Raw genomic sequence first — 70,404 nt, 5'->3', positions numbered from 1 at the left:
CCCACGTGGGCTTGTCACCCACTTGTCTCCTTACATTGGTGAGCCTAACGGCTCTTTTTCTGATCGTGTGGCCAGATTCAAATGGACTATTGGTTGATCCAACAGTCCACTTTCAAACTTTATTTTAGTTTTATATTTATATGTTTATTTAATCCAACGGTTGAGATCGAATATAATCAAATCTAGCAGCCCAAATTTAAATCCAACAGCTAAAATAATTTAAAAAATATATATTTAACTCAAAAATTCACCCAAAAACTCTATAAATATCTGTGTATTTGTTCAAACATCCACACAAAACTTACTTTTCTCCTACAATTCTTCCAATTTTTCTTTCTACCATCTTCCAAAATCATGTGTTTGTTCCTGTGTTTTGTGTTTATACATCTCTATCATATGTTTCATTTTCTTCCATAGTGTTTCATGAGTTTCATGTGTCAATTTAGTGATTTTTCAATGTTTATCAGAATTTAAATATTTTTAGGTTAAAATATTCATAAAATTAATTTATAATAGTCCACATAATTTTTTTTTTTAAATAGCCTAAATTCATTCTTTAATAATCTGGAAGGTAAAAATTTAGCCCAAAAGGGTTGGATCAAAAAAACTGTTTCTGGGTTAAAACCTAAATTTTATGGGCTAAAAATTTTAGATTTTAACCCAAGGGTTGGAGATGATCTTATAGTTGTTTTTTTTTTTCCTTAAAACCATTATTAAAATTGGTATTTAATCTGAAATTGCCATGAATATTTAGGAGAAAAAATTTTAATCTTAATTTTTGGTGAGCAATGAAGAATTATCGTTTATACTTGATATATGTTTTGTTTTGAGTTAGAACTTCACCTTTCCTCACCAAGATCATAAAATATAATATGCTTATGATAGAAGCATATTTGTGCGACTTTATTATCTTATTTATTTGTATTTATTTAGTTAATCTCCGTTTGTTATAGTATTTTATGTTATTTTCATTTTATTGTAGGTTCAGTTGGTAAAGTTGATAATTGGAGATTAAAGAGCAAATAGAAGTGTTGGACTTGGATTGGATAGCTAACATGCGCATGCCGCACAAGGTGTAACATCCCACATCACCCAAGGGAGTGATCCTTAAATGTATATTCCCATCCCTACCTAGCACAAGGCATTTTGGGAGCTCATTGGCTTCGAGTTCCATTGGAACTCCGAAGTTAAGCGAGTAGCGCGCGAGAGCATTCCCAGGATGGGTGACCCATTGGGAAGTTCTCGTGTGAGTTCCCAGAAACAAAACCGTGATGGCGTGGTCGGGGCCCAAAGTGGACAATATCGTGCTACGGTGGAGTCGGACCCAGGAAATGGTCCCCCCAGGCAGGGATGTGACAATTTGGTATCAAAGCCTAACCCCCCTAAGGGGGGTGGATTGTCACATCCTACATCACCTAGGGGAGTGATCCTTAAATGTATATTCTCATCCCTACCTAACACGAGGCCTTTTGGGAGCTCACTGGCTTCGGGTTCCATAGGAACTCCGAAGTTAAGCGAGAAGGTGGCTAGAGCACTCCCAGGATGGGTGACCCATCGGGAAGTTCTCGTGTGAGTTCTCAGAAACAAAACCGTGAGGGCGGTGTCGGGGCCCAAAGCGAACAATATCGTGCTACGGTGGAGTCGGGCCCGAGAAGTGGTCCCGCCCGGGCCGGGATGTGACAATTTGGTATCATAGCCTAACCCTGGGCGTGGTGTGCTGACGAGGACGTCGGGGCCCTAAGGGGGGTGGATTGTAACATCCTACATCGCCCAAGGAAGTGATCCTTAAATGTATATTCCTATCCCTACCTAGTACGAGGCCTTTTGGGAGCTCACTGGCTTCGGGTTCCGTTGGAACTCCGAAGTTAAGCGAGTAGCGCGTGAGAACATTCCCAAGATGGGTGACCCTTCGGAAAGTTCTCGTGTGAGTTCCCAGAAATAAAACTGTGATGGCGTGGTCAGGGCCCAAAGCGGACAATATCATGCTACAGTGGAGTTAAGCCCGGGAAGTGGTCCTCGGACATCCCAGGCCCACTCCATTACCGTAACACGATATTGTCCGATTTGGGCCTCGACCACGCCCACACAGTTTTGTTTCCCAGAGGGACATCCCGAGCCCGCTTCACCACCGTAGCATGATATTGTCCGCTTTGGGCCCCGACCACGCCCTCACGGTTTTGTTTCTGGGAACTCACACGAGAACTTCCCGATAGGTCATCCATCCTGGGAGTTCTCGTGTGAGTTCCTGGAAACAAAACTGTGAGGACGTGGTCGGGGCCCAAAGCGGACAATATCGTGCTAAGATGGTGGAGCGAACATGGGAAGTAGTCCCCCGGGCCGGGATGTGACATAAGAGCTGGATGTTTTGGAGTTTAAATGGTGTTACACATGTGCCAAAATTTGGAAGAATTGAAGTTGAAGCTTGAAAGACAAGAAGTTGCATGAGGAGGAGTCCTAGTTGAAATGAAACACTACCAAGAGATAAGCAGTTGTTGTGCACTTTATCATATCATATCTCCAACTGAATGAAAGAGTCCTAATGAGCTTTAAATACTCTTCAATTGGTTTACTAGGTCTCGTTTGGTAGCTCAGACTGTACTAACTATTTCAGTCGGTTAGGATAAATAGTCACCAGATAGTACTGACTAAATTAATTGGGCCACTACTACAAAATTGGCTTAACGTGTCCAAGAGTGGTGCAGTTTTATACTATTATTATCAGGTAAAATATTCTGACAACATGTTTAAATAGTGTCGGATAACAAAGTACTACTGTCGCTTATATTCGACATTAGTTCACTACTTTCCGACAAGAATAATGAAGCAGGCCCTTAACTTTACCATATTTATTTTTTAAATATATTTAACCAATTCTGGTCGTTATATCAGACATGAGTAAGTAATGTGTCAGATTATATTATATTATTTTCAAATTTTTATACTAACTCTAGCGGTTATATACGACACAAATATTTAGACATTTTTTATACTAACTCTAGTGGTTATATCCAACGCAAATACTTTCAAATTTTTTATTCTACCTCTGTCGGATTATATTATATTGTTTTCAAATATTTTTTAAATATTTATGTTTTGTTAATTACATTCAAAGGCAACAACAGAAGCACATCCCCTTCGAACCTAAGACCAAGATGTCTCATACAAAAGCACTTCACCATCAAGCTAAGAAGATGGTCAATTAAATATATTCGTTAAACTTAACATATTTAATATAACACAAATATTTATTTATGTTTTTTTTTTTTTTTGCTATAATTGGTATGAATGTGACAGCCCGTCCCAAATTATTTGTATTGTAGGTGTGAAAAGACTAAAATACCCTTGGACATCAATTGGTGTTGTGGGGTGCTGTTTAGTTGTTGCTTTTGGTTGTTGACTCATCTAGGACCACACACCCACACACACACACCCGTGGACCTTTCTCTCTCTTCTTTCTCTCGGATTTTCTTCCATTTCCTTTGAAAGTGTACACACGAACTTCAAAACCAACCTTTCACGCACGGATCGACGTCTAGAAGGTAAGATTCGAACTCCTTCCAAGCTCCTAAGTTCATCCATACCATTTGTGAGACTTGAAACCTTCGAAAACCTCGAGAACCCTAACACCAGTTTTCATGCACTGTTCATGTACACGTGATCGTGAAGTTTTTAGGAGTTTTTAAGGTCACAGGGAGCTTTAGGAGGTCCTCACAAAGCTCGGAGAAGAAAGTTGAAGCGTTTTGGACGTCGAGAAGCCCAGTTTCAGTGAGTTGCAGGTTTGGCCGGAATATCATGGGTTTTTCCGACGAGATTCCGTTGGTTTTAGGGCTTCAAAGTGGTAAGGTTTTGTTCTACTCGTTGTAAGCTTCAATTTGGTACCAATTTCATAGAATTTGGTTAAGAAATGAAGAAGATATGAAGTTTTGAAAATTTTCCAGTTTCCAACGAGAATTCGAGTTACAGACGGTGGCGCTGACGGCGGTGGACGGCAGCGGCCAGCGAGACTCACCGGAGAAGACGGCGAATATTCCGTCAACTCTGACGGAATATTCCTAACGACAATTAACGGCGTCATGTTAATTTTAACGGAATATGCTTGCTTTTAGACGGAATATTCCCTAACGTCGTTAGGGATTCCATCCGTGTGCCAGGCACGTGCTTGCGCGTGGCCGACGCATCTGGCAGTGCCTTGGCCAGCTCGTGGGGGCGCGTGAGACGTCAGAAAATTATTTTTAAAATATGGGGATGTTCGTGAGGTTAAGTAGATCTCGTTGGTGTATTCACACACCCCCTTTGAGCATTGTATGAGAAGTTATTACCTAGTTTTGGTTATGTGCTTTAAATTAACATTTTTATAGTTGTTTCGCATATAGGTGAGACCTATCCCGAGGACGAGCGTAGTCACTCGAGACAAGGGGGTTACGAACTTTCCACATATCAGTGAGTGGGCTTTTGGTTTTCCGTATATACCTATATACTTGTGTTTTTTCCCAGAAAATGAAATGGAATGTTTATATGTTTTAAATGCTATGCATAGTCTTTTCCTATTTTAATTATGCATTACTAGTTGCATATATTTATGATTGGTGCTGCGGACGCACAGGTAAGTGCCAAGTAAGTTATGGTTTATGATTGTGAATTAGAGGTTATGTGAGATGCATAAAGAGCTCATAACCTGCACCCCTGGTGTTAGTACTCCCGCCCAGAATAGGGCATAGTCTTTCACGTGATGTTCACCTCCCCCACCACACGCTCATCTTGGATCCAAGTTAGGTGCACAGTCCTGTCGTACATGCCACTTTAGGTGGTTCCGACTCGTAGCTGACCCGCGATTATTCGCCCAATCTTCACCTAATCGTAGCACTTGAGCGTATTTATTTACACCCAGTCCTGTCGTACAGACCACTTTAGGTGGTTCCGACTCGTGTGCAGGTATAGTTAGTAAGTTGGGGATTTGAGCTATAGATTCAGCCATACAGGTCACATTAGGTGACTCCGGCTCATATGTTACTTGCATTGATTGACATTACCTGGATTACTTACATTTTATGTGGAGGCATTCGACATGGCATATTTCTGAACATGTTTCCGATATATGTGTATATTCTATTTTCTGGGAAACTATACAGGTTTTACGGCGAGGGGTTAGAACTTTTGTTAATGAAATGATTTTGAAAAGCTTTGTTTTTGCCCACTCACACTTTCTGTTTTGCGCCCCTCTAGGTTCTAGTTTGGTTTGCTCTTTTGGTGGCTTACGAGGAATCCACGGCATATCTGACAGATTATCACCAGTGTAGGACCACCTCTGGGTGCGTTTAGTTAGTGTTTGTTCCACTGGACTACACTAGGTTTTCTGTGCTTTGAATATTGTTATCACCCTTACACTTACACTTGTTTGTTAACTACTCTGTTTTGTAGTTTGGTTTTTATTTATTCGTACTTTTATTATTATCTTAGCTCCCGCACTGTGCACATGGCTACGTCACTCTCACGTGACGGCCAGCATGCCTTGATTTTGGTCGGGGTGTGTCAGTTTGGTATCAGAGCCTAGGTTCGGCAGTTCTGCATATTTTGTCAGTGTTCTGATTGTTTTGGTGTCTTCTGTCAGAACTATGCCGCCTCGTAGGGAACCACGTCGCTTTGCTAAGCCTAGTTTCCCCGATGTAGCTCAATTGAGGGAAGCTATTGCTACCGCTATTCAGTCAGCGCTCCGCCCTCCCCAGAGAACTCCTCTGGAGACCATGTATAATTTAAAGTTGGATAAGTTTGAGGGCCACGATGGTTTTGAGGGCCACGAGTGTTTTGAGGGAGCTGAGCGGTGGCTAGACCATATTGAAAAGACTTTTTGAGTGTTGCATAATCAGGGGAATCTTCATGTTGAAAAGTGGGTTAAGACGACATCATGGTTCTTGGGTAAGGAATCGTCATCCTGGTGGGAACAGGAGGTCCGTCGTTTGACCCCAAAGGAAAGAACTAACTGGGAAGTGTTTAGGTAGTTGTTTAGGAAAAGGTTTATGCCTCCTGAGTACATTAATCGTAAAAAGCAAGAGTTTACTGAATTAAGGCAAGGGAAGTTAACGGTGAATAAGTACTATCGGAGGTTCACTGATTTATCTCGTTATTATCAAAAGGTTGCTGCCAATCCGGGTGAGATGCTTCATCGTTTTCGATTGGGTACTAAGAAGAAGTGGCGTTCTATGGCAACCACTACTCCTTGCAACTCTTATCAAGAGTTCTATGAGATTCTGTTGAGGATTGAGGATTCTAAGAACATGCCCAGCGAGAGTAAAGAGGAAGAAAAAGATGGTAATCAAAGAAAAGACGACAAAGGCAAAGGTTAGACATCTCTAGGACCTCGTAAGACCCAGAGTTTTAAGTGAGGTGGGACTAATTCCAGTTCTTCCAGCGGTGGTTTTAGTGCCACTGGTCAGGGAAGAGGTGGTAGATTTTCTAGGGATCCTAGAGGCCAGAGACAGGGTGATATTGGTAGAGGTAGAGCTCCGTTTTACCACAGGTGTAACAATCGGCATTTTGGAGAGTGCAAGAGAGGCAGCAGTGGTTGTTTCACTTGTGGGTAGATGGGACATCGAGCTACAAAGTATCCCCAAAGCCAGCAGGGGCCCCAATAGTCTTTCTTACCACCACCTGCGCCGATCCAGCAGGTCCTAGGGCCTGGTAGTTATGGTCAGACGGGTTGTGGTGGTGTCTACTATTATCAGGGTGATGTCGTTCCTTATGCTCCAGGACAATATCCGTATCCCCAGGATCCTTATTCTCAGAGTGGGTGTCCTCAATTTTCAGGTGGTTATATGCCGTATCCTCCCATTCCAGCGGGTAAATCTCAATGGTACCAGGGAGGACAACCTCAACAGGGGGAGATTACTGCTAGTAGTGCGGGATCTTCAAGGCAGTCTGGTCAGCCTAGTTAGGAGCGTAATATGCAGGGTCGAGGTGGTCAGACTAGTAAAGGTCGTGATGGACGACAGCAGACCCAGAAGGGTATCCACAATATTTCTCTGCAGGATGCTCAAAATAATCCAGACTTGATCATGGGTACGTTAAATATCCTTGGTTATTTTGGTAGAGTATTGATTGATTGTGGTGCTACACATTCTATTATTTCTCATACATTTGCTCAAGTGACGCAACCTCACCCTACACCTTTAAGATCTGATTTAGAGTTTGCTATGCGTAGAGGGGAGAGATGTTATGTTGATTGTGTGTATCTAGGATTTCCAGTGATGGTGGAGGACGTTGTTATGCCAGCTAACCTTATCCCGTTAGAGACCTTATCCCGTTAGATATTGTTGATTTTGATGTGATTTTGGGCACATATTGGTTGCATTTTAATCATGCCAATATAGATTGCTATGGGAAAACAGTTACCTTCCATCATCCTGGATTACCTGTTGTTACTTTTGTGGGTGAACAGAGTGGGGTGAGACATGGCGTTATTTCTGCTGTGCGAGCAAAAAGGTTGTTAGCAAAAGGTTACCAGGGATACTTAGCTCATGTAGTGTTGAACGATGTTGCTCCTAGTAGTGTGGAGGACGTAAGGGTAGTCAAGCATTTTCCTGATGTCTTCCCTGACGATTTACCTGGATTGTCGTCAGACCGAGATGTGGAGTTCACCATTGATTTGCTTCCAGGTGCTAATCTTATATCCTTGACTCCTTATCGAATGGCTCCTGCTGAGTTGAGGGAATTGAAAATCCAGTTGTAGGAATTAATGGATAAATGTTTTATTCAGCCTAGTACTTCACCCTGGGGAGCTCCAGTGTTGTTTGTGAGGAAGAAAGACAGGACTTTGAGGCTATGCATTGATTACCGGCAATTGAATCGGGTGACAATTAAAAATCGTTATCCATTGCCGCGTATAGATGATTTGTTTGATCAGCTTCGAGGTGCTTATGTATTTTCCAAGATTGATTTGAGGTCTGGTTGTTATCAGTTGAAGATCAGTAGTGAGGATGTCCCTAAGATAGCTTTCAGGACTTATTATGGTCATTACGAGTTTCTGGTAATGCCATTTGGATTGACAAATACGCCAGCTGCTTTTATGGATTTGATGAACCGAGTATTCCAGCCCTATTTGGATAGGTTTGTCATTGTCTTCACTGACGATATCCTGGTATACTCTAAGTCTAAATCTGAGCATGTTCGACATCTTACTTTGGTGTTGAAAAGGTTGAGGGAACACCAACTGTATGCTAAGTTTAGCAAGTGCCAATTTTGGTTAGATCAAATGGCATTTTTGGGACACGTCATATCTGCTCAAGGTATTTTGGTGGATCTTCAAAAGGTAGCAGCAGTGGAGAAGTGGGAGCAACCACGGACCGTCACTGAGGTGAGGAGTTTTCTTGGTTTAGCAGGGTATTACCAGCGGTTTGTTAAGGATTTTTCAGTGATTGCTTTACCACTGACGAGGTTAACGAGGAAGGATGTTAAATTTGAGTGGGATGATAATTGTGAGCAGAGTTTCCAGCAATTGAAGTATTGTCTCACTCATGCACCTGTTTTGGCACTCCCGGATAATAGTGGTAATTTCGAAGTCTACAGTGATGCTTCCTTAAATGGTCTGGGATGTGTGCTGATGCAACATGGTAGGGTGATTTCTTATGCTTCACGACAATTAAAGCCTCATGAGTTGAATTACCCTACGCATGATTTGGAGTTAGCGGCCATTATCTTTGCTTTGAAGATGTGGAGACATTATCTTTATGGAGAAAAATGCAAGATCTTTACGGATCATAAGAGTCTTCAATATCTTTTCACTCAGAGGGATTTTAATCTTCGTCAGCGGAGATGGTTGGAACTGCTTAGTGATTATGATTGCATGATTTATTATCACCTAGGTCGTGCGAATGTGGTAGCTGATGCACTTAGCAGAAAATCTCAGGGCTGTATTAACAGGTTGTACGCAAGTCGTGTTCCTCTTCTGGCAAACTTGAGATCAACTGGAGTGCGATTAGAGGTAGAAGATCAGGATGTAGCCTTACTTGCTAATTTTCAAGTTAGGCCGATTTTAATTGATCGTGTACTTGAAGCCCAGATGGTTGATGAAGAGACCTAAGAAATAATTCAAGCAAGGAATCAAGGGAAAAAGAAAGACTTCAGAGTTCGAGAATCGGATGGCATGCTTATGTAGGAGAGTAGAATGTTTATGCCAAATAATTTGGAATTAAAGAAAGCAATTCTTGATGAAGTGCATATCTCAGCTTATGTGATGCATCCAGGAGCTACTAAAATGTATCATACCATTCGACCATTTTATTATTGGCCGGGTATGAAAAGAAAGATAGCTGAATATGTGAGTAGGTGTACCATTTGCCAACAAGTTAAAGCTGAAAGGAAGAAGCCGTTTGGGTTGTTGCAGCCGCTTCCCGTTCCAAAGTGGAAATGGGAAAACATTACTATGGATTTTGTGTACAAGCTTCTGTGTACACATAATGGTTTTGACGGCATTTGGGTGATAGTTGATCGGCTTACTAAGTCAGCGCATTTTATTCCAGTGAGGGAAAAGTATTCTTTGGGCCGATTAGCTGAATTATTCTTATCGAAGATTGTGAAGTACCATGGTGTTCCAGTGAGTATTGTCTCGAATCGTGACCCAAGATTTACTTCTAAATTTTGGGTGGCTTTTCAGGAAGCTTTGGGTACGAGATTACTCTATAGTACGACATATCATCCTCAGACAAATGGACAATCAGAAATGACCATTCAGACGTTGGAGGATATCGGCATGTCACCATTTAAGGCACTGTATGGTAAATCTTGTCATACACCCCTTATGTTGGTCTGAAGTCGGAGAAAGAGTTTTGGTGGGTCCAGAAATTGTAGAAGAAACTACTCAAAATGTTCAGGTAATTAAGTCTAACCTAAAAATGGCCCAGGATCGACAAAATAGCTTAGCAGACCGGCATGCTACTGACAGAGTGTATGAAATGGGTGATTAGATGTTTCTGAAGCTTTCACCGTGGAAAGGTGTAGTACAGTTTGGAAAGAAAGGCAAGCTAAGTCCTAGGTATATCAGACCGTATATGATCACCGAGCAAGTTGGTGAAGCGGCTTATAGGCTTGAGTTGCCTTCTGAGCTGGCTAAAGTGCATAATGTTTTTCATGTGTCCATACTTCGTCATTACGTTGCAGATCCGTCGCATGTGATACCTCCTCAACCATTGGAGATTAATCCGGATTTGACATATGACGAGGATCCAGTAATGATTCTGGATTGGAAGGAAAAGGTTCTGAGGAACAAGACTGTGAGTTTAGTGGAAGTTTTGTGGAGGAATCACTCAGCGGAGGAGGCTACTTGGGAGACAGAAGATCGGATGAGAGATTTGTATCTTCGGTTGTTTTATGGTTACTAGTGGTTAGTTTGAGTTGTTTTGAATTTCGGGACGAAATTTTATTACGGCGGGTAGGTTGTGACAGCCCGTCCCTAATTATTTGTACCGTAGGTGCAAAAAGAGTAAAATGCCCTTGGACGTTAATTGGTGTTGTGGGGTGTTGTTTAGTTGTTGCTTTTGGTTGTTGACTCATCTAGGACCACACACCCACACACACACACACCCGTGGACCTTTCTCTCTCTTCTTTCTCTCAGATTTTCTTCCATTTCCTTTGAAAGTGTATAGACGAACTTCAAAACCAACCTTTCACGCACAGATCGATGTCTAGAAAGTAAGATTCGAACTCCTTACAAGCACTTGAGTTCATCCATACCATTTGTGAGACTTGAAACCTTCGAAACCCTCGAGAACCCTAACCCTAGTTTTCATGCACTGTTCATGCACATGTGATCGTGAAGTTTTTAGGAGTTTTTAAGGTCACAGGGAGCTTCTGGGTCACAAAGCTTGGAAAAGAAAGTTGAAGTGTTTTGGACGTCGAGAAGCCCAGTTTCAATGAGTTGCAGGTTTGGCCGGAATATCGTGGGTTTTCTGACGAGATTCCATTGGTTTTAGGGCTTCAAAGTGGTAAGGTTTTGTTCTACTCATTGTAAGCTTTAATTTTGTACCAATTTCATGGAATTTGGTTGAGAAATGAAGAAGATATGAAGTTTTGAAAATTTTCCAGTTTCCAGCGAGAATTCGAGTTACAAACGGTGGCGCTGATGGCAGCGGACGGCGGCAGCCGGCGAAACTCACCATAGAAGATGGCGAATATTCCGTCAACTTTGACGGAATATTCCTAACGGCAGTTAACAGAGTCAGGTTAGTTTTAACGGAATATGCTTGCTTTTGGACGGAATATTCCCTAACGCCGTTAGGGATTCCGTCCGTGTGCCAAGCACATGCCTGCGCGTGGGGGTGCAAGAGACATCAGAAAATTATATTAAAAATATAAGAATATTCATAAGGTTGAGTAGATCATGTTGGTGTATTCACACACCCCATTTGAGCATTGTATGAGAAGTTATTACCTAGTTTTGGTTATGTGCTTTAAATTAACGTTTTTATAGTTGTTTCGCATATAGCTGAGACCTATCCCGAGGACGAGCGCAGTCACTCGAGATAAGGGGGTTACGACCCTTCCACATATCAGTGAGTGGGTTTTTGGTTTTCCGTATATACCTATATACTTGTGGTTTTCCGTACAAACCATCATGTGATGTTCACCTCCCGCACCACACACTCATCTTGGATCCAAGTTAAGTGCACAGTCCTGTCGTACAAACCACTTTAGGTGGTTCCAACTCATAGGTGACCCGCGATTATTCGCCCAGTCTTCACACGATCGTAGCACTTTAGCGTATTTATTTACACCCAATCCTGTCGTACAGACCACTTTAGGTGGTTCCGACTTGTGTGCAGGTATAGTTAGTGAGTTGGGGATTTGAGCTCTGGATTCAGCCATATAGGTCACGTTAAGTGACTCCGGCTGACATGTTACTTGCATTGATTGACATTACCTGGATTACTTACATTTTATGTGGAGGCATTCGACATGGCATATTTCTGAACATGTTTTCAATATATGTGTATATTCTATTTTCTGGGAAACTATACAGGTTTTACGGCGAGGGGTTAGAACTTTTGTTAATGAAATGATTTTGAAAAGTTTTGTTTTTTGCCCACTCACACTTTCTGTTTTGCGCCCCTCCAAGTTCTAGTTTGATTTGCTCTTTTGGTGGCTTACGAGCAATCCACGGCGTATCTGACAGATTATCACCAATGTAGGACCACCTCTGGGTGTGTTTAGTTAGTGTTTGTTCCTCTGGACAGCACTAGGTTTTCTGTGCTCTGAATATTGTTATCACCCTTACACTTGCACTTGTTTGTTAACTACTCTGTTTTGTAGTTTGGTTTTTATTTATTATCTTAGCCTTCTGCACTGTGCACATGGCTACGTCACCCTCACGTGACGGCCAGCACACCTTGATTTCGGTCGGGGTGTGCAATGAAGATGTACAAAACTTGAATTTAATGAATAATCACGATTAGATAAGCATAATTTTGATAATCTTTGGTTTGTTTAATTTGTTTTTACTATAGTTATATTTTTTTTTCAAGGTCGTGTTTAAATGGTCTGATGTGAAAATTAACTTGACACACAAATTAAACTCTATTTGTGACAATTGTAGTAGATATGTAAGTAGGGATCGTTCTAGACTGGGGATTAACTAGGGATGCTAATCAATACAAATAAGACTCAAAAACACTAAACTAGACTCTATAAACTCAAAATTAACTTAAGACACTTAAAACAGCAACCAACAATAAAAAAGACTCAATTCTAGACCTAACAAGTGATTTGGACGAAAATAGGACTTAACTTGACTCAAAAGACTCAAAGAAAACAGATTTTGACTCAAATAATAAGACTAAATGAAATGGGGATTGTTTTTGACGAATTTAAAACTTAAAAAAAAAACTTTGTAGAAAACACTTTGGAAAAACGAATTTAAGTGAAATAAATGGGTGAAAGGCTAGTTAAAGGGTCCTTCTCCACACATGATATATGCATATGAACCAATTTCCAGTTATTATTCCTTTAGACTATGAATGACAACGCCCTAAGTTAGTTGCATTGCACAACTAACCATCAAATTTTCCTTATTTCTTTGAATTGAATGAATACGCATTACAATCAAATTATCTTTCTCACGTCCTTTATATGAAACGCATAATAAAGATACATATCAAAAGTCATTAAGTTCTGTGAAAACCATAAGTATTGACAAGGCATTTATCACTATGAAACGCATGCGACTCATACCAAGGATTTACTTAACGCGATTATGACTAGCAACCTCCATTACTTGTGAATATAAGTGAATAACTATTATGTGAGACTCCCTTATACTCTAGCATCAAATTCATGCATGCAAATTAAGTGTCGACCCCCAACCCATATACATAAACAAGTTTTAGTAACTTAGATAAGCAAATCACATTCATGCCTTAAGAAACAATAACTGGACGTAATCAATTCATATAAAACATATAATCATGGCTTCGAATTCACCTCTAACTAAAAAGAAATTAGTTTCACATGTTCATCATAATTGAAAACCAAATTAACATAAACATTGAACTAAAACTAAGGATAGAAAGAACCAAGAAATGCTCCACACTCCAATGGCATGCACGGCACTCCTTTGGATGGCAGATTGCACAAGTCTTTTTCTCCTTCCTTCCTTGCTTGCGACACTAGGGTGGTGTAGGGTGAATTGTGATGTTTGATGGTTGAAAGTATGAATGAATGAATGAGTGAATAGATGATTTGAATGGTGCGGCATAGGGTTGTATTTATAGGCTAATTTATGCACAATTTTTGAAGGAAAAGGATTGCACAATCCAATGGGAAAAGGGTTAAGTCTTGGCAGAAACCAAAAGGGAATGGAATAGGGGATACACGGCAAGGTTTTAGGGACTTCTAGAAGGATATAGGAGGAAGATAGGGTGTTCTAGAAAGAGTATTTAGGGCAGATTTCTAAACCTAAAGGGACAAGAACACACGACATAGGTATAGAGGAAGGATTACAACTCCTAAACCTACAAGGAATGGCCTACATGCGGCATACAAAAGGATTAGGCTTCTAAATCTGAATTAGCTGTTTAAATGTATAACTAATCCCTTCTAATTAGCTAGATTTAAGGCACAACCTGATTTGGATAGGATAAGATAGGATAATGTTAGAGTTAGGAAGGGATAAGGTTGGTTAGGATAGGATAAGATAAGGTTAGATAAGGTTCCTTATTCCTTGCTATTTCCTTATCTTCTTTGCATTAGAACTTCTTTCTCCAAATTTGTAGCCTTTCCTAGCCCTTCTTGACTTCAATTTCGTCCATCCATTTTGCTCCAAAGTTAAGTTATCCAATCCATGCCCAAAACTGCTCCAATTAGCTTCAAAATGCACTTTCTTGCTCCTTTTGCCATTAGGACCTAAAACCATACGAAAATAGCTTAAAAGACTAAAATAAATAGTAATTAACTAACTAAATGCAAGGAAACAACATAACTAAGTAGCATAAATATGCTCCTATCAAATTCCCCCACACTTAGCTTTTGCTAGTCCTCGAGCAAAATAAAATAAACAAAGCAAACAAAACACACTATAAACCTTCCAACAATTGCCTCAGGGATTTCCAATGCAACATGACAGATTAAAGATCACCACTCACATAGATTTTAGTTATCCCTACCCTCGAGCATATACTTAACCATAGTTGCCACGCACTAGCTCCCATTTAATCTATTAAAACATGATTTTGAATGTAGTAACATGCCTTAGAGAATCCCTCAATTCCTCACTAGATATACTCTCTATTTCTACACAGATTTTCTGACACTCCCTACACTAAGTATATGTGAGAAGATTGATGTAAACATGTAGACTAATACTCACATATGTATAATCAAAGAAGGCACTTTCTGGAATTGTTAACATTATATGTATGATCTTAAGCAAATTCCCCCAGACTTAGCTTTTGCTAGTCCTCGAGCAAAACAAAACAACTAAAGAAAACAAGACGAAACAAAACAAACAAAACATAACCTAGACCTTCCAACGTTTGCCTCAGGGATTTCCAATGAAACATGACATGTCAAAGATCATTACTCACATAGCTTTTAGTCTTGCTTCCCCTCGAGCACATACTTAATCATAGTCATCATTCACTAGTTCGCATTTAATCAATTAAAACACATTTTGAATGTAGTAACATGCCTTAGAGAATTCCCTCAATTCCTCACTAGTTATGCACTCAATTTTCACTCAGATTTTCTGACTACACACCCTACAATAGTTATATATGTGAGAAGATTGATGTAAACATGAAAGACTAGTACTCACATACGTTATAACAAAGAAAGCAATTTCTGGAATAATTAAACATGTTTAGATATGATCTCATGAATGGAATGCTACTACTTAGATGCGAGAACCAGTGACACCATATGCTCATACCAAATTCAAACTCCACAATTGAAATGCACAACACTCAAGATAGAAGTCAAGGGTTGTAACGGGGCTTGGGGTATTGGCTAACAAGGAAAGATAGGGATAAACAAAAGTTCTTTAAGCAATAGCAAGCAAGGTAATGAAATTGAGACTTAGAATTCACTTGGACTGCAGAAATCAACTTTTAGACATAAAGGGAAGATTCAACCAACTCTTAGGGCCTAATTCATTGTTTTGGACCCTTACTTCAACAAACAATACTTTTCAACTCTTTTTCATTTTTTTTTTCTCTTTGTTTTTTCTTTCTAGCCGTGCCTATGGCACATAAACTCACATCAATAATCCTTCCCCCACACTTATTTTCTACAACACATTAATCAAAAGGAATTCAGTCATGCTTACTATGCTTCAAGAACAAGGGTACGAATGGTCCTAATCTAGGCTAGGTGAAGATAATATGGGATAACAAAGAACATGGGCTAACACGGCTCAATGGGGTTAACTTAAACACAAAATGAGTTAAGGGCACACGGCTGTTTGGCTTTGATGGTGGTCACTACACAACTTCATCTTGAATATGTGTTATGCAATTCAATAACATGTTTTGCATGAAATGGGCATGAGTTCTAGCATTTGGAACTAAGTGATGAAACGCCTTCTAAGTAGTAACCAAGCAATGAATAATGAGATCATGCAACGACTTTAGAAAACAATGATGCACAGATTATTACTCTCCAAATAAACGTTTAGGCTCAAGTCTCACAGGGATGTAGCGTTAGTTTGAGTTCATTCCTTCAAGCATGTTTCAAAACTAATTTTCCTTTGTGATTACATGTGAATTCGTAAACTATAACTACAACCAAGCATAAACCAAAGAGTATATCAAACGTCTAGCCATGTTTGTAACTTTCTTTAACCATCATGCAATTAAAAACCAAATCCTCATCATTGTGTTGGAAGGTAACCTACGACACAAACAAACACACAAAAACAACTCTTTTTGGGTTTTTCAAAACAATTTTTCAAATTTTTTATGGGATTTTCGGATTTTTAAGTCAACACACACTAAAACACTCTAAAATAGCTTAAAAACACTTAAAACAACAAGGAACAACATTGGAAGTTATGGGTGATAAAATCCCACGAATTTGCATCAACAACATTAGTTACCCCCCCCTCCCCCCCCACACTTAAATCAAACATTGTCCTCAATGTTTCAAGCCTAAAATCACACCAACCAAAAGTAAACACACAAACAGCAACTAAACACACTAAGCATGGCAGAATGTAAATAACAAAGAGAAGAGGCTAGGGACGCAAATCTAGTTATGGAGTGTAAATGCCATCCTCTCCTTGATGATTGCATGGGTTGCCTCCCACGAAGCGCTTGCTTTAGCGTCTTGCAGCTGGATGATGGTATGCTCATTCCCCATTGGAGCCCACGGCATGCAATAGGATCTCCTCCACAACATGCTCTTCAACACTTTCATAATATCGCTCAATGAATGGGAGGGGATAGTGATCCTCCCTGATGGTGGTGTTTTGGTTCCGAAAGTCCATGTAAATGCTCCCACCACCTTTAAATCGGTTGGTCACCTGCACCACAGAAGGTAACAACCTATTATTTGAAATGGGAACTGAAATTGGGCTTGACGACTTACAAACATATTGTAGTGAAGGCTCAAAATCGGCAGCCCTATCAACAATGTCACCATGGCTACTTTTGGCCATATTGGGTGGTTGTAGGGCAATCACTCCAAGTTCTTCTCCAATGGTGGTTCTTGATACATCCTTCGTGATAAGTGTGGATCCTTTCGGCCCTATGTCCTTATGCACATCTATGACAAAACAAGAATGACTATCGTTAGGATTCTTAATAGAGTCATAAACATTGAATTTAATTATATCACCACCAAACTCGATTGTTAGTGCTCCCTTGGCCACATCAATCTTTGTTTGGGCTGTTTTCATGAACGGACGGCCTAGCAAGATTGGCAATGATGGAGCATGGCTCGAATCCTCCATTTCTAAGACATAAAAATCTGTAGGAAAGATGAGATGATTGACCTGCACTTAAACATCCTCAAGGACTCCCTTGGGATAAACATTAGAACGATCGGCCAATTGAATTATAACGCCATCTTGTTTTAACTCACCAAGGTTCATAGATGCATAAATGGAATATGGCATGACATTAATAGAAGCACCTAAATCTAACATGCATTGTTCAAATCTAGTGTTTCCAATTATGCATGAGATAGTAAAGCTCCCTGGATCCTTACATTTTGGAGGTAACTTTCGTTGCAAAACCGCGGATACATTTTCACTTACTTTCACAACTTCTTTGTTTGAAATTCTTTTCCTAGTTGTGCATAACTCTTTTAAAAACTTTGCATACCTGGGCACTTGCTTAATGGCATCAAGTAAAGGAATGTTTACTTGGACCTTCCTAAACGTCTCAAGAATGTCTTTCTCCTGCTCCTCCTTCTTTGTTTGCAAAAATCTGTGAGGAAAAGGAACATTGGGTGGAATGTGGTTAGAATTAATCGAATTTGAAACCAACTTACCCTTGGTGGCCGAATTGGATGAGTTGGATGCATTAAGGTGCCTAGGTAGTTGCGGCAAGGGTGTTTGTACCCTTGTCGTGGGCTTGCTTGCATCCTCTTCTTCATGTTGCAGCTTCCCTTCGTCATTAGGACCTGTTTTGGATGGTTTAGGACCTGCCCCAACTTCTTTTCCACTTCTCAAGATGATTGCATTGGCCGTTTCGAACCCTCCCTTTGGGTTTGGAATGGTAGAGCTTAGGAGCTTGCCTTGGTCTCGGAATTGCCCTACAAAATCTGCAATCTGCCCAATTTGTTTCTCCAATTGATCCACCCTTTTTTCTTGATTTTGCATTGCTTTGGCTTGATTTTCTTGCCCCTGAGATAAATTAGGTAGTAACTTAAGAAGTGTATCATTGTCTAGGGACGTACCTGAAGCATTTGGGGCAGATTGTTGTGGAGCATGTGTGGGTGCGTATGGCTTAGTGAAGAACCCCGGGGGTTGTTGTCTAAAGCCTCCTTGTTGTGGTGGTTGTTGGGGCTCCCTTCATTTAAAGTTTGGGTGGTCTCTCCAACCTAGATTATATGTGTTAGAATATGGATCGTTTCTTGGTTGGTTTTGGCCTTGAAATCCAATTGCATTTGCGCTTTCCCATCCACCATTTTCAATGAGTTGTGGGCACTTCTCAGAAGCATGTCCTTGGATAGAACACACTCCGCATACTATTGGTCCTTGCATCCTCATTCCTTCGGCCATCTGAGACACAATGGAAGTAAGATTAGCTAATTGTGAATGAATGTCGGGTGTAGAACTTACCTCATTAACTTGCTGCCGTGGGGGTCCTCTGTGGCCTACTCCTTCGTATTGTTGAGCATTCAAAGCTCGATTAGCGATTAAAACCTTGGCAGCCATGGGTGTCTTGTCCACCAATGCTCCACCCGCCGAGGCATCGAGCATATGATGTTCAATTGGTAAGAGCCCCTCGTAGAAGTATTGTAGAAGTAACTCCTCATTTATCTGATGTTGTGGACAAGAAGCAACAAGTGATTTAAAACGTTCATAATATGTAGGAAAAGACTCACCTTCTTCTTGCTGAATTCCACTTATCCTTTTACGTAAAAGGATGATTCGAGAAGTTGGGAAAAACTTCTCCAGAAATGCCCTCTTCATACTCTCCCATGATGTGACGGTTCTGGGAGCAAGTTCATACAACCAATCTTTGGCTTTGTCCATTAAAGAGAATGGAAAAGCCTTCATCTTCAAAATACTTCCATCGACGTTGACGGGAGTCATGCTTGAACACACCACCTCGAATTCTTTCAGATGCTTGTTCGGATCCTCCATGGACAACCCATGGTATTTCGAAATATGGTGGAGCAAACTTGACTTCAACTCGAACTCTTCGATCTTCCCTTGGGCAGGTGGGGGATATTGGATACACAAAGGTGCGGCATTATCCAATCCCGAAGCAGAAAGCTCCTTGAGTGTCCGGTTGTCCATGGCCATGCCTTGTGGTTCTTCAAAAATCCTTGTCGTGGCCTCTCCTTCCTCTTCTAGAACTTGTTCTTCAAGGTCAGGTTCTGGGCTTGGTGAATTTGATTTGTGTTGCTTCCTCTTTCGTCTCAAAGTCCTCTCGAAATCGCTGTCAAAGTCCAAGATATGCTCACGAATCAATTGAGAACTCCGAGTCATACACTAGTACCTAAAACAAGAAAAACAAAACAAGGTCAGAAACTTAAACAAACTAAACTAAACAGAAAGTAACAATCCAAGGGATTAGCAAAGTTGCTAATCCCCGGCAACGGCGCCAAAATTTTGATGCGAAATATATAAGCACACAAATTAAAACCCTCTTTTGACAATTGTAGTATATGTATAAGTAGGGATCGTTTTAAACCGGGGATTAGGAGGGATTGCTAAATCACTTGAAAACTGACTCAAAAACGTAAAACAAAGGTTAAAACACTAAACTAGACTCAAAGAATGCAAAACTAAACACTTAAAACACTAAAACAAACCAAAAGACTCAAAACAGCACCAAAACACTCAAAACTGCCTTAAAAACACAATCTGGGTAGTTTTGAGCACTTACACTAATTTGGACGAATTTGGGTGATAAATTGAATCAAAACACTTAGAAACACAAACTAAGACACTTTCTAACTAAATTGAACACTAAAGTAAAGGGGGATTTAGTTTTTGACGAAATTAAACAAAGTGCACAGATTGTAATAAAGACATAATGTAAATACGAATTTGATGAAAATATGGATGGAATGCTAGCTAGAAGGTTCTTCTCCACACATGTCACACTTACATACAAGATGATTTTCAGTTGGTCTTTCGATGAATCATGAAACTCAACACCCCGGGTTAATTAGGTTCGCTTAAATTAACCTTCAAGTTCTCCTTAAGTTAATGAATTGGATGGGACAGCGCATACACAATTCAAAACATTCTCCAAAAGTCTTTTACGTGAAAAGCACAATAAAGATACAATCAAAGATCATTAAGCAACATGAAAACTATAAGTGTTGACGAGGCATTCGTTACTATGATGAGCATGAAACTAGTGCCAAGAATTCACTTAACGCGATCGTTTATAAGCGACCTCCACTACTTGTGAATATAAGTTTGTAACTATTAGGTGAAACTCACTTATATTCTAGCATCATATTCATGCATGAAAACTAAGCGTGCACTCTCAATAAACATACACAAATAAGTTATCAATCAAGCAGTTAAACGAATTGAATCCACAACTCATGAAATTCCAACCAAAGGTAATCAATTTACATTGCAAGCATAAACATGGGTTTGATTCACCCCCTAGCTAACTAGGGATTTAGCCTCTCATGTTCACAGAAAGAGAAACAAAATTGAAATTAAACATAGAGAACAAAAGATTGATTACACTTAGAACGCCCAACGAATCCACTTTGAATTTCTGCACGTTTCAAGCTCCTCTTTCTTCTTCTTCTTGTTGCGGCAGAGAGGGTTTTAGGGTGAGTTTGGATGATTTTTTGGGTTGTAGATGGGTTTAGGAAGGTGAAGGGTTGCGGCAAAGGTTGTGGAAGGTGTATGGAGGTTTGAATGGTGGCTGGAAGGGTGGAGTGGATGCGGCAACAAGGTTTTTGGGTTGATGGTGGCTGCGGATTGAAGGAGGAAGATGGAAGGGGGGTTGCGGCAGAGAGGGAATTAGGGTGATGGTGGCTGAATGATGAAAGAATGAATGAAAAGAGAGAGAGATAGCTAGGGTGCGGCTAGGCTTTAGTTTATATAGGGTTTCAGAAAATAAAACCCTAAGTTATTTTGGTTAATTAAAATTTAGTCAAAGGCTTCTAGAATTAGGAAATCAAATCAGAAAATTAAAAGGAAATTGGTTAATAGGTGCGGCTAGGGTTTTATTTGAAAGGGAAATAGGTTTAAGTTCAGAAATTAAAGGGAAAGGTGCGGCCAAGAAAAGAGTTAGGGTTTAGGTGCGGCTAGGGTTATATTTTGAAAGGGGAAGTGGCTGCAAGGTGCGGCTAGGGTTTAGTTTAGGCAGGAGCATGTGTTTTAAGTGCATAACCTAGGACAAAATTGCCCCCCCTTGCACGGCAAGGGAAGGGAAGAAGGGGAAACCCACAGCAAAGGTTTGAAAGTGGGTTAGGGCCTTCGTTTTGTGTCCTAAAGTGCATATAAGGCCTTCAAAGTGGCTGGAAAATGCGGACGTTTAAGATTAGGAAAGGTTACCAAAATGGGAAACCTAGGGTTAACTTTCCTACTTCAAGTAGGAATCCTCGTTGAAGTAGGAATCCATCGTTCTTCAAGTCTTCAACTCATTCATTCCTCTTTTGCTCCAAAAGACTTCAATTTGCATCTTCTTGCGCACTTTGGCTTTATAATCTGAAAATACACAAAAGTGACTTTAAACACTAAAATAACTAAGGAAACACAACATAAATGCATGAGAACAAGCTAATTGAGTCGCATGAATATGCTCCTACCACCCACACGCCGGCCACGTGCAGGCATGTGCCTGGCACATGGATGGAAACCCTAACGGCATTAGGGAATATTCCGTCCAAAGATGGAATATACCGTTATATATACTTGACGCCATTAGTATATTACGTTAAAGTTGACGGAATATTCTTCGTCTTCTCCAGTGATCCTCGCCGAAGCCGCCGCCAGCCGCCGTCTGAGTCACCGAAAACTGGAAAAACTTAGAACTTCAATATCTTCTTCATTTCTCAACCAAGTTCCATGAAATTTGTACCAAAATGAAGCTTACAATGAGAAGAACATAATTATACCACTTTGGGGACCTAAAACCAAAGGAAAGTTGCCTGAAAAACCTTCGATATTCTGGCCAAACCTGCAACTCACTAAACATGGGCTTCCCGACATCCAAATCACTTCAAAATTACTCCCCGAGCTTTGTGAAGATGTTTTAAGGCTCCCTATAACCTTAAAACTCCTTGAAAACTTCACGATCATGAGTGCATGAACAATACTCCAAATCGGGGTTCTTGGTTTCTCGAGAAAACGAAGGTTTCACGTCTAACGAAAGGTATCAATGGGTTCCTGAGCTTACAAGGAACTCAAAGGCAACCTCCTCGACGTCAATCTGTGGTTTGAGAGCTGAGTTCAAAGAGTGACCGTACAACTTGTACGGACAGTGGATGGAAGCCAAGAGAAAGAGAAAGAGAAAGAGTCAACAAGATGCTTGGGTGTGTGAGTATGTGTGTGGTCCAGTTTGCAGCCAACCAAAACAAAGAAAGAAGAAAACCTAAATCCTAAATAGTTCCAAAAGTCTAGGAAAACTAGGAATTGGACCACAACCAAAAACATATCACACATAACACGTCTCAACATCCAAGGGCAAATTAGACATTTCATATCGTCGATAAAAATAATTCGGGACAAACTATCACAATATACAAACAAGTTTGACAATTAAATCGTTGAAACTAGTTTCGTAGAATATATATCTCCGTTAAATTTGTGCCTAAATTTTGAAGTGGGAAAAGTAATTTGTGCTAAATTTTTATTTATATTTTTGAAGTATTGATTAGACAATATTTAGTTTGTGTGATGACATTTTCATTGTACAATTATCTTTTTGTTTCTTTATCGCATATTTTACATGGGTTATTATCTATTAAACCAAAAATTTTTTTTTTTTTTAAACATATTCTATTTAATACGTATCATTTATTAAACCAAACAATTATTATTTTATTTTTTAAAATTGTGACAAAGTTTTGGAGGGAATTTTGGGTGGGATATTTCCCCCCATTCTTTACATGGAAAAGAGTGTTGTCGGTTATTTCCGACGGCAATAGGAAAGTGTGTTGGATAAATTTTTTTTATATTTTTTACAAAAAAAGATTGATGTCAGTTTTAATCGACAATACTACCAATTCTACGTAATTAAACCCCTATCTCTTCCTTGCGATGTTGCCTTCTCCCTTCCCCAGTGTCTTCTCCTTCCCGATGTATTCCTTCCCCATTTCCTTCTCCTTTCCTCCTTATTTCCTTCTCCTTCTCCCCTTCTCCTACTCGCTTCATTCACCATGGATGAACAATTTGAGGAGCAACATTCTGAAACCAGTACGTTTTAAATTATTTGTATTACATTCAGTTTGTGTTTTAAATTTTGATTATGTTATTAAATCGAGTTTGTATTTTGAATCTTGACTTGAGATACCTTATCAAATATTATGCATAAATTGAAAATTGGTCTTTGTTTACAGCTTTTATATAGGTTTTATTTTTGTAAATATGCATCACAAAAGCAATACCTCAACGGAGAACTCGGAGTTGTGGAATCCCAAAATGGATAGAAAAACATAATTGTTCATTTGATTCCATCGGAAAATGCATAAGTTTGAATAAAGGCCATTTTCAAAGTTTATTGCTTTTGAGGTCAACAATCCTCAAAATATTCCTTTGACGAAGGATTGGTGCTTGATTAAGGAAGATGAAATGGAAGTCAAATGTAGGTATATATTTTTTTTCTTACAAATTGTGTAATCAGTAAAAGATTATAAACATAATTAACATATATATATATAGGGATTGGATCAAGGGACAAAGATTGTGACAAATATTTTTACACTTTTTTTAAACCTTTAGATTACAAAACATCCAAAGGTTCATATTCATTCATTAAATGACATGGATGCTTAAGTGGATTTTAACTAATATTAAACATAAAAATAAAATTCAAAAAGCATAAAATATGGAAGGTAATTAAAAATAAAATTAAAAAGGAAGAAACCCTAGTTTTAAGCGTGCAAACAAGAAAGGAGGTAGAACTCTATTGATTCGAAGTATTGTAACCTCTATCTCCCTCTTTGCCGATGAGGTTTGCAACTTTCATAGGATTGATATGAAATTTCGATGCCTTCTACAACGAATCAAGCTATTAGTCTCTTGAATCTTCATTACGTAAGCAAAACATACCAAAACCCTAAACCGTACATTATTGTTCATATATGTAGGGTGATTAAATTAGGTTTTGCAAAATCTTTTTAGTTTTGTCGATTTAGGTCATTGATTATTTTTCTACTTTTTTTACTTTTCGAATCAAACAAACAACTTGATTTCATTCGTTTGCGCTTTCAAATTTTTTTTTTTTTTATTTTATATTATAGGGTTCATTTTCTAGATCATTCATTTTTTTGTTATTTATTAGGGTTCATTTTTTATAAAATGAAAGAGGAGATTTCATTCAAGGCATTGCAAAGAGGGAGATGGAGGTTACAGTATTTTCATGTTTTTCTTTTTCTTTTTTCTTTTTTTTTTTTAATGCTAGGTTCAAAGTTCAATTATTGGTTTTTTCAATTTTATCCTATTAGATATTAATTTTTAATTTAGATTAATGTTTTCTTTATTAGTTATAATCCACATTATCATCCAAGTTATTTAATGTTTAAAACTCTCCCTATCACTCTTAATCTAGACTATTGAATGTTATAAAATCTTAAAGCTACAAGGAAGTGTAAAAATGTTTGTCAAAATATTTGTCCCTTGATCCTATCCCATATATATATATTATGGCGGATAATTATTAGTTTTGTTTATGTTTATTTAAATTGTTGTTTTTATATTTTTTTTATTGGTTAATCTCAGTTTACTACCCTTAAGATTCTTGGTTTTCAACATTTAGTACATGAAGTTTTTTTCATCCCAGAGTGGTACCTAAAGTCATGATTTTGGGACACTTTCATACCCCCGTTAAGTTGCTGTTAAATTTGTCATTAACTAGTGACATAGCACTCACGTGGATATTTAAAAATTAAAATTTAAAAATAAAATAAATTTTAAATAAAAATAAAAAATCTAAAAACCTGAATACATCGACCATTCCCCTCCCTCTGTCCTCCCTCCATACACGACTCACCTCTCCCTCACCACCATACCCCAACCCCAACCGACCAATTTTTAGATTTGACGGAGGCGACCCTTGGCGCCGACTTAAAGGCGTTGGGGTACACTGACTGTGCAGGAAAAGATCGAAATTGGGATGATTCTGGAGCGAAGATGGACAAACTTGGATACCATGGCTGCCTGCCCAGTTGTTGTTGGCGGAGGTCAGCGAGGATGAAGATCGACAAACCAGATTTGAAACGGAAGTAGGAGTATCCGTGTAGGGGTGGCTGGGTTTTGAGTTTTCACTATCCACATTTCGCTGATTCGATTATCTTTCATCATTAATCAATCTGTTTTCCTCCTTACAGAAATACATATTCTGGGTTTTTGTATAAAAATTCGAGGTGGATTTTTTGGTAGGGGCGGATGAGGGAGTTGGGGGTTGGGAGGATTTAGGCGGAGGAGGAGGAGGAGGGAGAGAGAGTGGTTGCGAGAAATTTGCAAAATATTAATAGGGAGGAGAGCAAGGAGGTAGGAAAGTGGGTGTTCTATGAGGTGGGGTAATAAAGCATGGAAACTGCAAGAAAACAATTGCATAATTAGAGAGAAAACAATAACTAGGTTCAATCAATTGAAAGAAAATTGCAAGAAAAATAAAAGGAAAACTAATGAAAAGGGCTTGAAAACTTTGAGTTTTAACGATAAGGACAAAATAAAAGGTAAGGTGAATAGTACCAGGATTGACTTTTTAGTGTAAAAATGTGGTTTTTCGTTAAAGTGAATAGTATCGGAAGCTTTTTGTTAAAGTTCTAAAAAATAAAAAGATGAGGGAAGAATAGAAGGAGGGGGTGAAACCTGGGAAGAACAGAAGGACCCGGTTCAGACGAAGGAGTAAGAGAAGACATACTTGAAATTCAGACAAGATAGTGCGCGTGAGAGGCAAAGAGTGCAATGAGATGACCCTTTTCTATTGTACTCAACTAAATAATACAGCGCTTTTGGAGAGTATAAGTAAGCCGATGTATACCGCATAAAATAGGTGAGGCCGAATTATTTATTTCAATGACTATGGAATACAAATGGACACCAAACACTAGGCTCTGTATTATTAGTCCTATCCATTGAGTTATACGGCGTACCAAACGAGACCCTAAAATCCTACTATAATCCAAACTCTCATGCACAAAGAGACAATTCCTTCACCTACATCACCTTCTCATCTCTGCCTCACCCCTCTACCATAATTCTCTACATTCAACTATTGCTAGAATTCAGAGTTCTTTCTATCTTTGTTTTATTTAGTTTCAATATTTTGTTATGAGTTGCTTTTCAATTATGATGAACATGTGTAAGTAAGTTCTTTTTAGCTAAAGGTGAATTCAAAGCCATGAAGATATGTTTTATTTGAATTGATTACATCTAGTTATTGTCTCACAAAATGTGAATGTGATTTACTTTAATGGTTTATTGATAACTTATTTTTGTATGTCTATTAAGGGTGCACACTTAGTTTGCATGCTAGAATTTGATACTACAATATAAGTGAATTTCACCTAATTATTAGGAACTTGTACTCACAAGTAGTAAAAATCAGTGAATTTCACCTAATTATTATGAACTTGTACTCACAAGTAGTAAAAATCAATGGACGTTGATTAAGTTACTTTAAATCCTTTGCAAGAGTATGATGACATTCATAATTATGAATGCTTCGTCAATTCTTATGATTTTCACAAAACTTAATGATCTTTTATATGTGTTTCTATCTTTTCATAGTTAAGGAACTTGAAAAGAATCATTTGGTTGCGACGTTGAGTTCAATTTAATGAACTTAGAAAAATATGAGAGATAATTAGAGTTGTTCACAATTAATTTGGAGCAGTCATTTCACGGTTCGTAGGAAAAATAACTGAAAAATCACTTTGTGTGCATAAGTTTCAAGTGTGCAAGACAATCTTTAGCTAGCCTTTCATCCATATCTCACTCACAACTTAGTTTACTTGCTACTTTTGTTTTAATTTCCTTTTAGTTTAGTATAATTCATTTGAATCCCCCATTGTTTCATTGTTTGTTTAATTTAGTTTTTTAGTTTTATTTGTTTAGTATGTGTTGATTAGCAGCCATTCTAATTGCCGCAATAGAACGATCTATATTTACTCGTAACCCGGTCACATTTTCTACAGGGTTTAATTTGTGAGTTAACTTTTATCACATCAACTTACTATCTCCCCATTAACCACACTTTTTTGACATTTTTTCTCCAATTGTATTATGATATGTGAAATACCATTTAAAATAGATACTTGGAAAAGTTTCTTACTCACTCACTATTTTTCTCTCTGTATTTAATTTTTCTCACATGACTTATTATCTTTACTATTAGTTGTCATCTATTTTCATGCTTTTACAGAATCGTTGTATCTTCTCTCCTTTGAATTGCTCCCATTTAATCAATTTCAACTCCTACTAGATCAAAACTTCCGTCCACTACCAAGCGGTAACTTCCCAGTTTTCACGCACAATTCTATTTTTTCGTTTCTCTCCAATATTTTATGTACACTTTATCATTCCCATATATAAATTCAAATGTTCTAATTTCTATGTGCTCACTTTTATCACATCAACTTACTATCTCCCCATTAACCACACTTTTTTGACATTTTTTCTCCAATTGTATTATGATATGTGAAATACCGTTTAAAATAGATACTTGGAAAAGTTTCTTACTCACTCACTATTTTTCTCTCTGTATTTAATTTTTCTCACATGACTTATTATCTTTACTATTAGTTGTCATCTATTTTCATGCTTTTACAGAATCCTTGTATCTTCTCTCCTTTGAATTGCTCCCATTTAATCAATTTCAACTCCTACTAGATCAAAACTTCCGTCCACTACCAAGCGGTAACTTCCCAGTTTTCACGCACAATTCTATTTTTTCGTTTCTCTCCAATATTTTATGTACACTTTATCATTCCCATATATAAATTCAAATGTTCTAATTTCTATGTGCTCCATTGTATCTTTTGGATAAGTTTTTGTTAAGTTTTTCAAATTTTAATTGCACTTTTTTTAGTGTCACATCTCGGCCCGGGGCGGATCACTTCCCGAGCCTGCTCCACCACCATAGAACGATATTGTCCGCTTTGGGCCCCGACCACGCCCTCACGGTTTTGTTTTTGGGAACTCATAAGCAACTTCCCAGTGGGTCACCCATCCTGGGAGTGCTCTTGTGCGTTATTCGCTTAACTTCGGAGTTCCCATGGAACCCGAAGCCACTGAGCTCCCAAAAGGCCTCGTGCTAGGTAGGGATGGGAATATACATATAAGGATCACTCCCCTGAATGAAGTGAGATGTCACATTTAGTCTCAATTGTTGATGTTGCAATACATGCAAACGAAATCTAACATTTTATGTGATTTAAAAATATATATTTCAATTGACGTTTGTATTGTTTTGTTCAGATTGTAATTTCATGTCAAATGACTTTCATCTATAAAAACTTGTGCCAAGTTGTTGGTGCTTATGCAAATTGCTTGCAACCCTTATATCTATGATTGTACATTATAGTGCATTATTCACATCTTAATTAGTTAGACTCCTTATTTTATCATTATTACTTGCAGATTAACCATGAAAATTTGAAACATCAAGTCCAAACAAATGGGCGGCAAGCATAACTTTGACATCACAAGTAGACGTTATGTCATGTACATATTGTTCATATCTTTTTTTGCTTGATACATTAAAACATACCATGATTAAAGAGAGCATGATTTGGTAATGGCAGCATCACGTTGCAAGTAGAATATGTTTTTGTATGTACATATTGTTCATCTTTCGTTTTGGATTCATGTATCAAAACAGACCTCATTTGATCATGATAGCTTGAAAAAATATGAAGTACGTTGTATAATTAAATATTAACGCCATTTTGTTTGGTCATGGTAGCTTGAAAAATTGTGATAAAAAAAAGGTCTTTCAAACGCGCGTATGTGCATGCAAAAATGCTAGTAAATAAGAAAGTGCATGGTTTCTTAATGTAAAAAGTTATTCTTCTTTAAAATTATAAATATTGTCTGACATATGTACAACGGTAATTCAATAAAAAGTTATTCTTTGTTAAAGTAAATTGTCACATCCCGATCCGGGGAGGACCACTTCTCGGGCTCACTTCACCACCGTAGCACGATATTGTCCATTTTGAGCTTACCATTCCCTCACGGTTTTGCTTTTGAGAATTCACGAGCAACTTCCCAGTGGGTCACCCATCATGGGATTGCTCTAGTCCCCTTCTCGCTTAACTTTGGAGTTCCTACAGAATCCGAAGCCAGTGAGCTCCCAAAAGGGCTCGTGCTAGGTAGGGATGGGAATATACATATAAGGATCACTTCCCTGGGCGATGTGGGATGTCACATAAATAATACTGCAGACTTTTCGTTAAATTTTCCACTTTTACCCATAAAAAAAAACCTCTACCCCAGGAGACTAGGAGGATTTTTTTTTTCTTAGTACATTGATATTTTTATACTAAAGAGAGGGGAAGTTCGGCAAAACCACATAATAAACAGCCTAATTTCATATCAAATTCGTCATCCACGAGATTCGAACTTAAGATCTCTCACTTTTAAGTGAACAAGAATACTATCAGACTATAGTACTAAGTGACAGAAGAGTAGAAGGATGTTAGGTATAAAGCAAGTAATTTCACCCCCATCACTAAGTTCACTGAATTTAAGACAATATATAGATATGATCTGTCTCCTGATGGAGTCTTGGACTCTGGAGTGGAATGGATAAAATCATAAGTAAAAGAATCACAAATTAGAAAATACTTTTCCGAAAAATGGAATCAGATAAATACCACCAAAAACAAAAACAATCTCTCTCTCACACACAGCACAAAGAGAGCTGAAGGAAACACACACTCAGAGAGAGGAGAGCGAGAAGGGTAGATAGTTGGATTCACGAGCTGTATCCTAACGCCTCTGCAACACCAATCAGTGTGCTAAAACATCAAGAAATTTTTTGACATAAATCAGAGAAACCCCCATTTCTGAGTTGGGTGGGAGCTTCACGGGGACGAACACATATCAGTCTTTTTCTCCACCCACCAGCTTTTCCCATCAATCCAGTGGTCCAGGCACTGCCACCTGACCTCAACTACCGCCCCTTCGGTTGGTTTGATCACTGCTTTGCCCTTCCCATCTCTCTCTCTCTCACATTAGAGAGAATCAGAGAAAGGGAGGGACTTAATTGGGTTTTTGTTTTTTGGGTTTTTCAGAAGGTGTTGATGTATATAGAGGGAGGGAGGGAGGAGATATATGAATCGGTCTGTGCTCACAGTTGGGCCAGCCATGGACATGCCGATCATGCACGACAGCGACCGGTACGAGCTGGTTCGGGATATTGGGTCGGGAAATTTCGGGGTTGCACGGCTTATGAGGGACAAGCAGACTGGTGAGCTTGTTGCTGTGAAATACCTAGAGCGAGGTGAGAAGGTTAGTCTTTCAATTTTTCTCTTCTTTTTTTTAGGAAATTGTTATTACTATTTCAAAAATCACATTCTTAACTCCAAAATTTTTATATTAAAAAAGAAAAATACACTTGTGATGAGAGTGTAGATAGAGATTTTTGAAATGTCAATAACGCTTTCCTCTTTTTGTAATGTATACATATATATATATATACATATATATATATATACATATATATATATATATATGGATATCATTTTTGAAATGGGTTTTGAGGCTTGAATCATTTGTTGGAAGAATGGGAATCGAATTGAGCAGATTGACTTGGGTAAATCGTACCAGCGAGATAAATTTATAGAGAGACTGTGTGTTTTCTGTGCGTTGCGTGAAGGGATACGTCGGCGTCTTACAAATTCAGAATTTTCTGTATTTTAGGAGTTGATTGCTTTCTTGGGCATTTTTTATTTATAAATTATTTGGTTTATAGGTGAAGGTTGATGTGTTTTTTAGTTTATGGTTGATTGTTTGGTTTGGTTTCCTCTTCTGATTGTTCCCAAATTGTTTTTGGATTTTATTAGTATTTCGATGGGAGTTTGTCGAAGTTGATTATCTACTCTTTTCCTACTGAAGTGTTTTTAAACTAGTTGTTTTTAAACTAGTTGTTTTTAGTTGGATTTAAATTCAAGTGCTAAGGACTGTGTTTGGTGAAAAGCTGAACTCGACAACTTAATGGAGGATGGAAGAAAACAATCACGCGCCGTCTGTTAAATTATTGAATAAACCAAGGAAAAGGAATAAGCAGTGAATTTTAAACTGCGAATTTTACCTTTTTGTTATGGAGATTGTCTGCTGAGTGGGAGGACTTGTTGTCATTGATGCCATTTGAGGACTGCAGACTAATGGTTCTCATTAGTGAATCAGAAGCAGAAGGACTTTGGCTTGATGGGTTTTAACAATCGCATGCTTGCATTTTTTTTCTAAACCGCTTAATAACAATTTTATTTTATGTTCTTCTTATCCATAGTGTGAATGAATCTTGAATTTGATCTTAAAATTAATCATATAGCAGCAAACATTGCCTGATTGAGATCTTTTCATTTATGCGAAGATAAGATTTTACTTTCATATTATGGTTTGTATTGGCCGTTGTAGGGCTTGGTAATTCCAATTAATATTCTCCTTTTACCGTTGATTTACCCTACGTCTATGCTTTTGTCTGACAGATAGATGAAAATGTACAAAGGGAAATTATAAACCACAGGTCGTTGAGGCATCCGAACATTGTCCGGTTCAAAGAGGTCTGTTAAATATTAACATCTAAACACACATTAATTTCACCATGGAACTCAGTTTCGTTACTTTATAATTTTAGGTAATATTAACACCAACTCATCTAGCTATTGTGATGGAATATGCATCTGGGGGAGAGCTCTTTGAGCGGATATGCAACGCTGGGCGTTTCAGTGAGGATGAGGTTCCAAATTCTAATCCAACACATTGATTTTGTTTATAGTAACGAGGGCGTTTCAGTTAGATGGAAGTCCAGCTCCTCGTTTAAAAATATGTGACTTTGGCTACTCAAAGGCACTACTCTCTCTCTCTCTCTCTCTCTCTCTCTCTCTCTCTCTCTCTCTCTCTCTCTCTCTCTCTCTCTGTGCATGCACAGAGGCCTTCATTTTGCAGGAGTCCGGTGCTAAATTATGACAGATCTCTGGTGATTAAACTCAAAACAGAAATGTGTTTGGAAAATGCATGTTCTATGTTCTTCTTTAACTGGTAGATACTGCACAGCAATTTGTCTGCCTCTTTACTCTTGTGATAATGGTTAAGCGTCAGCTATCTTTCATTGCTAGTTTTACTGTCTATATTTATCATATCCATCTAATTACGCTCGTCTCTATTCTCCAGTCCTCGGTGCTGCATTCACAACCAAAATCGACCGTTGGCACCCCTGCATATATTGCACCTGAGGTGTTACTCAAGAAAGAATATGATGGAAAGGTAATAGTACTTTTCATCTACATCGATGAATCTATTTAAAGTCAGGTAGGATAATTTGTTGGTTAATTGGTTATATTTGTTCCACTTTGATTTAATTTGTTTCACTTTTTTTCTTATTCATATCTGCATATAATAAACTAAGCTTAAGACATTCTGGAATATAAGTTAGCTTACAACTTTTAATTGTTTTGTCTAACCGTATATACTCCCATCCTATAGTTTGAGCATATAAAGCTGTGCCATTTCTCTCTCGAAACTCTGAGTACTCCAACCACAACCGTAATCAGTTCCCAGTCTGGTAGGTACCCCATGCAGCTCAAAACAAGTCCACCATTTCATACACGGAGTCAGATATGAGTTCATCTGGCAGAAGTCTAATACACCATGATCCATGGATGAGCAAGAAAAGATTGTATTGAATCCACAATTATAATCTTTGGGTATCTGAAATTTACATCTAGATATTTGCCAACCTTTTTTGCTTGTTTAATCCTTGTTTTCGGTGGAGTTGCTACCTGAAGCAAATGCAATTTCAGGGAAGCGAAAAATAAAACAGTTTCATGCTGGCAATTTGATTACTCACCAGTCACCACTCCCACGAAGTTTCAGCGTTGGAATTCGATCCTGCATAACTGATTCTATACTGTGCAATGATATTTTTTTAGTGGCATAAATACTGTACATTTCTGCACAATCACACTAACAGTCTCCGTTTTGATCTACCTTTCCAGATTGCAGATGTATGGTCTTGTGGGGTGACCTTATACGTCATGTTGGTGGGTGCATACCCATTTGAAGATCCTGGGGAGCCTAAAAACTTCCTCAAGACAATACATGTAACTTTTTGAACCGTATTTTCTACCGAAACTTGGTAGCTATGATACTTAAGTCTAAGGTTTTTCCTCTTGTGCAGCGGATAAGGAATGTCCAGTACTCTATTCCGGACTATGTTCATATATCTCCAGAGTGCCGCCATCTAATATCAAGGATTTTCGTAGCTGAGCCTGAGAAGGTGCGTGATATTCTTCATATTATACTTTCATTAATGCAATAAATGCATTGCCGGACAAGCGGCATTTGTGCATAATACTGTATTTCTTTAAGCCTCACTAGTTGTGCCTTCATTAGCTTGCTTCCCCGTATTTGATTAGGGGTTAAAGAAGAATGTTCTCTTTCGATTTTTGTGTGCAACAGAGGATAACCATCCCCGAGATTAGGAACCACGAATGGTTTCTAAAGAACCTTCCTGCAGATCTAATGGTTGAAAACACCATGAACAACCAGTTTGAAGAGCCGGATCAAGCCATGCAAAGCCTTGATGAGATTATGCAGATAATTGCCGAGGCTAAAATACCTGCGGCCGGGGCCAACAGTCTCAACCAGTATCTTGCTGGCAGCCTGGACATAGATAACATGGAGGAGGACCTCGAGTCTGATCCCGACATTGACACCGACAGCAGCGGAGAGATAGTCTATGCAATTTAATTGGTACAATGTCTTGAAGCAACGGAGGGTTCGCCCTCCGCCTGTGTTTCTGTCTCTCCTTTTTAGTGGCATGCTTCACTTCATCTGTATTGTTTTGTTGTTACAAACAACAAAAAAATTTACTTTCATAGCTCATACGGTGCCACTCCGTTACAAATATTTCATGGACCTCCGGAACTGAGAATATTACGAAATTAGATTCAACGTAAAACTAGTGATCCCGAAAACAGCGAATCATGGACAGCCGGTTGACGGCTAACCATCATCACATACGAACATAATAAACGGCTGTCAAGATATTCCTACATTTTATGACTAGAAATAGGGTTGACGGCTAACCATCATCACATACGAACATAATAAACGGCTGTCAAGATATTCCTACATTTTATGACTAGAAATATAATGTTCTGCAGCCACACAGATGGCATGTGAGAGCAAGTATCAAAAATCATTCCAAGTTAGAAAAAGCAAGAGAACATATGGGAAAACTGTAAGAGACGACATCCTTTACCAGCTATAGTATCAGCTTTCAGAACCAACGGTCTCTGTTGCTGGGGCCAACGCCTCTCCATCTGATTTCTTGTCACCGGTTCTTTCAGCTCCGTAACCTGATGGCTCTTCGTATCCATTGGTTGGAAGCTCTGAATGGCCTTCTTGCTGATGCTGTGACTCTCCGTTGTTTGTAGGAGGATTCACTGCTGGGGCATAATGTGAAGGGTCTGGCTGATGGTGCTCACCGTGTCCATATGCTGCGGGCTGAGATGCGGCAGAAGGGTCTTCGACCCCCTGCTGCCCTCCATAACCTGCTTGGTAATAACCAGGATGTGGTTGGTGGCCTGTGCTGCCTGGATGAGTCCAATACCCAGCTTGAGGGTTTGCCATTGGCTGGCTGTAAGGAACTTGATAAGCAGTTGAAGGCTGGGTACTTTGGGAAGCAGTTGCATCCCCAATGGATGGCACCGCAGATGGTCCATACCCTGAAGTTGCATATTGTTGCTGGTAATCAGATATTGGAGCTTGGCCTCCATAACTTGGTGGCTGCTGAGCATACCCCTGATCATAACCATGGCTGGCAACGGGAGGTGTCTGATTGTAGTTATAGCTAGGATTTTGAGGTTGTTGTCCATAGTAATTGTATCCACTACCATCCTGAGGTGGTTGAGAGGTGGCTAATTGGTTTGACTGATCCCAACCTGCTACCTGTGTAGGATAGTTGCCGTAGTATGAAGCAGGAGGTGCATAACTTCCTGGTTGTGCGTACCCATAATGCGGCTGCTGTTGCTGTCCTGGTGGGGCCCAACTACCAGGGGGGAAAGACTGCTGGACATAACTATTCGTTCCAGAGGAGTTTACCATATGCTTCTGCAGAAGTGAAACCAAGGTGTTGAAATAAGATAATATTTTGATTAGTTTTGAGGAAGGACATCATGAGAAAGGTAATGGGAACTGGATGTTTCGAATGCTAGACAAGCCAGTACGAGCAGAAGTTGACCAGAAACCCAGGTTCGAATTTAGGCCATGATATCTGACATTCAATTATATGTTCACGTATATAAAAGAAAGATTATAAGCAAAAATTAGTGAAAAAATAAAGTACAAAGTGATGGAAATATGATGAGTAGCCCAACCAAACATACGTATGGCTTGAGAAAAAAATCATTGAATTACCAAGTGTTCCTTTTTGCCTTCCCCATTCCCTCCCAAAGGAAACTTGTGATTATTTCAATTCTATCCACCACTTTCTTTGGGATTTGAAACAAAGACGGACAATAGGTAGGAATGCTTTCAAAAAAATTTATCACCTCTCAATTACTCAAACCACAAAACAAATCAGTTCTAGGGTTCTCCCACATTTATAACCACAATAAGTTAGTCGCCAATCTTTCACCACATCTAAACCTATTTGACAAGCTGTGCAATTATCCATCTCTTATGAAACCCTATTTTTTCTTCTTTCCCATAAAACTGGCAAAAGTTGCTAGATTAAGTACAAAGATTCAAATCTCACTTCAAACATGGCAGGAGTGCATAAAATCGAGATTCATGAAGACCATAAAACTCCTGGAAATCTGACCTTGCTAACCCAAACAAGATTTTGTTCATCAGATTAAAAGGTCAATTGTTGGAAAAGAAAGAAATGCCAGTTCTTTATAGGTTTGTGCATTTTAATTTTTATTGAACTTAGGAAAGGAAAAAGGTCGAATACTGAAAGAGGTACCAACAAGCACTGATGACTCACCCCGCTGATTACTTCATTGACCAATTCTTTGGCTGCTTCAATTTGCTCTGCCGTTCCATTTATATGTACTGATCTTTCAGTTGACATATCACCAGGAGGAGGATGCAATGGTACCACCTGAAACAAAATTATGTCTTAAATATAATGGAGATAAGATACAAGAATACAAGAGAGAAATAGCATGCGAGACTTGTTCCATGTGTGAGACGATAGCCATCCTGCAAAAATGCCTATGCTGTTTTTACTGAAGACCATAATCTCCAATATGATGCAGAAAGGTTCAAGTCATATGACAACTTTAGGATTAAAAATAGCAGATAAACATTTAACATAAATACAAACCTACAACTAAAAGAAGCAATGCTAAAAGCTAGACCAATCATTGAGCAAAAATAGAAAGAGGGTCAAGGTTTAAGGTTCAACCATGGTCATACATGGGCTATAATAACAGTACAATTATATTTTTTTTATATTTAATTATCTCATGAAAATTAAAGACAAAACTTAAGAAATAAGGTACTCTGTAAGTCTAAAAATTAAGGGTTTTGAAAAGAATATGTATTTGGAGTAAATGAACTCAACTATCTTGTATTTCTTTTCGAGTATAAAATATCACTATGTAAACATACAATCCACATTTTTGTATTGCATAATTCATGTCATTGGGTTTAGCTCTTTTTCTGTAGAGCTTATATGTGTGGGTGCACGGATAAAAAACGAACATATTTACATATTTCTTATTATGGTTTTCGTACTTTTCTTTAATGGACCTTGTCCCCGAATAATTGGAGGTTCAGTTTTTTTAAAACAACATATGATCATTTCCAGGATTGTTTCAAAAAGAAAAATTATACAAGAGAAATGAGTACTGGAATCTAGTAAATCAATTCACACCCAAAAAACCAGCAATCTTGGGCCCCATACCAAATTTTTAGAATTGGGGCCAAAAAGCCTCAATTTTCGAAAACATCAAATTGACCTTAACACAGTAAAGAATGCAAATAAGAACCAAGTTTCATAATTGCATTTACTATTTTGAGAATGTTGTTATAAATTCAATTTGAAAATAAAATATGACCAATGCCAATGGATTTGTAAGATAGTATAAGTGGAAGTCCATATTAATATCATTTCCAATGACTTCTCCTCCCCCCCCCCCACCCCCCTCTCTCTCTCTCTCTCCCCAACAACCCCCTTCTCTCCTTCCCTCTCTCCTCCTTTAAAGTGAAAGTGCTCACCTGAATACGAGCTCCTGACTTGCTTTGCATAGTCCTGATCGTCTCACCTCCCTTGCCTATAATCAAAGCAACCTACGACAATCATGAAAGCAAATATGAACATTAGTACATTACCATGTGCATCAAATATAGAAAAATAACTACTAATGATCTAACCTTATTAGTGGGTACTTTCATTATAAACTGTTCTGATCCAGGTTGCATTGAGTTGAATCCCTGATTTGTAGATGGAACCCCTGCATCTGCCTGTACATCAAAAATATCAGAACGCCTTTTTAGAGACTGATACCTTTTGGATTTATGAAACAGCAAGAACATCAATGCAAAACAAATATAAACATCAGGTTTTACCTCTGCTAGGACATCACTGATAAGTTGTTCTGCCCTACTGATCTGCTCAGGCGTACCGGTCAAGTCCACATCCCTCATAAGAGAAGTAGGATCAGCTTCTGAATCCCGGGTTATCTGGATTTTGGCCCCTGACTGAAGTTGTAGACTTTTTATCGTTTCTCCTTGTTTTCCAATAATTACCCCAACCTAAAGGTAGAATTACCAAAAAAACAAAAAGAAATATCATCAGTGTTATGCCATGAAATAATTCCGAGCAGCAAGAAACCAACAAAGTACCTTCCCATTTGGTATAGTTATTTTCTTGCTTGTGCTTGGAGAGCCATAAGACTGTCCTGATTGCGAAGTAAAAACTGGACCAATTTTTTAGTTAGAAAGGCGAAGACCAGAAAAGGTCTCAGGCACTTCTTTAAAAAGGGATAATTGTATAAAAATAAACACCACGAATTCTAAAAGCAACGGGAGAGGATCTGTATCATGTATATGAATTACAAGAAACAGGCAGATACCTTATTTTTAACTACTGTATCATATGAATATAAAAATGAAAACTTTAAGCATTTCCTTCCACAGAATAATACAACAATTTGGATACGTGCACAACGGTCCCTAAGTAAACAAGAGGGCATTGAGCACTCGTGGAAACCGAGGCCAATTATCTAGAAGCAACATTACTCCTCGAAATCTCAAGAAGTCATGGAGCAGAGTGTAGACATCGAAATTTCAATTTCGTGTTTACACAGAGTAGTTAACTACTTAAACTTTTGGGGTCATAACAGGGAAAACTGAAAGTAGTGCGAAGCCCGAACCCCAAGTACTCACTATCACTGAAATTCCCTAAACCTAAAGTTTTAACAACCTTGCTACTTAATATTTCGGTCCAGTGGTATTCCTCTTCACCCACATTCACACTTAATTCAATCCTAAAATCTCCAAAAATATTGAGCTAGGGATTACAATTATCTTCCTTTCAATTTTTGTAATTTTCAATTAACAATGGAAGCAAATAATAATAATAATATATTAATAATTAAAATAGAATCTTAAAATAAATATAAAAGAAAAATCTAAAACCCTAGAAAGTAGAAAGTATAGGGATAAAGAAGTAGTACCAGGGTAAGGAGGAGGGTTGTAGACGGGGCTGGGTTGGCGGTAGGGATGCTCCTCCTCCAGTCGAGGACGCTTTGACTCGGCGTCGCTAACAAGTCGGGCGGCGATTTCCTGAGCTTTCTGCTTGGCCAGTAGGATGCTGATGCTGCTGTCTTCCAGCTTTCGCTTTTCGCCGGTAGCGGCTTCTCGGTATTGGTCTTGGTCTTCTTTCATGGCGGAATAGCTCTGTGACTCGGTGAATGACTCGACCACAAATTAGAGAGAGAGAGAGAGAGAGAGAGAGAGAAGGGGGCAGCGACGAAAGGAGGAAAGGAATTGGGGAAGGAAGTGGTTAACGGTTCACCCCGCGATCGGGACCGTTGCCTCTCCAGGTAAAACGCACCGCTTCACAGGTCTCCAGATTTGTGCAATTTCGGTATTACCCTATCGCGGATGCACACGTTGTGGTTCGGTTCTTGTAAACTCAAAACCGAAACATAAATAAATAAATTAATCAGTTGGGTTTGGTTTGGACTTTAACCCATACACATTGGAGGCAGTTGTCTCCGCTCAACTTTTTTTGTCTGAAAAATTAAATCTTATCCAAATACTCAACTCAAAATATCCTTTGGCGTTTCGATTTTTCTTACCCCTCATCCTTTTCTAATCATGTATTTTCTCTATTAGCTAATAGTTTACAATTTTATCATTCCAAACACCAGCTATTCAAAATTATGTTATTAAGTTAATACCATTATATTAAAATTTTAATTTAATCAATCATTCAAAGTTACCGCAACTAAAAATTATTTCTCACTCATGCCTCATTTGATTTTAAGCTGAAGCCTCAAACACAGTTTCACTACATGAATTTATTAACGAACTCAAAGAAATACCAAAAATAAAGGAGACGAGGGAGGTTTTTTTTTTTTTTTTTTTTTTTTAATTAACAATTTGCATTATTTTATTACTGAAATTGGTAAAATGCGCATGCAACAAGTTAACAATTGACGGAAGGAGGTAACGGGAGACAGATACAAAGATGAAAGCATAAGGAAAGCGTTACGGTAAAAGCACATAAGGTGTTTAGATAAATAAGTCTAACATATAGCTCATTTGGATGTACTTTTAAAATATCTAAAAGCACTTTTAGAGAAAATGTTTTTGGATTCCAAAAATACTTGAAGTGTTTTCTGCAAGAATCACCCGCTTGTAATTCTTCCAGAAAGCACTTTAAGTGCTTTTCCAGGATTTACTTGCATTTTTACTCATGATTAGTTCTAAAAATCTTTTCACCAAAAGCGTTTTCAATCATTTTAAAATCACATCCAAACGAGCTCATATATATTTCACAATCCCACCAAGGTTACAGCAGGAGAAAACAATGTTATTCCCTAATAAAAAGGGGACCAACTGTGGCTTCACCACGGCAGTCCACCTTTTCGGAGACCAGAAAGACTCACAAAGGCAATCCAACCTCCCCCAGCCTCCCCCAACCACCGTTGTGCGATTCACCAAGGGCAAGAATCAAACCCAAAACATGTCATTCAGGCCTAGAATTCGTCTCCAACTACTAAACCACCCCGTAGGGATTGGGGAAAGTACCTTTTTTTTTTTTTTTTTTTTTTTTTTTTTGAGTAAAAGCATACCATTTACGAAAATTTTGTTCTCCGGAGTATAGGATACTCTAGATAATATCCCTGCTCTACAACTCCAAGTTGACACGGTAATCATAGTTTCCTTCACTTATTTAATTAAACCAGAAATTAAAATCAGCATTAAAAAACTCTACCCGCAAAATTACAATTTGGAATTAAAATCTGCAAACATTGGAGGTCAAAAGGTAACTCTAAACTTGTGTAACCAAAGTAAAGTCCTAGATATAGTCATGCAGCTCTTGCAAACAACTTTTTCAACACTTTAACTACCTGCAACAATCAATGGACTGCAACTTATCAGCCAACGTAATGTAGAAGCCCAGATACAATCATAGAAGTACCAAAAAAAAAGACAGAAAAGCATTCCATCTCAGGTTATATGAATATGAATGAGGAAATGAAAGTCGAGATATTCTCAATAGCACTATTTTTTGGGACTCTGACAACGAACGATGAACGACAGAGCCTGCCCAACGTTGTTATGGTATTATACAAGATGTCATGAAGGAGCAAGCCAAAATGGTGATGGTGATCATACTAATGCAGAAGAGAAGCTACTAGGATAACAAGAAGCCAAAAATGGAGGGATGGCGGTAAACAATGGACAAGAGCTAAAACACCGAGATGATAAAATTGAGTTTAGCTAGCCAAAAAGGAAGTCGTAGTTTAGACTCGTCTGCTTACTCATGTGCGATGAACTTATATGCTAAGGAAACAAGGGTTGATAAAGAAGCCCCGTGTTTTCTGGAAATCCCATCATCAGATTAAGATTCTGTAAGGCTTGGCCTGAAGCTCCCTTGACAAGATTATCAATCTGCACCAACAATTCAAAAGCTTGACTGTCAGCTGATAATAAAATACGCTCAGACTCACATGGAACTTGGAAGCCTAAATATTCACAAACGCAAGGATGGAGAACATAAAACATACAACAGAAATGATTATTGCTCTCCCAGGAATTCGATCAGGAAAGACATTGATGAAACAATAGTTAGATCCTCGAGTGTTATGAGTACGAGGAACAGCTCCTTCCTCCAATACAACTACAAATTCTTCATCCTGAAAATGGAAAAAAGTTAGAAAAGAATAACCAATACTTTCATCCATCACACCAATACGAGTAGAGAAAAACATATATGATACAGGCATCTAAGCAATATATACACAAGAATAAAGTGCTTCCTACTGCTACCGCTACACTGCAAGGAGATTAAGGGCCAAAGGAAATATACGACTTATGTGCTATTAATCAGATAAGTACAACTAGGAGTCCCACACTCAATATTTTGTGGTTTGGCATTGGCTGTTTACACAAGAGTGTTTCAGCCAAAAGAAAAAGTAATTCAACCATCAATCCTAGTAACCAGGTAACACATAACTCCGGCAGATAGTTAAGCCGTGATAGTCTAGCTACTAATGCAAATAACTGCTAACTAATTCAGGTAATTGTTATCTAAGATCTCGTGGGAATTTATGGAAGGAAAGTTCTTGCTTGACAGGAATATCAATTACTTTTAATTATTAAACCAAACTACTGCAAGTGGTGGATAAAAAAACTTTCTGATAGAGTGCCTGCATTTAGAGCTCAATGCAGTGACCTTAATTCACCCTGATTATCAGAGACCGATCAGATAAGTACCCAACCAGCAGAAGAAAAAATTAACTAGCATACCTCATAGGATAACTTCAGCTGTTGGTTTAAGTCCTTGAAATTTACCCCTGCAGCCAGTTCCACATAGATAGTTGATTGCATACCACGACTCTAAACGACAAAATACAATAGTGCTTAGTCCTTTATTAGCAAAGAATGAATCGGAAAATACGGATTCTCTAAGTGCATATGAGTGTAGTAGTTACCATTGGCATTAGGTGTGGAGTAAAACTAACGGTTACTTTTGAATTTGCAGCATCAGATAGTCCCTGCTCAATTTCCGGAACTGAATTTCAAAAATGATCTGGGTCACTACCTTATGCAATTAAATAAAAAACACACATGATCTTTAGTGTTTAAAGTTTCTAGCTCTTCATAAATTCATGAGAATCCTTCCACAAATAAATAATTTCATGTAAGTACCAAGAATATCTAGTAATTGTTTTTTCTGTCAGAGAAGTTAAAATATAAATTTTTTAAAATTCAAAACCTTACCATGACGGTGACGAGTAACACCATAAGAATATATGCCCTCGGCTATTTCAGTGTACAAGTTTGCCTCCTTGGCACCACGTCCTGGACGATTAACAGGTTGTAGAAGTCAACAATGGAGCACTAAGAGTATATCGAGTAAAATTTTGCATGGAAATGTTTCAAATTGCAATCCAATCCTAACCTGCTCCACTAACACCAGATTTCGAGTCAATAATAATATTTTTAGATTCAATGAGATTGGCCTGCGAGGAAAATGCAATACGAGAACCATAAGGCATACTTGATTATGGTTTCTAGAGTGTAGAGTCAAGACATAGCATTTGGTATTGCCTTTAAAGATTATCAATGAGTGACAGTGCTCTCCTATCTGTATATAGGTTTGTATTTCAGCCACATTCTTACATCTCAATTAGCAGAGCAAAACGTGGAAGTTGACAATGCTCTCCTATCTGTATATAGGTTTGTATTTCAGCCACATTCTTACATACTCACACACACCTTGATCAATGGAACAAGTGGAAGTTGAACAGAAGTTGGATAACAACCAGGGTTCGCAACTACGCGTGCACCTTTTATCTCCTCCCTCAAAATCTCTGTCAAACCATATACAACTTCTTTCTGAAACCAAGAAGATAAACACTTTTTACAATTAGCAGAGCCAAAAGTTCAAGAAATAAGAGCAAGATGGTGCCTGAGTTTTATTAGTATATACATTTTCTATGAAACCAAAATGAACTTTATGACAACAAATTAATCATGCCAATATTTGTTTTTTTTTATCAAAAGTTGAGGTTTCAATTTATTCCTAGAGTATTGGTTGGTGGACTTAGTAATTCCATATAAGTTTTGATAAGAAAAGGAGACTATCCTACCTGCAACTCTGGTGCGCTATGTGCCTGACCATACCATTCTTCATACTCAGATATGTCTCGTAGACGGAAGTCCTGAAAATACCATCACGTAAACATTAAAATGAGAAAGTTTGGAAGCTAAATATACAGTAGAATGCCAACAACAAATTCCAAAAGCACTGTAAATCATCCTATGCATACAGCAGACAGATCAACAATCTTTAAACTCTTGGGAAGGCCTTTGATAATTTCCTGCAATTGAAACATTAAACATGTGCAAGTTAGAAATTGAGGAGCAGATGCAGATGAGAAAGGATTGACAACTATAGAGGAAAGAAGAAACAACCTGTGTGGTTCCATGTGGCAAACAACAAAAAACAGCATCCACATCAGAAAAATCAGCATCCTTTATAGCAACCATTTTTGGTAGATCCTGCAAACACAAATAAAAGTCCACCAAAGTAATTCTGAAGCATTAAATATTATGCCATGATAAAATGTAACACCATCAAACGATTGAAACTCCATTAATTGACCATTACAACATATAAAACTAAAGGGTTGGATGTCATATGAAGCATAGGTTTATGAGGATACAAGGAGAACGAGAATGACAGCTACTAATGAATTACCCCAACCCTCATCATATCTTAATTCAAGTCTTTGCCCTAAGAGAAAACACATTAATCATAAGCAAAACTTACTTGGGAAACTAGATGCGGAAACACCGACCCTATTGACTGTCCAGCTTTTCTATCAGCCGTCATCAAGGTAATGCCAAAGTGAGGATGGTTTGCCAAAAGCCGAACAATCTTCCAAAAGAAAGATAATCTCAGTTCATTACAAGGCAGTTTAAAAAGTATCTCAGTATCTTACCCAATTCAATTCTCATACATAGTTAACAATATATTAAAAAACAAGAAGGAAGGAATGATTTAAAAAGGGCCAATTAGAAGCAATAAACATATTTTGACATTTGGTTTGAATATCATTTTTCAATAACGATATATCTACCACAAAACAAAGGCATAACGACAACACAACAATGATATGAGGACGACTGATCATTTCTGCTCAAAAATGTCAAAATATGTTTATTATAGCTAATCACCCTTAAAAAAGGGTTTATACCTCAGAACCAGTGTAACCACTGGCTCCAAGAACACCAAGCCGAACTTCCTTTTCTGCTTTCTGGGTTTTCGTATTCATATAACATTTAACAAACACCTTCCCTGCATTGCGCGTATCGGCCTTCAAATTGTTCACCCCGTCCTGCAAGTTCTGCAATTTCAAAACTTCAACGATAAACTTCAACTTGTAGTCTTGTACGATGAAAAGCACTCAACCCAACAAATCAAAGTTTCTAATTCACAGAAATTTTACAAGATTTAACTATCGTACACTCAACCCAACAAGCCAAAGTTTCTAATTCACTGAAATTTTACCATGCAGGGGTTTTTTTATTTTTTTTGCTGCATTTCTGGGGACAAACAAATAGCTAGTAGGTTGAGGAGTAGAAACCTTGCGGAGGCAGCCGGTTTGGAGAAAAGTGGAGCTGAAAGTCGCAGAGTTCATTCTTCTGTCGGAAACTTGCTACAACGCAGCAGCCTTGAAGGATTAGATGCTCAGAGGATTGCCAAATTCTACCAAAACGGGTTTTTCTTAGAGCGTTATTCTGATATTAGTTTTTTTATTTATCAAATTTCATGTACTAATTTCATATAAGTCATGAGTATTTTCCTAATTCAATGATGGCCGATCATGGTGGATTTTACTTATTATGTCAACCGAATTTATCGATTTTGTGTCAATTAATAATAGCATAGTATTGTACAAAATCGAAATTTTATGATACGATTTTGGTATTCAATATTATTACTATAGTACTATCATATCGTACCCAAAAATATAATCATATGTATAGAATTTATAAATTATATAACACATAATTATACAATATATATGTTTCTAATATTATTTATAATATTTGTTTGGTTCGATCCCCACCTGACCAAACCAATGACAGGAAAGAAAAAAAAAAAATAGAAAAGAAAACCCTTCAGCAACTCAGGTGCCGTCGACTCCACACTCATTCATCTCTATTAATTGCTTTTGTTTTAAGGTTCATTGTGTTTATAAACCTTCTTGTAATATGGAAAAAGTAGTGCGATCTGGATGTTGTAAGTAAAAAATAATTGGATTCACCTTTGCCAAGCACCATAAACATGTCTTCAAACCAGATGATGTTATCAGTTACCATAAATGTGCTATAAATATATATGTTTAACAAAGTGGTAATTGTGATTACCATACCATGTCAACCGAACTATTTAGCATACCAAATTTCAATATACCGAAATTTTGACATGATAAACCAAAAATTTGGTACACTAATAGGTATGGAAGTTTTGGTACGATAACCATACCAAACCTACCATTACTTCAGAGTAGACTAGGCCATTGAAAAAAAAAAATTGGTAAGTCAACCTTCAAAGAAATCTAAAGGTTTGAAGTTGTGTCACATATTTAATGAGATTCATTTTAATTTCTTTATTGCTTTTGATCCTTCATCTTCTCCACTCATGTCTATACCACCATTTACCCTCCTTTTGCACGCCAACATGGTTGACTTCTCTGGTCGATCTTCACACCGTAGCAAAACTTGACAACTATTTTGAAGGTCTCAGAGAGGAAGTTAGAGAGAATTCTTGGGTTTCGTCGTTGTTTTCATCAATTTGTCCAACAACTCTTACATGCATTATGCAAGAAGGAGATGAGATGGGAGGGAAGAATCGATTTGATATACTAATTTCTTGCGACTTCATCCCACTTAAAAAGCTTGATTTAAGGTGAAGTCAAAAGCTAAATGTGACCCAATTTCTCTCCTATATTTTTATTGGTTTTCGCTATAGGTTTGATCTTTTCTTTTAAGGTAAAGAGAATCGAACGCTTAACCTATCTTAATCTTAACACAAAACATCGTCAACCTCACGACTCGAGTGGTTGCAAAAGATGAAAATTTGATTTTTGTAATATCAACTTAATGTATCAAATTCACCGATATTATAACGTGTAAAATCTTAATCCAATATATATATGTTGATTGTTGACTGTGAAAGTGTGAAGCACATGAATAAATTATCCAGTATATTAACTCATATGTTCACAGCAGCTTTATGTACAAACACAAAAGAACAATGTACAGCAATTTTGTAGTCATAGAATTGTTAGCAGAAAGCTAACCAGACTCTGATTCTTTACATGAAGAACACAGTCATCGATCTAAAGCAGAAAAGTACGGAGCTTGTTGGGACGTTCTTTTCGGAGTTTGAGAATTCTCATCCTTCCTTGAGCTTAATGGTGAAGTTTGCGGCATGAGCTCCGACAATCGAATTCTTTCACTGCTTATTTTGTTCTGTGGAAAACAAAATATTGGGATCATGCATGCAGGTTATGTATATCTTTCTTGTGTATACAAAACACTGGGAACTCAGAAGCAATACGAAAAACAAGCTTAAAGATTAAGTTTTATATACCTTAAACTTCAAATCCTGCAATTCTCTGTCCATTGAAGTAATCTTGTTCTTGATTTGCTCGAGCGCCTCTTCAGCAGCAGACGGGTTTATATGTGTCGATTGCTTTGTTATTCCAGCAGCCTGAAAGTTATTCCAAAAGGAGATATAAGTCCGGGTCCTGGATTGACTTTTTTATTTTACAAGAGTGAATGGTTATTAAGTGCCAAATGACCGTTAACATACCTTCAAAACGCTACTACAGAGGCCTAACAATTTCTGTGCTAGTTGCAACTTCTCCTCCTCAGTTTCCTGTAGCGGAATCACTTGTATTGTTAAGCATCAAACTATGGGTTTGATGGCACCTCTCTCTCTCTCTCTCTCTCTCTCTCTCTCTCTCTCTCTCTCTCACACACACACACACAGACACACACACAAAAGACAACACTAACCTTTAGTTTTGCACCCAATCGTTGCTCTTCATCAAAATCGACACAAGGGTTCTTCCCACAGGAAGCACGAAAGCAAGCAAGCTCTTCCTTGACACGTGAAAGAATAACTTCTGTCCTATGGAGCTTATTGCTAAGTTCTTCATTTTGTACTTTTAACTTGTGATTTTCTTCCTGTTACATTATAGACAACCCACTCAGATTGAAATGGAATAGAATGATAGGTAAGGTAATACAGAAGCAGAGGTTAGCAAGACTTCGTTAGCAAGAATATTGGTAATGTCTTGCCTTGATTTTTGCATGATGATGAATTCGCTGGTGGAGGTTTTGCTGACCCGACAGCTTATCTACTTCTCCTTCAAGTTCCATCACCCTCATTTTATGATTTACATTCTCCGCCTACACAGTAAATGTAGTAAGCGAAACAATAAAAAGGATGAACATTCACTTCAAGAAATAATATATCAAAAACGCAGTCTCAACCTTCAGCAGTTCATTTTCGGTTTTAAGTAACTGATCTCGCTGCTTAAGTTTTTCCAAAGCAATTTGCACAGCTATGAGTTCAGCCTGTTTTCGGTCAATTTCCTCTAGCCACCTGGAATATCAGCATGCAGAAACTTAAATATATGAATGATAGAACAATCACTAACTCGATTCAGAAGTTTTGAGTTGCTCACCCTTGTCTTTCCTGAATGAATTCACTCAGCTGTTTTTTCAGCTTAGCTACCTCTTGCTCCTGAATGAAGGACCAAAACCAAACATAAGAAAACACAAAACAAAAGTATCTATCTGAGTATCAGTATAATCAAAGCTGAATACCTTTTCTTGAGATTCCACACTATGAAGCCGAGCCTTCTCCGTTATTTTTTGCACTTGTTGATTATCCAATAGTGACTAGCATTAACAAAAAAGATAAAAGGTCAGTTGAGCATCATAGCAGTTTACATAAAGTCCCAGTTGCAAGTGAAGATTCGGATACATTTTTCCTTTTCTCATTCTGTTTTCTCGGTACTGGCAGTATCATGTACAAACATCAAACACATAATATCCTTTTAGAGGAACAGTAATATAACTCTTTGTTATATTGTAAGTCATACAATAGTAATGACATTATTGGTTAGGATAGCAGCTTGGAACTATATAACATACCACGTAACTAGTCATATCCAATTTGACTCCCAGTAAGTCCCGAATCACATCATGTGTCATGCTTTCAGCAGCAGCTAATCTGGCATTCAAAGCAAATATCTGCACCACACGAAAAAGGACAAACAGAATCATTTTGTGGTAGAAGAATGCACACAACAGCTTGTAGGAACCAAGTAGGACATTAAAGGCCTACCTCTTTTTGTCGACTGAATGCTAAGGATTCAAGCTCTTCAATGCGCACCCTTGCAGCTGTAAGATCCTCATCCTTCTCAGATTTTATCTGCTGTGCCATACCCAAGCCAATGCATTTAAATGGGGAACCAGAGCCTCTAGGCTTTGCAGCATGTTTCTCTGACTTGTTTGATGAAGAGCTTGTGGCATGAGTTGAATGGCTTTCAGGTCTGACTTGTTCGGCCATAGATTCCAATACTTTAAACTGTTTCCACATTTTATAGTACAAAATTGAATAATTATGAAATTGCATATTTGAAACAAATGTAAGCGGAAAACAAAAAATATGTCAAGTCGCATGTAAACTGGCAATCTTTCTACACTAGACAATGAAATTTAATCTTTTAGGATACCTTCTGTTTGTACTCACAAGCCTGTGCTTCTGCATGCAAATTCAGCTCAGAGATATGTGCTTTAAATTGGGCAATCTGTCAGGAAAAAACAAAACAATGATACTCCAAAACTATATCACAACAGATGTGACTCGATCCTCACTCCATTCATTAGAAAAACCCGCTGTTTAACAAGGCAACCTCAGATTAAGGTTGGAATTAACTGTAGTATAGGTCAACATACCTCTGCATCCTTCTCAGCTAATTCCTTCTCAAGTATTTGTATATTGTGTCGGGCTTCTTGAAGGGCTTTCTCTTTCTCACCTAAATATCTGTTTTAACAAGAAAATTACAGTTCATGATATAATGTATATTTATCAAAACAGTTGAGTGTGTTTGTGCATTTGAAGAAAATTATGGGAGGATCTGCTCTATACCTTTTCATGTCAGCATTAGCATTTTCAACATTCTGCATCTGGTGTTCTACAGCATGAAGTTCCAATTCAAGCTCTTCCCCATACAATCGTTGTCGTTCAGCCTCTCCCTTAACAATATCAACCTACGAAGGAATACCACAGACATGGTGTTGATATGATGAATCAGATACAAAACTCCAACAAGATTCGCAATCCAATTGTTACCTTATTTTCCAGCACATCTACAGTACGTTCAAGCTCCTCAACGGACCTCTCTAACAGCTTCACCTCTGCCTCTTTGTCATCAGCATAGATTTTTCTTAATTCAGCTATCTGAAATTATTGAAGCATAGTAGAATGAGGAGAAGTAAAACAGATTTAAAGAAAGAAAAAAAAGAGTTCATAAAATGTTTGTGCAAAACAAGCATATACCTGTTGTGCTTCATTAGCAATTGCTTCAATTTCATCAGCTCGTGCCAGTTCTCCTTCAAACTTTTCCTTCAACTGAAGCATCTCAGTGTGAAGAAGATCCTTTTCATTAGCGAGTTCATTCAAATTGTCCCTCAAGGATTCATTCGAGTCATTCATTTGGTCAAGAGCATTACTCATTTCAAGGACTTCCATTTTCAAGCTCTCAGTAATCTTCTGTTTCTCTATCAACTCCTTCTCAACAGAAGTTCTCGTGGCCAAAGCATCTTCAACTTGAGCTCTCAGTTCCAAGTTTTCATGGGACAGAAATTTTAGAGACTCACGCTCTTCCAATAAACCCTGCTCAAGAGCGGAGATTATATCTCTTTTCTCCTGCAATTGAGTTTCAAGCATTTGGCTATTAGCCATGGTCTCTTCAAGCTCACATGATTTTGCTGAAAGCTCATCCTCTAGAGCCTCCAAAGAAGATTCCATTTCCGCAATTTCATCTTGGTGATCCTTATTATTAGATGCAGATTCCTGCAACAAACTCAGATCGAATAACAAGCCATTAAGAACATCATCCTTCCTCAGTAACTCAGCCCGAAGAGAGAAATTTTCAGACACCAGCTCCTTAGCCTGACACTCTAAGCAGTCGACCTGTTCTATGAACTGAGATATTCTCTCTCCAGTTTCACATAGTTCTTGAGACATTTTGTCCACAATCATGAAACCTTCTTCCTTTATAATATTACATGATCTGTTATTCGCTGAATCCAAAGTTTCCACTGAATCAACACACTTTTTAGCTTTTGCACTTGAAATGGTGAGGAGTTCATCCAGTTCAGCATTTTTCGCCCTTAGATGAGTCTCCAGATTAACAATGTGAATCTCCAAAGAGAAAATTTCATCTTGCAACCTGCAGTTTTCTTTATCGAAGACACTTATACGGCTTAATGAAGATGAAAACTCAGAATTCTTCTGCTCCAAATGTTTAAGAGCCATGCTGTTTTCTGTATTTAACTTCTCTATCTCAGTTTTAAGCGACTCATTTTCCATCTCCAAGCAGTTCAATCTGCTCAGCTCTGCCTTTTTCTTCTCTAGCACATCTTGAAGTCCATCTGATGAGGTTTGCAATGTGAGAATATCATTCTGCAACGTTTGGTTTTCCTGTTCAAGGACAGAAAACTGATGGGCAGAAATTTCTAAATTCATTTCCTTAGTGTTTAAATCTTCTCGTAGTTTCTGGTATTCAGCTTCTAGAGCTTGAACCTGGCACAAAAGCTTCGTCTCTGTTTGCTTAGCTTCACCAAGTTCACCTTTCAAGGCATCATTTAAAAGAGAAACATCCTTTAGCAACATAATTTCTTGTTCAAGAGCCTTCTTTTCTTCATTCATTTGTGCAATCCTTAAACTGCTTTGGTTCAGCTGTGACAATAGATGCTGCCTCTCCTTTTGTGCTTCCGTTTGCAGACAAGCAACTTCAACTTCCTCATCCAGTAAGAACTGTCCTTTCAGTAGTGTATCAACCTTTGAAAAAATTACTTCTCTCTTGAAGTCTTCGAGCATCACACAACATGTGATATGCTCTCTCTCCATATCAGCTTTGTGCTTAGCCATATCTTCTAACTCTGATGCCAAGATAAGTGACTCAAAGTCTTTCGCGCACCACTCTATCATGAAACACTCAACTTGAGATTCGAATGCCTCCTCTTTACCTTTCAGAAATTTCTCTTGCTTCAGAAGGGATGCTCCAAAATTGGAGTTACTCAAGTCCAACTCTTTCATTAGAATAGCAAGCTGAGATCCCATATAATTAGACCTCTGTAGCATTAACTCCTCTTGAAACTGAAGTTCTGATATTTGTTTCTCGAAAGTGTTGAGCTTTGTACTAAGCTTCCCAGCTTCCTCTTCTCTCCTTGAGATATGATCATAACTGTTCTTAATGTCTGCCAGTAATTTCCCCTTAAGAATCTGACACATCTCAAGCTCCCTTTGGGACCTAACGTTGTGTTGTCTCAGATCAGCTATTAAAGTACTTGATTCACAAATTCCATGTTGAAGCAGACCATTCTCTGCATTCAGCCCAGTCACTGTTTCCAGAAAAATTCCCATGTGACAGAGGTGTAGCACTGACACTGCACAATCCTTCACAATTATCTCAGACCAGATGTCCTCGACGGATGAACGGATTAACTTTGAGGAGTTTGAAAGGAGAGACTTCACACTCTGAAAATCAGAGGCTAAAAGAATGAAATTTTCGTTGTAATGAGCCTGGATCCCTGCTAGCATACCCTCCAGCTCTACAACCAGAGCCTTTGTTTCCATTATATCCGAGGTAAGCAAGTCTTCAACTTCTGCAAATCGTTGACTGCTCAGATAATTGATCGACTGCAAGCTCTGAACCTCATTTAGTAACATATCCTTATCACTGATTAATGAGGCTTCCAGTTTCTTCAACCTTTTTATTTCGAGCTTCATTGTTTTATTAGATATCATCAGCTTGTTGATCATATTATCTGCTTCCTTTATAATATCCTGAGCCTCCTCAAACTTAGGAAGAATGCAAGAGACCTCAGCAGTTTTCTGGGCTGCAACTAACTTTGCATCATCAAATTCCATTTCCATCATCTGTGAGAGGAGACAAAAGTAGATGGTAAATTCCTTGAATGGATAAATATACATACGAGTGAGTTTGACATAAATTTACAATTACGAACATGTGAAAACAAAAGAGGTTGGAAAAGGACAATGGATTCAGGAATCAGCAGAAATTATCACTATCTTATAAGGTTGTTTTTGCTTTTCTCGTACACACATGATAAGCAGAAGTCTTTGTCAGAGAATAGGGTATAGCTTAACCAAGAAACAACAAATAATTGAAATTGGAAATGCAATGGATTACCTCTTTCGTTTGGCACCATTGGGAGCCAGCTTCCTGCACCATCTGTTGACATACCTCCAGTTTATGATCTTGAGCTTCCAACTTCACTTTCGATTGCTTTTCTAAGTTTTTCATAGTTGAATGCAGATTAATGATCTGTGTTCTGAGATATTTCATGCTTTCGCGACTCTGTTGCTCAGACTTGCACATCAGTTTGTTCTCTTCACGTAGCTTGTCCATCTCAGCTTGTACCTCTTTTAAGCTATCAAGGGCAGTTTCTATTTCCCTTTTCAAAAGCAAAATGGTAACATCTCTACCACTCCTAGCCTTAGCCTTGGAAGGTCTTTCAGACTTCAAATCTTCTCGAGTGCTATTGGCACACATACTCTTCCGCACTTTGAGAGTGCACTCAGACATATCAGGCTTATCAGCTGTCAGGTCTTCAACAAACTGTTTGTTTCCATTCTGGTCTAGAATTGTTTCCGTAGCTATCTGCAACAAGGTATAGCAATTACAAAACAGAACACTCTTCCTCTACAACATAGACCCAAACCTCAAGATCAAGCTATCAGAAAACAAAATGCTAACTTACCCATCCACCACCCTCTCCTTTGGAAGACTTAGAAGATAATTGTGAATCCTTCCCTTCAGAGCTTGTATGATGCTCCACATTTGTATTCATGCATGACCTCAATGTGGATACGCCAGTTTTTAGCTCAGCTAGCTTCTCCCTTGCCATCAAAATGGTTTTCTCTTCGACATCTTCAAGCTTCTGTTGTATAGTGAAAGCACATTCCCGCTCCTCAGAAAGCTCCTGTCTTAGATCAGCACAGGTTCTCTCCAACTCTTCAACTTCCCCAGATAAAGAGTGAGCTTTTTTCTCTGCTTCTGCTATCACAGTCTCCTGATCACTGAGAATGGCAACCTTTGTTGAGATCAAGTCTTCTGATTCACTAAGCTGAATATTCTTACACTTTAATGCATCTTCGTTACTACGATTCATCTCTGCTAATTTATCCACAACAACGAAAGCAACTGTTGCACAAACTGATGTTTTCCTGATCTGATCTTCAAGCAGCTTCACTCGATTCTCAAGCTTTTCCACTCTAGATGACTTTGCATTCAACTTTGTTGTCAACATGAGCATTTCTTTCTCCTTTTCACAACACTCCTGCTCATGTGCTTCAGTAATAGCCAGTGTTGCTCCTCTCATAGACTTCAGCATGCACTCCACTTCATTTTTCTTGTTGTTTGCATCCTCCAAACAGCTCCTCAGTTCTTCAATTAAATATTCCTTTTCAGAGATGATTCGTACAGTCCTTCCAACTTGTTCTGAGAGCCAAATCCTTTTCTGTGGAAAGGAATTGGATATAAGGTTAAGTTGATCAGAGGCACCATCTAGTTCCTCACACCCATCAGACAGAACTTTTTCAATCTCACTAGACAATAATGTCCACTCTCGTGACAACGTTCTTACTTTCCCATCTTTCTCCTCAAGCTCTTTACTTAACCGTCCATTATCTTCGTTCAACATGTACAACTTTTCTCGCACCTCCTTCAGTTCCGTTTCCAAAATCATTACATTTTTGTTCATCTCCAAATCTTTTAAATGGCTATTTTGAACTTGCTGCTGAAGCATGCCAAGTTCTTCCTGCATACAGACGATCACCTCTGCAGTTTCAGCCTCAACCTGCCTACGCACTTCATCCATTTCTTCTTCATTTGACACTTGAAATGCACGATCACTTTGGTACCATGTATTCAATCTCTTGGCCTTTTCAAGGGAATCATGCATCCTCTTCAAATTTCTCTGTAATGGTGAGTCATGGTTGTTTGAGCAGTTCGAAGGTGATAAGTCTCTAAACTCCTTAAGGGTCCGTTGTTCCTTTAGAGCCCTCAATTCAAGCTCCCGTTCACTCAAAAGCTTCCTCAGGTCCTCAAGCTCATTGATTGACAGAAGTTGCTGAGACTCGAGAGCTTCAATAACCGATTTAGCCTCCTCCAATTGGCGGCTTGCATCATCATGCTGTTTGCTTATCACAAAAATTTCTTCATTTGCCAGATGAAGATCTTTATTTAAGAAATATACCCTCTCCTCTTGAGAAGTCCTCTCTTCTCTCAAAATGATATTCACTATATCCAATTCCAGCTGTAAATTTAAAATTTCTTCTGCATGTTTTATTCGAGGGTCAAGCTTCGGTTCCACCTCCTCAATGGGAACAGCATTAAGCACCTGAAATCAAAAGGTGGACTTAGTGAAGCCTTAAAGTAAATTTACAGCTTCCCTTTTCTTTTTTCCATAGTGTTAAGGAACTCAAGTCAAATATTATTTTTAAAACACAAATACCTTTAAAGCTACACAGTCATTTTGATCAATGGGTGTAGACTTGAGCTTGTTAAGCATTGTATGCAGATCTTCAATATCTCTGCAAAATACAAAAAAGAAAAAAATCGCATAAGAAAAAAGATGATTTTACTTCAATAGTGAGAAATAAGATGATATTACTTCTATAGTTAGGGATGCTGATATAAGGGAGAAAACAGGAAGGCCAATTTTTCTAACCTATTGAGTTTTGCATTTTCCTCCAAACAAGTATTTAAGCTGCGCCTGCATTCCTCTAACTCATGGAGAGTATTTTTCAACTGAAACCACGAAAATGAGCATGTGAGTATAAGTAAAATAACGAAGGGGGCTATTTAGATGTCTTGTAAGGCACGACTGAGTTCAACCTCCATATTGAGGGGATCACCATCTGTGTCCATGCACACTGTTTCCTGAATCAGTAAAGGATATATAATTAGAAAAAAAAAAAAAAAGAAATAATATACCAAACACACGTATATTAATATCTAGCCTGCCCTTAAGGGAATGCATGACGAATCGCCACCATATATTCCATAGTGAATGAAACTTGAAACATAAGGAACTACAATATAGAGCTAAAGGAACCAACCTGAGGTTTCATACTAATATTTGGGTTGCTATGCTGCTTAGAGTGTCCATCAAGAAATTGTAGCAACTGAAAAATAAAAATTGTATTTATTTTGTTATATTGCTTGCCTCTAAACAACATCTCAAATGGGGAAAAAAATTATCTTAGTTGGATCCATAAGTACCTGATCTCGCAGTTTAGAAACTTCATCCAAGAGTATCTCTCTCTCCCCTTCTTCATAAAATTCTTGAAACCTATGAATTCCACAGTGGAAATATCAATTCAACTGATAGGATAGTCAAAAATTGATTAAATTACGAAAAAACTACCTTCTAAGTTGGTCCAAAAGCCTTATGTTCTCCAATGCAAACCGAGTGACTTCAGGATTCTTATCAAGTTTTGATTTAAGTAGCTGAATCTCTTCAGAGAGTGCTCTGTTCTCGTCCTGTAAATAAGACTCCATGGTAATAGAACCACTAAGAAGTGACTCCATTTTCTGAATTTTGTCTTCTCGAAACCTTAGCATCATTTTAGTGCCCCTGGTGTCTTCCTCTCTTTGACGAACCTGTGAGCAATGAGAGCTAAGGAGTTCAGCCACAATTTACAGGAGAAAAAAATAAAGAAAAAAATAATAATCTTAAGAAAAGACTCCTCAAATACCAAACGGTTCAGCTGCTCTTTTTCAGCTTCAAGTTGCTTGAGTGCAGCTTCTGCCATCTGCTCCCTTCTCAAGGCACCCACAAGCGTTGTCTCCAAAGATTTTAACTGATTTACCATAATTTTCAGACAGTGTGATGATTCGCAATACAAAAGACAATTGGTGACATGGCTCATGGTAAACTTAGCAGTAGTACAGCAGTCTCAGAAGTTAGAACTAAAATGGGAAAATTTAAATCTAAAGATGATTAATTGTTTTTCTTTTTGTTTGGGATGCTTGTAAACAAAGCAATTGATAGTATGTTCACCCCGTCATGATATTAACATGAAACACCAGCTATTTAACATGAAGCTAGAGATGAAACAGCCATAGAACAAACATAGGTTCATTCAACTTTCCAGTCAATAATAGCAGATACTTCTAACTTACCCAAACAAACTAGCATGGCCATTTCTAGACAGTTAAAAGGAAGCGTACCTGTTTGGTGGAAAGTCTGACAGTTCCTTTTGTTTCAATTTCAAGAAAATCATCATCGCACTCTAAGTCCATATCACACACGTTTTCACTACAATCAATTTTTCGTACTTTATGTGTGTCTTCAAAATTGGTCGAACAAAACGACAAAGATCGGGAGACATTATGGCGCTTAAGAATGGAAAGCTCCTCCTGTTCCAAAAAGCATGCCATGATTTGAACTTTTAGTTATTTGGTATAAGAGAACATAAAAGAACAAAGATGATCAGTACCACCTTTAGGAGCCGTATTTGGTGTTGTAGGGCCATGACATTGCCTGTAGCATCCTCATTCACCACAGCCTGTACAATGAAAAAGAAGAAATATATAGGTCAATAAATTGGATGATTCCATTAAACCATACTGCCTAGTCACCATTGCTTATAATATGAAACTTACGTTGTTTTGAATAAGTTTTGCTCTCTGAGCAAACTTAAGGGTATTCAGTGTTTCAGCCGCACAACTGTAACCAAAAGAACATCATATTATTAAAAGTTACAAAAAGTTTCATGAAAGTTTTGGGGCTTGATGTGATTCTAACACTATCTAAAATAAAATCGAGCAAAAAACGAACCAGATAGAAGGGCTGACATTTGCAATGATCATTGTTTTTGAGTTTCCACCAAGTGAGTCCTGCATTTATTTGGTATGCAGATTAACAATATGTCTAAGAAAGTTAACAGTTGATTAAGGCATAGAAGATGGAATTACAATTAACCTGTAGTAGGAAGGTTAATCTAGAGTCTCTATAAGGTACATGCTTCAGCTTCCCATGTGCCATGTCCACTAGAACCATTATAACATGACTACACATGATATATTAACCATTATCATTAAGAAGGCTAGAACAAGAAACACATGAATACACATAGAACCAAGAGGGTAAAAAATTACCCTAGTGTAGATAGTGATTTATTAATATTAGCAGCTTCCTTCAACCGCTCACCCTCCGCACCAGAACTTTTCTGCCTGCAAAAAATTATTGGGTTGGGACTTGGATTAATATTTAATGCCTTAAAAACCGGTTCGGTAGAAGGATATATATGTAATTAGATATATACACACAAAAACACATATATCGACAACTGTGAGCCTGATACCGTACCTTTCTGAACCAGCCAGATCAACTAGGTTTAGTCTAGCAAACCGTAGGTTAGTTGTGGAATCTTTTTCCCACCTACTCTCAATTACACAAGTAAAGACACTGTGCGAACGACTACTTTCTCTGTTCATATTTGTTGCAGCAACTCTCCTATTTGAAGAACCCTGTGTGCAACAAATAACAATTTAAGTCAGTGACATGATTTCATACGTACATTTATGAAGAGAAAAAAACTCTGGCTCTAACTTAGCAAGAAAATGATCAATTAGTGGGAACCTGGATGAGAAGCCTGAGGATATCGCTCACAGTATAGACTTCAAATTCAGAGAGATTTTCTACGTAAACACCCTGCTTAACATCCTCCCGCAGCTTAAAACAAAAAATAAATAATAACAAATGAGAAATACATCAAGATGGTTTAGGCCATGCACTTGTAAAAGAATCAGCTTACAAGCAAATTGGTAGATGACGGATCAAGGAGATCCGTAATTTGTTCATTGTAAATCTCTAAGAAAGAGCACTTGCAATTGTATTTTAATTTCTCATCCCTCCGAATTTCCTCTTCCTGGATATACAAAGATGAAGTAAAAGCAGATAGTGAGAAATTTAAGCATTTCTCACATATAACCAAAAAGATAAAGTGGAAATAGAAATTTAAAAATTAAATAATATTACAGCTTGGATCCTTGCAAATAAAAACTCAAAAATGCGGGGTGTCATTCCACGATGTGGACTGGGCTTGGTTTCTAAATCGTCAATCTCCCCAAGCATTGTATGTGTTTTTCCACTTCCTGTCTGCAAATCGAAGCCCAAATATTATTAACACGCTGGTTTGAGCATTTGAAGCAAGAATAGGAATTATATACTAGACAGAATGAATGGAGAAACTAGATTAAACAAACAGGACTAGGTAAGCATCAAAGAGATATCTCCACCTCCATCTAGTTGCATGACAAAGAAAAGTTCAGACATCAAAGTGAGAAAATTAAGAAGGATTTAAGCCTTCTTAATTTTCTAATACAAGATTTTGCATAGCTTTGACAGTCTTTATGTAAATCGAACACAATAACAGGCAAATGCAGCAGACTCTGAGCATGGTTTTCATGGTCGCATTAACTTCACATTACAAACAGTTTTTTATGATTAAACAGCTCCATGCTATTACCTGACCATAGGCAAACATGCAGCTATTATATCCCGACAAGCAATTCTCCACCATGGGGAGACCGGCCATCCTGAAAAGCATTTCCTACAAAACTCAAAAAGTTAAAACCACAGGTAACTAGCGCAAATGAGTAGAACAGTAAGAAAAAGAAGACAATAATACCATAATTTGGTCCCAAATCACACCTGGTCAACGGTTTCACAGGCTACATGATCAAATGTAAATCGACTTTCTGGTTGCCCAATCCAGGAAATTGTTTGAGCACTTTCTTGCTTCAAACACCTGTTGTAACCGTGTAAACTACGCTCCATGCTGTTGAGAGGACGCACACGAATGAGAACCTGAATAACATTTACAATCATGTTAGTATAACTTCCAAACTGCTGAAAATTGGCAAACTCAACGTGTCCAGTTCACTTTTTTCAATCAGCCAAAACGAATAAGCATTGAACCCTAAATACCATTAAACAAAAACCCACTATTGAAACAATAAATGTATGTCAAAATAGGATTAAAAACTGAGCTTTTTACCTGTACATTGTGATCCATCCAGAAAGATGGATCTTCCTTGAGATCAAAGTGAGGCACTTCGACTGAATTAACCACCGTGGACGGACCACAAGAAATAGGAATCCCTTTATACAATGAAGCAAAATTCCCCACTCGAGGACCAACACTTCCATCAGCCTTATTCCGAAAACCCGAATTCGGAGGCTTAGAAACACTCTTGGTCGGTGTTGTCTGCGTCGAGTTACTCTCCGAATAACTCGAAGCAGCTCTACCAGCTGTCCTCGTCACCCGAGGAGTCACACTTCCCAAACCCCCATTTCCAGCACCACCACCTCCTCTACTCACTTGGGTCGAATAATTAGCCCCGTCCTCGTGCAAATCGCCGGCGGTCGTACTAATAGGTTCGGTCTTCTGGGCCCACCCGAATCGCTTCCGGGAACCATACCTATCGGGAGTCCGAAGAGGCAACGCCGGATCGGAAACTTTGGCCTTGGGAGCCTTTGTTGGTGTCTTTTCAACCCTGCTCCGAATACCCACCTCTTGTTCCGGCTTGGGTTGCTGGACCGGATCTTGAATCGGGTTAAACGGAGCTCTCGACTCCGAGCCAATTCGGATCGCCGATGAGTCCTTCGGGTTTACCGGCACGTTCTCGGCCTCTTCTTTCCTCCCGGAATTCGAACGCAGGAATTTGAAATCCCTTAACATCCTAATGCCCAGAAATTCAACAAATACAAGAAAATGGGGTTTGGTCAGAGAACAGATCGATACATATAATATTTATATGAATTTATTGCTGAAATTATGTAAAATTTTACCTGAACGATGAATTAAAAAACAAAATCTGAAGCTTCCGAATTGTGAAAACTGATTAGACTGACGAATCTTTGGAGGGAAAAACAAGTGGGTGTTGATTCAATAGCTCATTTGGTTCTGAAATCGAGCATCTTTCGCCCTCTCTATCTCTAGTTCTCTACTGTGAAATTTTGAAAGGTGTTTGAGATTTTGAACTGAGTTTAAAAAAGCAGAAAGGGTTCGAAGGTTTCGAGGGACGGCTGAGATTTATCTTGGATTTGAAATTGGGGCATCCTCGCGGTTTTGGGATTTGAATTGCTGGGTCTTTTTGGTAAAATGGAATATGAGCGGGGTCGTTAATTATGACAGCAAATTTAAATTTCAACGGCTACGTGCGGCGTGCCACATGCCCCTTTGACCGTGAGCTTTGGGATTTATACGGTTGCTTTTTTCTTTTTTTTTTGAAACAAGGAAAAAAGATATTAAAGGGAAAATCCCAAACACAACCATTCCCTACATAATTAATCTAAATAGAATGAAGAGCAAATGAAGGAATGCAGTGATCCCAAATATGACAATCACGAATAAGAAGGCCTTGGCGAGCTAAAGCATCCGCCACAAAGTTAGCCTCTCTAAAAATACGTTTCTAGTCAATGCAAGCAAATTTGGTCGTTGTCCACTTAACATCTTCAATAAGAGCACTTCCACCAGAAGCAAAAGAGGCCGGCACCCAGTGGAAAAAATAGGTTGAGACTCAGCCAATCCACTCCAGCCCGTGGAATAGACTGGCACCTAGCCCAAGCCAATCCACAGGCCGACCTAAAATCAACAGAGGAAGGAGACGGCTCATCTGACGCCATGCTAACGTCATGGCTACCGTCTCTCTCATCTGGAACCCCATCCCGATCCCTGGAACCCCATCAACCCCCTTCCCCTGATAAATCCATATATTTAACACCATGTCCCCCTTCCAAATCGTGATCTTCCTGCAGCTCGAATTGTCGTCGATCGGTTGATTAACTCGGATCTTCCTGCAACTGAAATTTTTTTTTTTCCCGTTTTGTATATTTTCGATGAATTTTTGAATATGTAGGTGTTGATTTTTGGGGGTTTACGGTGTGCGCAGGTCCAGGATGGTGGGTGTCCATGTTCAAAGTAGGGTAGGTTCGACGGCGCAGTGTACAGAGAGAAGAAAAAAGTGGGAAAAGTGGGAAGAACAAGAACAAAAAGAAGACAGGAGTCAGAGAGAAGAAGAAGAAGGGAGTCAAAGAGAAGAAATCAGAAATTAAAAAAACCAAATTATTATTTTATAATAAAAAATAATAATATTTTAATAAAATTGACTAGACTATTTTTTGTTAGGGGTGGAGATGTTTTGGCCTATTACGGTTCACTAGGGTCTATTACTGTTCACTTGAGTAGATAAATGAGCTGGGTGCTGGCGCAAAATCTTTAAGGGTGGAATTGCTCTAATAAGAACCAGATTCCATGACATCGCACCCCGGTCTAACGCTGACTGAGTGACCAACTTAGGGCTAGTTTGGTATTGATGTGCTTTAAAAAAATAAAAAAAAAATGTTTCTGCTGTGCTGTGAGAATAAACAGATGTGAAATAAAGTTGTTGAGTGTTTGGTAAACTTTGTTTAGTTAAAGTGTCTAAGTGTTTGGTAAACTTGTTTAGTTAAAGTGTCTAAGTGTTTGGTAAATTTTTATATAAATTGCTTTAATTATGTTAAATGACTAAAAAGGATATGACATTTAATGTGATATAATAATTGTCAAAGACAATAATGTTGGGACAAAGATAGTAATTTTGTAAAACATGTTGGGGTATACTTGCTATTTGAAAATTTCATTAAATAACCATTAATTACTACGAATAGTGGAAGCAAAGGAAATGGAGTTAAAGAAGTCACTGGATACTGATGAGGTTTTTATGGAAACTGAGGAAAGCGAGTTTGAGCAAGTTCAAGCTGGAGGTAATAGGAAGAGGATTAGAAATGAGTATAAAGGTGGAGCGGGTCCTAGCTACAATTTGGAGGATGTTGATTGATGAAGTCACTATTATGGAACTGTAGGGACTAGGATGTTTTTTGTATTATCAAACCTAGATCCAACCTTGATAGATTGCTTAATGCTTTATTGTCTAAGAGATTCACGAATGTGTTTTTTGCTAGTGGGGAGGGAAGGGCAGGGGGTCTTTGCCTTTGTTGGAACAATTGTAATATTAATATGAATGTGCTTGCTCATAACTCTAGATTTATTCACTGTGATGTTTTAAATAAGCAAACAAACATTAATTTCTTATGTGCCTTTGTTTATGCTTATCCTCAAAAACATCTTCAACCTCAACTATGGAACAATATCCTTGATCTAAAGCCTACAAATATCGGAATTAACCCTTGGCTTCTCTTTGGTGACTTTAACAATATCATTAATATTACTGAGAAGGTTGGAGGTAATAGAAGTGTCCCAACTCACATGATAGACTTTAATAAGTTCTTAAGTGATGGCAGTTTAATTTCAATCCCTACATTAGAAATGCCTTTCACTTGGTGTAACGGTCATAAAGATAGCACCATTATTTATGAAAGATTGGACAGGACCATTACTAACTCTGATTGGCTAAACTTACACCCCATTGCCTCTCTTCATAAGTACCACATTTTCAACTCAGATCATAGCCCAATCTTATTGGATACTAATACCTTATGTAACACTAATGTTGTAGGTAATAATAAGTTCAAATTTAAGGCTATGTGGTTAACTATATGAATGCTGTAAGTAAAGCTTGGAGTGATGGCATGCCTAGTAACTCTTGTGATAAGGTTAGGGGTTACTTAGGTAGATTCAAATTTCTTATCAAGAAATGAAATAAGGATATATTTGGAAACATCTTTGATAAGAAAAAGGTTCTCATAAGTGAAATAGATAAAGTCTAACAAGATAGTATAAGTATGCATGATTCTAGCATTTTGTTAAACAAGGAGTGTGCTATTAAAAGGCAACTTTATCAAGTTCTCAGAAATGACGAAACCTTATGGGTAGAGGTGGAATTTTTTCTTGAAAATCCCGAACTGTCCCGAACCCATCCTGAAATTTGATAGAAAAATGCCTAAACCGAATTTCCTGAAAAATTCGGTACTTGAAATCGAACCGATCCCGAAAGTTTCGATTTGGGATTCAACCACATATTTGAAAGTGTTCGGTAATCCCGAACCAAACCGAATATTATATTTATTTATTTATTTATAATTTATAATTAGAAATTACTTTGACCGTTGAATTGGTTAAAATCTAATCCAACTGACCATTGTGAGTTAGGTCTTTTGTATTCCTCTCACTTCCTCAGACTCTCTCAGTCGTTCACTCTCCCTTTCTCAAAAAACTAGTTCGAACGCTGCTCTCGCCACTCTTTCGTCCACTTCAATGGTGCTCATCCGACCACACACAGAGAGATGTAGGAAGACGTGAATCCGCAACCAATTGAGTCCCAAAATCTAGGTAAGGGTTTCTGATTTTCACTAGTTTTTGTTCTTTAGGGTTTAGGGTCAAATTTCATGTTGATTAACTTGATTGATGAGTATTTTGTTGAATGTGTGAGGGTTTAAGGACTGTGGGTTTCAGATTAGGGTGGTTGCAATACAGGACCTGCTGCCTTTGGGAGGGTGGGTGCACGAATTTATGGGTTCATTCAGATTAAGATTAGGGTGGGTGGGTGCACGAATTTGTAGAATAAAATTATAAGGGATGGAGAGATAGGACCTGCACAAATTGTAGGGTGTTTCAGATTAGGGTGGGTGCAGTGCAAGACCTGCAGGCCTTTGGGAGGGTGGGTCACAGGTGGACGAAGTTGTCGGTTCATCGGATTAGGCTCAAATTAAGATTAAGGTGGGTGGGTGCACGAATTTGTAGAATAAAATTATAGTGGGTGGGTGCACGAATTTGAAGAGCAAATGAAGGAATGCAATGATCCCAAATATGACAATCACTAATAAGAAGGTCTTGGCGAGCTAAAGCATCCGCCACAAAGTTAGCCTCTCTAAAAATATGTTTCTAGTTAATGCAAGCAAATTTGGTCGTTGTCCACTTAACATCTTCAATAAGAGCACTTCCACCAGAAGCAAAAGAGGCCGGCACCCAATGGAAAAAATAGGTTGAGACTCAGCCAATCCACTCCAGCCCGTGGAATAGACTGGCACCTAGCCCAAGCCAATCCACAGGCCGACCTAAAATCAACAAAGGAAGGAGACGGCTCATCTAACGCCATGCTAACGTCATGGCTACCGTCTCTCTCATCTGGAACCCCATCCCGATCCCTGGAACCCCATCAACCCCTTCCCCTGATAAATCCATATATTTAACACCATGTCCCCCTTCCAAATCGTGATCTTCCTGCAACTCGAATCGTCGTCGATCGGTTGATTAACTCGGATCTTCCTGCAACTGAAATTTTTTTTTTTCCCGTTTTGTATATTTTCGATGAATTTTTGAATATGTAGGTGTTGATTTTTGGGGGTTTACGGTGTGCGCAGGTCCAGGATGGTGGGTGTCCATGTTCAAAGTAGGGTAGGTTCGACGGCGCAGTGTACAGAGAGAAGAAAAAAGTGGGAGTGGGAAAAGTGGGAAGAACAAGAAGAAAAAGAAGACAGGAGTCAAAGAGAAGAAGAAGGGAGTCAGAGAGAAGAAGTCAGAAATTAAAAAAACCAAATTATTATTTTATAATAAAAATTAATAATATTTTAATAAAATTGACTAGGCTATTTTTTGTTAGGGGTGGAGATGTTTTGGCCTATTACTGTTCACTTGAGTAGATAAATGAGATGGGTGCTGGCGCAAAATCTTTAGCGGTGGAATTGCTCTAATAGGAACCAGATTCCATGACATCGCACCCCGGTCTAACGCTGACTGAGTGACCAACTTAGGGCTAGTTTGGTATTGATGTGCTTTAAAAAAAAAATGTTCCTGCTGTGCTGTGAGAATAAACAGATGTGAAATAAAGTTGTTGAGTGTTTGGTAAACTTTGTTTAGCTAAAGTGTCTAAGTGTTTGGTAAACTTTGTTTAGTTAAAGTGTCTAAGTGTTTGGTAAACTTTTATATAAATTGCTTTAATTATGTTAAATGACTAAAAAGGACATGACATTTAATGTGATATAATAATTGTCAAAGACAATAATGTTGGGGCAAAGATAGTAATTTTGTAAAACATGTGGGGGTATACTTGCTATTTGAAAATTTCATTAAATAACCATTAATTACTACGAATAGTGGAAGCAAAGGAAATGGAGTTAAAGAAGTCACTAGATACTGATGAGGTTTTTATGGAAACTGAGGAAAGCGAGTTTGAGCAAGTTCAAGTTGGAGGTAATAGGAAGAGGATTAGAAATGAGGATAAAGGTGGAGCGGGTCCTAGCTACAATTTGGAGGATGTTGATTGATGAAGTCACTATTATGGAACTGTAGGGGCTGGGGTTGACTTGATTTTGCCTCGCAATTTAATTGTCTTTGTTGTTTAGATGTTTTTTGTATTATCAAACCTAGATCCAACCTTGATAGAAGGCTTAATGCTTTATTGTCTAAGAGATTCACGAATGTGTTTTTTGCTAGTAGGGAGGGAAGGGCAGGGGGTCTTTGCCTTTGTTGGAACAATTGTAATATTAATATGAATGTGCTTGCTCATAACTCTAGATTTATTCATTGTGATGTTTTAAATAAGCAAACAAACATTAATTTCTTATGTGCCTTTGTTTATGCTTATCCTCAAAAACATCTTCAACCTCAACTGTGGAACAATATCCTTGATCTAAAGCCTACAAATATCGAAATTAACCCCTGGCTTCTCTTTGGTGACTTTAACGATTAAAGTGGAGGGCAAAATAGGCATTTTACCATTAATTTGGAAGGCTCCAGAAAATTTGGAGCAATGGGATGATGCCACGTGTGTGGATGTGAGGAAGAGAAGGTTGTGGAAGAGAAAATGAGGGAAATGATGGACTAAAGGTTGGTTTGGTATTGTTGTGCTTTGAAAAAAAGTTGCTTCTGCTGTGCTGTGAGAATAAGCAGCTGTGAAATAAAGCAGCAGAGTGTTTAGTAAACTTTTTTGTAAAAGTGCTTTTGAAGAAGAAAAAAAAAGCAGTATTATAGTGTTTGGTAAAATTTTATGTAAAACAAATGTGAAAAAAAAGCTGGTTTTTCAAAGTTAGGTTTTGCAGCTTCTTGTTTTTGGCTTTTTTCACCCAAAACTATGAAAAAAAGCTGAAGCTGAATGTTTACCAAACACAAAAACAGTTCATAGCTTTTTTTTATACCAGTTTTTTTTCAGAATTACCTCAGTACCAAATCAGGCCTAATAAAAGGGAAGAACCGAAAGGGAAAGGTAAGGAAGGAGGGAACACCGAATCACTTGGACCCGACGACCCGACCCTATTCCTTTCGCCTTCTTCGGCGATTTTTCTGGCGAACCACGTCAAACAACCCTTGGGAAAACACTCCATGGCCTTCCCTCTACCCATTCCACCCCAAAATTTGATGGAATTTGGCCTTAAAAATTATGAAACCGCACCGGGAAAGGTGCAACGGAGTTCGGGGTGGTGATCCACCAAACCTAAATAAAACTTCCACCACCACCATCAATGAACTCCCCTCAACCTAAAGAACAAAGCCATGCATTAGTTGGGGCAGCAGAGCACCGGAGGTGACGAATCGAAACCACCCATTTCTAGGGTTTTCGGAGGGTTTGAGTGAAATTAGGGCTTTTCCCGGCCAAATTGGACTTCGGCCCAAGTATGAAAAATGTTCCTCTCCTTGATTTGTACATTCTTGCAAATTTAGGTAATTTTTGGAAATAATTAAATTTTCCTACGAGTTGGGGCGACGGCACGTGGCCAGTGGGCCAACGCTGTCTTTTCATGCAGGTTTTGATATTTTAAATCTATAATTGGTACCCATTTGGTGTGCTTTGATTGTGAAAACTAATGTTAAATATTCCATTATTAGAGTATTTTTGGAAATAGATAAAAGGTTGAATGGTGAACTACGAAAGGCTTGATCTCGCTCAAGGGTACATAGGTAGTCTAACAGGGTTAGATGCAACCTTAAATAATTGAAATGAATCTTTTTTTGGGATTTTGAATTAAGAAAAGGAATTTGGAGATTAATTGTAAAATTAAATCTTATGTTTAACGCCGCCCATCACTACCTCTGCGACCACCCATTTCAAGAGCATCTACGCCAAGAGGAAGAAGGGTTCAATTATCAACAAGAGGAAGGGGTCCACCATCAACAGCAACGAGTCATTCATGAACAAGGGGAAGGGGCCACAGGGGCGAAAAGGGATGAACTTACTTAAGCTTCATTTTGGTTGCATGCACTTTTTTGCTTATAAACTATGTTTTGCTTTTGGTTTGTAACTTAATCTAAATTCATTGAGAAGTTTGGTTTGTAAAACTTAACTTATTTCATTTTGGTTGCATGCACTTTTAATTAACTAGTTTGGTAGACAATTGTGAACTTAAGTTTAACTTGTTAGTTGTTGCTTCGTATGAAAATTGAAATTATTATGAGATGAGATTATGGTGAACCTTGATTGAATTGAATTCATGTGATTGTGAAACAGGTGGGCTGCGGGCAAATGGTTGCAAGCCTGCAATTGTGAACTTTTTTTTCTCCTTTTTTTTTCCTGAAAAAAGGGTGGGCTCACTGTTTAAAGAGCTTAAAATTGCAAAAAGTTTAAAAAGCCCAACATTTTGGGCTTCAAGGCCCAATCCTGAAGTGACCCGAAATCCCGAAATAGTTTCGGGTATCCTGAATTTCGGGAATTGCATATTTTCAGTTCGGTTTTGGGATATAAAATCTCATCCCGAAATGTTTTGGTTTGGAATTCAGGTTGGGGGTTTCGGTTCGAGATCCCGACCCGAACCAGCCCTACTTCTGGGCTCAGAAAACCAAAGTTAATTGGCTCCAACTTAGAGATAAAAATACTAGGCCTTTCCAAATTGCAACTAATATTCGAAAGAAAAGGAATGAGATTTCCAGAATTAGAGACCGCCATGGTAATTGGTGGTGGAAAGATGAAGGATTGGAAAATATTTTTGTTGAAGATTTTAAACCTCGTTTCACCATTTCCATCTCCTCTTCTAACTCAGGAATTACTAACTTTGTGAATATTATTGAACCTTGTTTAACTGAGGTTCACAATTCCTCCTTAAATAGCCTATTCTCGATGGTGAGATTTTTGAAGTTGTTAAAAGTATTGAGGCTCTTAAAGCTCCTGGACCTAATGGTATTCATGTTGTGTTTTATCAAAACTGTTGGGAACTTGTTGGCCAATCTGTTACGAATATGGTTAAAGATTTTTTCAACATGGGATCAAGTCTAAGGCTGATAAACCATATGCATATTGCCCTTATAGCTAAAATGGATAACCCTGAGTTGGTTTCCAATTTTAGACCAATTAGCTTGTGTAATGTTACTTGTAAAATCATCACTAAGATTATGGTTAATCAGATTAAACCTTTACTAACGCATTGCATTTCCAGGAATCAAGGTGTCTTAGCTCTTGGAAGATCAATTCAGGATAATATTTTGATTGCTCATGAAATCTTCTCATCATTTAAGGGCAAAAAAGGTAAGTATGGTGGTATGGCTATGAAATTAGATCTTGAGAAAGCTTATGATTTTATTAGCTGAGATTATATTAGAGTCGTTTTAATAAGATTCGAATTCAATACTCATTGGATTAACCTCATTATGGAATGTATTATGTCCACTTCCTTTTCTGTGTTAGTTAATGGTAAAGGTCATGGCTATTTTCATTCTTCATGGGGCATTAGACAGGGTGACCCCTTCTCCCTACATATTTATTTTATGTATGGAACCCCTGATAAGACACTTAGACAAATTTGGTGGGTCTCCTAGAAACAATGTTGGTCTGCTAACTGCTCTTAGAGGGTTTAGAGTTACAAATATGATGTTTGCGGATGACCGCTTGATCTTTGCTAAAGTTACTAATATTGCAGCTAGGAATATTGCTAAAGTGCTTAATGACTTTTCTCATGCTTCTGGATAAACAATAAATTTTCATAAGTTGTCACTTTATTTTTTCCAATAACACTCAGAATCATACTAGAAATGACATTGTTAATATTCTCCAAATTCAGCATAAAACCATTATAGGTGGATATTTAAGGATCCATAATATAATTTTCTGGAAAGACCCTGTTAATGGTAAAGAGCTTATTATTAAGGTCCAGAACAAATTATCTGGTTGGAAGGCCAATACTCTTTCAAAGGCAAGGAGGCTTACTCTTATTAAAGCAAACCTTTCTGATGTTCCAAATCATACTATGGTCTGCTTTAAATGCCCTAAAAAGATTACTAAGGCTATTGATAGAGAGTAGGAAATTTTTGTGGGGAAAAGACTCCAAACTTAACCCCATCGCGTGGGACAAAATTTGTTGCTCTAAAAAGAATGGAGGGTTAGGCATTAGAAAGAGTGCTCACTTT

General features: G+C 38.2%; 4 protein-coding genes across 10 annotated transcripts; 1 reads left to right on the top strand and 3 right to left on the bottom strand.

Annotated features, from left to right (window-relative positions):
* The first annotated feature begins 30,110 nt into the window (after positions 1–30,110).
* LOC137728725 (serine/threonine-protein kinase SRK2E) lies at positions 30,111–34,485 on the top strand. Of its 2 annotated transcripts, XM_088677337.1 has the most exons (8): positions 30,111–30,812; positions 32,012–32,086; positions 32,161–32,262; positions 32,455–32,502; positions 32,697–32,789; positions 33,521–33,625; positions 33,703–33,801; positions 33,984–34,485. In XM_088677337.1, the coding sequence occupies exons 1-8, from the start codon at positions 30,636–30,638 to the stop codon at positions 34,272–34,274; spliced, it is 990 nt and encodes a 329-aa protein (XP_088533463.1). In that variant the 5' UTR covers positions 30,111–30,635; the 3' UTR covers positions 34,275–34,485. The 2 variants fall into 2 exon arrangements, with proteins under 2 accessions (XP_088533463.1, XP_088533464.1); XM_088677338.1 differs by lacking the exon at positions 32,455–32,502.
* Positions 34,453–39,758, bottom strand: LOC137728723 (uncharacterized). 2 transcript variants are annotated; one of them, XR_015951965.1, is made up of 8 exons: positions 39,215–39,758; positions 38,382–38,455; positions 38,106–38,291; positions 37,911–38,000; positions 37,755–37,826; positions 36,517–36,633; positions 34,670–35,639; positions 34,453–34,589 (listed from the first exon to the last, which is right to left on the bottom strand). XR_015951965.1 is itself a non-coding variant. In XM_068467472.2 (7 exons), exons 1-7 carry the CDS (start codon positions 39,423–39,425, stop codon positions 34,800–34,802), a joined length of 1,590 nt encoding a protein of 529 aa, XP_068323573.2. In that variant the 5' UTR covers positions 39,426–39,758; the 3' UTR covers positions 34,602–34,799. The 2 variants fall into 2 exon arrangements, 1 of the variants encoding a protein (XP_068323573.2); XM_068467472.2 differs by lacking the exon at positions 34,453–34,589 and having other exon boundaries at positions 34,602–35,639.
* A 1,151-nt stretch (positions 39,759–40,909) lies between these two features.
* Positions 40,910–45,693, bottom strand: LOC137729355 (Putative N-acetyl-gamma-glutamyl-phosphate reductase). Of its 5 annotated transcripts, none has more exons than XR_015951964.1 (14): positions 45,368–45,693; positions 44,978–45,127; positions 44,551–44,658; positions 44,193–44,279; positions 44,048–44,098; positions 43,868–43,939; positions 43,494–43,613; positions 43,177–43,237; positions 42,996–43,076; positions 42,707–42,786; positions 42,522–42,611; positions 41,780–41,908; positions 41,495–41,663; positions 40,910–41,121 (listed from the first exon to the last, which is right to left on the bottom strand). XR_015951964.1 is itself a non-coding variant. In XM_068468287.2 (14 exons), exons 1-13 carry the CDS (start codon positions 45,419–45,421, stop codon positions 41,556–41,558), a joined length of 1,191 nt encoding a protein of 396 aa, XP_068324388.2. In that variant the 5' UTR covers positions 45,422–45,686; the 3' UTR covers positions 40,910–41,119; positions 41,534–41,555. The 5 variants fall into 5 exon arrangements, 4 of the variants coding, with proteins under 4 accessions (XP_068324388.2, XP_068324389.2, XP_088533461.1 ...); XM_068468287.2 differs by having other exon boundaries at positions 40,910–41,119; positions 41,534–41,663; positions 45,368–45,686; XM_068468288.2 differs by having other exon boundaries at positions 40,910–41,119; positions 41,534–41,663; positions 45,074–45,127; positions 45,368–45,599.
* A 1,280-nt stretch (positions 45,694–46,973) lies between these two features.
* Positions 46,974–61,142, bottom strand: POK2 (phragmoplast orienting kinesin 2). The gene is made up of 38 exons (XM_068466252.2): positions 60,924–61,142; positions 60,130–60,814; positions 59,784–59,939; positions 59,599–59,682; positions 59,109–59,228; positions 58,885–58,998; positions 58,710–58,802; positions 58,437–58,597; positions 58,226–58,300; positions 58,050–58,137; positions 57,906–57,964; positions 57,731–57,794; positions 57,568–57,633; positions 57,296–57,484; positions 56,821–56,925; positions 56,490–56,725; positions 56,345–56,414; positions 56,182–56,247; positions 55,958–56,002; positions 55,791–55,870; positions 55,575–55,653; positions 53,820–55,460; positions 53,249–53,719; positions 50,368–52,974; positions 50,161–50,268; positions 49,957–50,078; positions 49,764–49,851; positions 49,541–49,615; positions 49,150–49,392; positions 48,957–49,055; positions 48,627–48,701; positions 48,485–48,543; positions 48,291–48,402; positions 48,096–48,206; positions 47,811–47,981; positions 47,605–47,670; positions 47,383–47,502; positions 46,974–47,261 (listed from the first exon to the last, which is right to left on the bottom strand). Exons 2-38 carry the CDS (start codon positions 60,811–60,813, stop codon positions 47,121–47,123), a joined length of 8,943 nt encoding a protein of 2,980 aa, XP_068322353.2. The 5' UTR covers position 60,814; positions 60,924–61,142; the 3' UTR covers positions 46,974–47,120.
* Between the last annotated feature and the right edge of the window lie 9,262 nt (positions 61,143–70,404).

The sequence above is a fragment of the Pyrus communis genome, chromosome 10 (genome assembly GCF_041283825.1).
Source record: "Pyrus communis isolate YQ-2024b chromosome 10, ASM4128382v1, whole genome shotgun sequence".
NCBI lineage: Eukaryota > Viridiplantae > Streptophyta > Magnoliopsida > Rosales > Rosaceae > Pyrus > Pyrus communis.
The sequence above is the reverse complement of the archived record's forward strand: the minus strand, read 5'-3'. Positions and strand labels throughout refer to the sequence as shown.

Coding starts and splice junctions, on each gene's coding strand:
- LOC137728725 (XM_088677337.1), top strand. CDS start 30,636: ATGAATCGGTCTGTGCTCACAGTTGGGCCAGCCATGGACATGCCGATC. Junction 30,813..32,011: donor ACCTAGAGCGAGGTGAGAAG/GTTAGTCTTTCA, acceptor TTTGTCTGACAG/ATAGATGAAAATGTACAAAG. Junction 33,626..33,702: donor ACTTCCTCAAGACAATACAT/GTAACTTTTTGA, acceptor CCTCTTGTGCAG/CGGATAAGGAATGTCCAGTA.
- LOC137728723 (XM_068467472.2), bottom strand. CDS start 39,425: ATGAAAGAAGACCAAGACCAATACCGAGAAGCCGCTACCGGCGAAAAG. Junction 38,456..39,214: donor CAACCCTCCTCCTTACCCTG/GTACTACTTCTT, acceptor AAATTGGTCCAG/TTTTTACTTCGCAATCAGGA. Junction 36,634..37,754: donor AGTCAGGAGCTCGTATTCAG/GTGAGCACTTTC, acceptor ATTTTGTTTCAG/GTGGTACCATTGCATCCTCC.
- LOC137729355 (XM_068468287.2), bottom strand. CDS start 45,421: ATGAACTCTGCGACTTTCAGCTCCACTTTTCTCCAAACCGGCTGCCTC. Junction 43,614..43,867: donor ATAGCGCACCAGAGTTGCAG/GTAGGATAGTCT, acceptor TCTTGGTTTCAG/AAAGAAGTTGTATATGGTTT. Junction 41,909..42,521: donor AGCTGAAGTTATCCTATGAG/GTATGCTAGTTA, acceptor TTCCATTTTCAG/GATGAAGAATTTGTAGTTGT.
- POK2 (XM_068466252.2), bottom strand. CDS start 60,813: ATGTTAAGGGATTTCAAATTCCTGCGTTCGAATTCCGGGAGGAAAGAA. Junction 56,726..56,820: donor AAGAGCAGCTGAACCGTTTG/GTATTTGAGGAG, acceptor CATTGCTCACAG/GTTCGTCAAAGAGAGGAAGA. Junction 49,393..49,540: donor CTTGTGAGTACAAACAGAAG/GTATCCTAAAAG, acceptor ATGTGGAAACAG/TTTAAAGTATTGGAATCTAT.